Source organism: Pyrus communis, chromosome 11 (genome assembly GCF_963583255.1).
Source record: "Pyrus communis chromosome 11, drPyrComm1.1, whole genome shotgun sequence".
Classification (NCBI taxonomy): domain Eukaryota; kingdom Viridiplantae; phylum Streptophyta; class Magnoliopsida; order Rosales; family Rosaceae; genus Pyrus; species Pyrus communis.
The window spans coordinates 15,170,493-15,242,581 of record NC_084813.1 but is presented as its reverse complement, the minus strand read 5'-3'; the positions used below and the strand labels follow the sequence as shown (position 1 = coordinate 15,242,581).

The window sequence follows — 72,089 nt, the reverse complement described above, 5'->3', positions numbered from 1 at the left end:
CTCCGCCAACGCATCCTCCTCTCTCACCCTCCCATTCTCCTATATACTCTAACTCCTCACCTGAAGAGATTCATGGGCGAGTACGAACAGACTGCATGATCGTGATCGTCGGATCGCCCGCACAAAACACCCCACCTCTGGTATTGCAGAGAGAGAGAGAGAGAGAGAGAGAGAGAGAGTATTTCTTCAACACTATTTGCAACTAAATCTTGAAATCTTGATCAGAATTTTTCATATATTTTCAAGTGTACCAAAAAAAGAATGTAACTACATGACTTTCCAGGGGAGAATGGCAAAGAATGATAAGAAAGCAAGGGGGCATACAAAAAGTGTAACAGATGTGTGGCTATCAACTGTAATGATAGAAAAAGGAACAGTAAATTATACCAAACATATTCTTCAAGAGATTAATTTCTCAACGCTTGAATTTTTAACAACTCTCGATTTTTTGGATCACAAGGAAGACTGAAATGTTACATCAGTCGACGGTAACCACTCATCGCCTTGGATCAATGACGTTACTGTGAACTTGACCACCTCGTTATCGGTAAGAGTAGGCTTGTAACCCGCCCACTTAACCCTTTGATCTACACCTGATCCAGGGCCACTGTTTTGGTACTCTGCATAGAATATGGTGTTGGGTGGGTCAACATTTGTAACCCATTCTTTCCAGCCCGAAGGGTTCAAGAATGATCCAATCTCAGACTGCAAGATGACTGTGGTGGAGTAATCCTTCCAAGGCCTGCCCAGATATGTTTGAGCAGTGAGATTACTGTCTAGCGCAGAGAATCTGCAATTTTGGATTGAAATGCCGGTGTTCTGATTCGGGTCCTTTTTGCCTTGAGCTGTGATGGTGTTGAATTGGTTTTCCATAGGTTGCCTGGGCTGGATGTTGCAGTCCTGGAAATCTACAGCTGCATTGCCGAAAATGAAGTCTATGGTGCCGGTGATGTCACATTCCCGATAGAATTGTCGGTTGGAATGCGCATAGAGGGTGTCCTGGAAGGCATCAAACGAGCATCTGTAGTACACAGAGAGGTCCGAACCAGAGCGGAATGCCACTGCCTAGTGCTTTATTGCTCCTGCAGTGTTGATGAATCCCATATCTTTCACAATGAAGCCTTTTCCCGCGACAGCTAGCAATCCAAAATGTAATCACAGTAAGAATCCAAACAAAGTGAGTTTACATGCACGCCAGAAAGCTAAAACACAAAACAGTTTGAATCAAAACATGAATTCTCTATCACGTCTCTCAGTCTGAAAACATGAAATCCCAACACATTTTCTGAGAGAATGTGAATGCAAGAACACAAACAATCATCCTAATTGCTTGACAAAATTTAGGGGTACTTTCTATAATCTTAAAATGCATACTTGCACAAAAACCAATGGGGAGTTGTGTTTTCTTATCTCTGGTGCAGGCCAACGCAAACAATTGTTTAACGTTTTAGAGTTTAGGGTCCTGCTGCTAGACAGCAATATATAGTATGCATTGCCCTTAAGTGGCTGGGATCCATCCGCTAAACACCCTTGAACTCTTCAACGCATTCTGCATGTTCAACGGTTAAATTAACCAAAATTCCTAATTTTCTAGAACAGAAGGAGCTAACAAATTGCATGACATGCACAAATGTTCATCAACACAACATAATTCCAGGCAATCAACGAGAAAAAGTCAGCTGATCCACCACGTGATGTCATGCAGGACAGAGAGGCAACACTTGCATTTCGGCCTGCGCAAAGTTGCTAACTTGCAAAGCAAATTAAATATGCAACAAATGGGCTCACCACATGAACAAGTAGCAATATCTTTAATCATAAACCAGACAAGCACATGGTGGTGGGCATCGACCGTCCTCCCGCATCACCAAGATAGATATCCAGTCCAATTTAATGGTATTTAATCCAAGCTTTGAACTTTTCATGAAAAAAAATTGGCTTATTTTTAGCTATACACTAGATGGAATCGATTTCAATCTTATTTTGCTCCTAGAAACTCAAAAGTCGCCACCTTAATCCATGAAACTCGATTTTTATCCCACTTTACCCCCTGAAACTCAAAAGTTCCCACTTTACTCACCGGAACTTGATTTTGATCCCACTTTGCTTCCTGAAACTCAAAACTTGCCACTTTTGAGTTATTTAGCAAAATACGTAGGAATAAATGTAAGTTGAGTCAATATTGAGTTTCAGAGAATAAAGTAGCCACTTTTGAGTTTTAGCGGGCAAAGTGAGACCGAAATCAAGTTTCAAGGAGCACATAATGGCTACTTTTGAGTTTCAGAGGGGCAAAGTGAGATCAAAATCGAGTTTTAGGAAGCAAAGTGGCAACTTTTGAGTTGTAGGGGGCAAAGTGAGATCGAAATTGAGTTCTACGGAGTGTAGCTAAAAATAAGCCTAAAAATATGTTAAAAAGAACAAAACAATATCAACTGTTGAAGGAGTAGCACTAGACATCATAGTTAACATGAAGATGTATAAACCAAGTGACCGGATCCTAATTTAGCCCTATCATTATCAATGTCATCAAATAGAAAGGCAACATGGTCTCAATGTGTATGGTCTCCTTCCTAGCTCCAACCTCAACGTTTCACGTTTCCCATTCCTCACATGGGGGAGAAGGACTTCTTAGAACGGATTCACCGCCACTGTGGTCTTCTGGAACAAGACCATGTGTAGAGATCCAAGAAATCACGATGACAGCGAATCCTTTCCATTAGAATACTGGAATTTCCTTCACTTAAGCTAGCCATGTTAGAATACCTTGATGCTTGGAGGACAGCCTATTAACCTAGCGTTTCTATATGCGGCCGGAGGCCCTTGATCAATTGAGCTAACCCACATTTGCGCCTAGTGTTTCGGATATAGTATCACACAACAAATACATCATCTATCTCACTAGGTGTTTCTCCTAAATCCTAACACTGATTGTTCAATCTCAAGACAAGAATGAAATTAATCAAACCAAAACAATGACAGAAGACAAAATAGGAAACTAATTAACACATGATTAAGTAAACTGAAGTGGTGGTGGTTTAAGAATTACTACCAAATGTGGCGGTGTTGAAGGTGGGGGTGCCGTCCGCAAAGCTCAAGTTGCCGGAAACAACCGTCTTCGTCTTCCCATCTCCGAACATCATCACATTCCACTTGCTCTTATCCATCAACACATTCTCATAATAAACCCCTTGCTTTACATGAATCACAATCCTGTTCTCGCTCTTCTTCAGCACCGAATCCACCGCCTCCTGAATCGTCTTAAAATCTCCGGTCCCGTCCTTCGCCACCACTATCTGCGCCACCGTCGCATTGCGGTCCTGCAGCAGCCTCCTATCCCCCGGACTAACCCAACTGGGAAAACCCATCTCGGATCCTCCGACCCCGAGCAGCCTCCGGTGAACCGGAACGTTCAAATTCGTAAGCAGACTCAAAATTTTCGCCACAATCGCCAAACTATTGCTCGAAAATTCGGTTGAATTCTGCATCGCCGCCTTGAATTCCTGAACGAGGGTCGAATTGAGATCCATCAGAGAGTCCAAACAAGTCTCCTGATCTGTCAATGTGGTGCTCAGCCACGTCTTGATGTCGTTGATTTTGGCGGCGGACAGAAGCTTCTCGCCCTGATTCACATCCATGGAGGTCAGCGAGTCATTGAGCCGGTCGACCACGTCCTCAAACAGGCCCTCGCAGACGGCCAGAACTTTCTCCAGGCGGGTGTCGTTGACGATGTTCCGGCCGATTTTCGCCGGCAGCCCGGGGAGCTTCGCGGCGGCGTGAATGGCGACCTGCAGAGAGAGCTTGAAAATCACTTCTGGGTCGGTGGTGTTCGAGGTCTCGAGTGCCGATATACTAGAGAAACACGAAGTCGGGTACTGGGTCACGTCACAAACAGCCTTCAGCGACGCCGCCGGAGTCAATTCGGTGCCGGGGGTCGAGTTGGGTGTAGAAGACGAGTTGTTGTTCCGCTTGTGTATCAATACTCCCGCGACAGCGCTGATGATCACCGCCAGCAGAACAACCGTGGAGAATGAGAGGATGATGAGACGCTTCCGGTTCTTGCGCTTGAACGCCTGCTCTTCGAGCACGTCGACTTTGCCGTAGCCCTTGAAGGACTTAATGGAGTGCATTCTGAATCTCTGATACTCTTCTCCGCTTTTCTGCTTTTGGCTTGCTGGGTTTGTATAATTTGCTTTGCTGGGTTTAGTTTTGAGGTTTCGGGTGTCAAATGTGAAAGGAGGGATTTGGCTGGGTGTGTGATAGAAATATGAAGTGTGAGACTTGGAGCTACTTTTTTTCTTTTTGATCAAATATGGAGCTACGTTTGGACAAATGTGAGATGCATGCCTACTATCCTTTTATGTAAGAAAGAGGCAAAGATATAGTGAGAGAATTTCCTTTTTATGCTTCTTGTTTAAGGAGTTTATTAATGTTTGAGATACTTATGATTCGTTTATTCTGTCGGTTAGGGTCTTTTATTTTTTAAAAGAAAAACTAATAAAAAAGGTTTCATAACTTTGAGTTTAAATAATAAGGACAAAATAAATGATAAAGTGAATAGTACCATGTTTGACTTTTTAGTGTAAAAATGTGATTTTTCGTTAAAGTAAACAGTACTGCGAGCTTTATGTTAAAACTCCATTTTTTTAAATTTATTTGGTCTTGATACAAATCCTTCCCTCTCCTCCTCTTAGGTTTAGTCTTTCAATCAGTTCTCTCTCAATTTGGTTTGAGGACCCTCATGATATCATTTATGGCTTCCTTTTCCGACTAAATTTGTAAAACATGTGATGAGTTACTAATAGGAAATAAACACGTTAATCAACAGTTAAGTAATAATCTAATCATGTACAACCATGTCTATGATTTAAATAAAAGGAAAACTAACGAAAAAAAAAACTTTAGTTTTTATGAAAAATGACAAATAAATGTGTAGTGAATAGTACCAAGAAAAAGGTAAAAATGTGTTTTTCGTTAAAAATAAACAGAGTTGAAAGTGTTTCGTTAAAATTTCCTTAAATAAATGGTTTTCCTGGCATTACTCGTAAAAGTTGTATAGTATACCATGCTGAACAGGCATAGTTAATTTTAGCAGAGGAGTTGAAAATGTATCATTGTAATAATTCAATACTTGTTTGTTTATTTGTAGTTAAACTCGATTGGTATTTGTTCTGTTGGACGGTAATGCATTATTTGATTTCCATATAAATAATAATAATAATAACTTGGGGCCTAGCCCAAGGGTGACAATTGCTATTGGAGAATTTAATTCTTTTACCAGTTACCTAATCCATTATCCATCAATTCTATATCCGGTTTTAAAATAACTAATTCTTGTTTCAGAGTGATTTCTCTCCAAATCACAACTGATTACCGATTGAGTTTAATTACATTTATTGGTCACATAGTGTTATTTTAGAATTCATATATCCAACCTCATTTAGTGAAATAAGATTTGGTGTTATTGTCAATGAGGTTACGAAAGGTGGTTTTATCTGCATTAGTGCTTAACATAGTTGCGCCATCATATACGTAATTTACTCAGTGTTGGCAATAAGTTGAGTTTAACGGGTTTGGGTTTGATTACTCACAATTCGTTTATGTAAACATCTGTTAAAGGTGGGTTTTATTTATTTATTTATTTTATTTGCAGTACGCTTCGATTAACCTTTTGGGGGACTGAATGCTTGTGAAATAAACCAAGAGAAAATTGGTCATGGAATTTTACTTCCAAGAAATTTCAGAGTTTTGTTATTTTCCTAGAGTAAATGTGAAGCTTAATTTTTTTATGGAAGTGTTGGAATCTAAAAGTCTTCGCTTAAGTAGGTCAAAGACAAAATACATGGAGTGCAAGTTCAATGAGAATGGGGTTCCAAATGAGATCGGAGTAGGGATTGGAGATCAAGAAGTATCCAAGAGTGAACGCTTTTGTTATCTTGGATCAACACTTCCGTTATCTTGAATCTATCTTGCAAAAGAACGAAGAATTAGATGGAGATCTCAACCATAAAATACAAAATGTATGGATGAAGTGGAAAAGTGTATCGGGCGTGTTGTGCGATCGCCGTATGCCACTAAAGCTCAACTAACAATTTAATAGAACGGCAATAAGGCCAACAATGCTTTATGACACAAAATGTTAGGCAATCAAAAATCAACATGTGAAAAAATGAGTGTAGCAGAGATAAGAATGCTTTGTTGGCTGTTGTGTGCACATAAGAAGGATAAGATTAAGAACGAGAATATCCGCGTAAAAGATAAGATGTGAGAAAATCGCTTAAGGTGGTTTGGACATGTGAACTAAAGACCTACAAATGCTTCGATTAGAAGATGCAAATATGAGGTGAAGGCTTAGAACAAAAGGGTTAAAGGAAGACCTAAACAAAGGTTGAAAAATACTTTAAAAAAAGGTACAACTTCATAAGTATTGAATGGTACATCACATTGAATTTCTCCCTCAATTTTGAGAGGGTTGATTTGCTCATTTGCTTAATTATTTGATTACTTTGGAGTGATGAGTTTAATAAGGATAATATTTCCCGTACGCGGTTTAGAAGAGCGACTGTATCCAGCTATTTTTCAAAGATCAAATATACCATAGAATTGCATATAAAATCACCTCCAATTGTAGTTTTGGACATAACTTAATTAGTTTATTTGTTGACGTCACACATAATTTAGTTATTTATTCCAACTTGTTTGAGGTACTCCATTCTCCATACGTCGACTTCCCCATATGAAACACTAACCAATGTGCTTTTAACTTTGCTTGATTGTTTCCCACTCTCCAAAGCTACAAGCAAAACGAATGAAACCCTAATTTGAAATCATTCTTCGTTCATTTATGGGATTCGAATCCTCACTGGATCCCTTGTTTGGGGATTCCAGGGATTAACAAATACGGATCGTTGATAAAAAATCGTGTTGTCCTAATTAAATGTTTTTTATATTTTTAAAAGTAAAGCACCATCGTTTTGCATGAAAAATATAAAAAAGGAAAAAATTGTGGCCATACGATTTTTGATCAACGGTCTGTATTCGTTGATCTCTAGGATCCCCAGGGAGGGGATCCGGTGAGGATCCAAATCCATTCCTATGTACCACAACATGCATATACAATAATATTTTAAGAAACCTTTTTATACAACGATATTGTAAGAGACAATGAGCCAATAATATAACTCGGTATCGAACTCATTATCTATGGTAAGAGTTAAGTCACTTAAAAAATGAAAAGAATATCATTGAATTGTATACTAGTTGTAAATTTTCATATGAAACTTAAACAAACGGTTTTCATAATGGTGTACATTGTATAGTATTTAGACCTTTTCAGCCACAGTACCAACAAAACTGTTATTTTCTAAGGACTCGTTAGATTCTGCATTCTACAATTTCATAATTGGTATTGGGAAGCCGGTGCACTACCCATGGTTTATTGTATTCATCAATGATCATTTCTATCCATCTTTCTTTGTACCTTTCGTTCATCAACCGAGCACAATAAATTCGAACTTGAATTCCCTTACAATACTTGTAGTTGTTGTAAAATCGACGGTGTGTGTGCAGTGAAATAAATAAAATAAGACACAAAATTTACTAGGTTCCTCTATAGTCAGTGTGACTGGAGTACGTCCTCGGGCAGCAACGGTGCTTTCATTATAATTTGGAATAATAGGAGTACAAAGATAACTCTATTTATTCTCTCCTCTCCTCTTCCTCTCTTTCTTTCTCTTCCCTTATCTCTTTTTCTCTCTACCTTGAAAGCATACGGAGTGCTCTATTTATAGAGCAACTCCAAGCACACATCTTTGACAATATGTTCTTCCTTCATCTCCCAAGTCAAGATTAATTTTTATGGGCATTGAAAATCTACCCAATGTCTTCAGTTTCTATGTGGGCATTCATTACCTACTATTATTTCAACACTCCCCCTTGGATGCCCACATATCAACATTAGTTGTCTCATTAAAATCTTGATCTATTTTTTAATGCTCCCCCTTGATGAGTATCTCCCCCTGATTTCAAATTCTTTAGGCTGATCATTGATCCTACTGCCTTAGTCTCTTAGCAGTGATAGTTGCCGAATAAGGTGTTTTACTTGTTGTTAACTTTCCACAGGCTTGTTCTTGAACAGGGTTGGAGGGTCTTCTGCTAGACTTCCTCCAAAGGTCTGAATTTACCTATTTTATCTAGAGCTGAATTTGATTCAAGGATGGTGGACACTTGATCTTGAATCGGACTTGTGATTTCTTCAATGGTCGTCTAGGCTTATCTTGAATGAAATTGGATCATGAGGAGCTTCATGTGACAAGTGATCTTAGACTTTGGCGGGGATGAACTGACATGTGTTTGTTGTGCTTGTCTCCACATGCTTCAATGTATCATTTTCACTTACCTTATTTGTTCCCTTTGCAGAAGTGATATGTTCCCTAGTTTTTCCCTATGCATGTGTCGCATCTTCTCTTGTAGTAGTTGCTTACTGATGCAGGAGTTAAATGCAAACCTTGCATTTGCATGGGCCATCACTTCTTGGTGGCAGCTAAAGTTTGAGTGGAGGTTCCGACATATTGCTTTTTCTGTCCGTGTCTTGGCAGGTAAGAACAAGGGCAAAGGAAAGGATAGGGAGATTGCATTATATGAGATACTCTTGCTCTGATGTGACTTGTTTGTAGAGGTATTCTCGGAGAGGAAGAAAACTGAGTATTTCGAGATACTTTGTGAAAGATGCATTCTCGGAGATGAGGAAAAGTTAGATATTTTTCAGTACTGCCTTGCCATGGAGGACAGAGGTTGACATATATAGGGATTTCCCAATAGCAGGTAGTAGTGTTGTGCCTTTACTCTTGTCAGCAACTGTGTTGTAAGTAGAACAGTAAGATTCACGCGTTTTTAACTTTATTAGAAATCTTTGATAAAGTTGCACGTGATATCCAAGAGCTGAGATTGTGTCTGAGAAATGTTGACAGACGTCATGCAGGGAAATCCAGCTTTTGAAATTCGAAAATCGGTGTCTCTTTGATTTTTGAATAAATGGCCGTGTTGCCTCTCTTTTTATAGAGATATCAATTTTGTTCAGAAACACTCAGAAAATTGTTGCCTGCACAAATTTCCCTTTCTTGCACTTCTGAGATTTTATCTGACTTCCTTCATCATTTCTGAAAATGGCTTGCCCATCTAACATTTGCTTAGATTTGAGTCTCATGAGTGATACAGACGAGCAGCGTCAGGATAACATATGGCGCCCGTCCTTCTCATCTTCTTATGGTCCTCTTATGGTTGAGGACTCTGTGATGAAGAATAACATAACCGATATAGTGGTAGCCAGGAATCTTCTCACTCCAAAGGATAACAGAATCCTTTCAAACCGGTTTGATGAGGTGGTCGTTCAAGACTCATTGGCTCTCAGTGTTCAATGTGCGGGCTCTGTATCTAATATGGGTCAGCGCCTACTTGCTCGAACTCACCAAGTTGAATTATTAATGGCTGAGGTGGCAAGTCTTAAACAAGAGATTAGAGGGCTCAAGCATGATAATAGAATGTTACACATGGTTGCAAATAATTACTCTACGAGCATGAAAAGAAAGCTCGACTAGCTAATGGAATCTGAAGGTCGGACTCAAAATGACAATTAGGGGTTCGAGTCTTTATTCGAAAGACATCCATTGTCTTAGCTGCCTAGAGTTCCACCAAGTATTGAGACTCCAAATAATCAACCTATGGTGTCTCCCTCTTCTGGGGTACTTCCGAGTATTGAGGCTTCACATGAGCAACCTTTGTGAAGGTTCCCTCCTGTTTGTTTGTTTTAACTCATGTGTATGTAATTTCTCGGAGATATTAATATATAAGCTTTATTTCATTCAGTGTATTGTGCTAAATACAATAAAGCATATATTTCACTAAGATGTGGTATTTCTGGACCAAATATCAATTTATCTTTACCCTCGCGAAGATAAATGATCATTCCTAGTATCTAAATCATTTGAGTATTCAACTCATACTCTTCAATCCATATGATTCTTTAATGTCATAAACATCATGGATAAGATTCGTGTTGGCATATTGTTCGATTTTGCAGTTCAAGACAATATTTCTCTCAACACTTTATAATCTTTCTTGACTCTTTAGGAGTCCCAATTTAATATCATCAACTCTTGCAAGAGATTTTAGTATGTTGCAACAATACCATAATGAAAGTACTCACGAAGGCAATTTATATCATCCATTGGTATTAAGTACATATTTTATGCTTTACCTTTTGGCTTTTTTCAAGCAATTTGAATCCTTCAGGGATTTCCTACACTTTATGACACATTTTCCTTTAGAATTTATACAGAGCAATTTGCTCCCATATATACTTGAGGGATTTACTTATGGAGATATGATGTGAGCGACTCATAACCCTTTGTATATAATTCTCCATTCATATGAACTCCTTTACAACCTTGTGTCATATCATATGAGTGTATTTCACGGTATTACAAATGCCTATATGTAACCTTCTAGGTTCAACATCCTTTGGCTATTTGTATTGTATTCAAGTATATAGGTCCATTTTTACACGTTCTTCCACAATTGTAATGAGATTGCCTTTCTCCCTTCTTGGTCAATAATTTTTGTTGATGGAAAAAGAACGGAACTCAATATCAACACAGCTCATTGATGAATTTAGTAGCTACTTGTAAAAACCAAAATTACAATTGGTTATCATCAATTCGAGATCCCTTATTCTCATGTGCATGCGCATGCATAAAAACTTTTCATTTCCTTTTGGATATCCATTGCCTATTTAAGGGCATTACACTATCTCTTCCAGAATAGTCGTAATTTAGAGAATGCGGATCATAACCTCCTCTTGAGCATTATAGACATTGGATTTTAATCTCCACTTCTGGGAGTTGAGTCATTGGAACTTATACGTCTATCATGCTTCATGCATGAGACATCAACATTCTCATGTTCGCGGACTGTCCTTTCTGGGACGTGTATCCATGCAGAGATTGTCATGCTTTCGGCATGTAACAGTTATACTTCGGGAATGCAATAGTTCAGTAGTGTCATATTCTTTTTCTTTCAAAGAACTGAACCTTTTGAGTCTGAGGGTCTGCTACGCTTCAGGCATGCAACAGATAAATCATTTACTGCCTCACTATATTTTGTCCAACAAGGACATTAATTCTTGTAAGCACATTTGCAACAAGTATATGTGATTTTATCACTTTTGTTGCATTATTAAATGCATCTGGCATTTGATTGGCACATCATTGCATCATTCAATTATTCTGACTTCATTTTCACATTGATTGCTTTGTGAATCAACATAAGACAAATTCCTTTCGTTCTTTTGGAACGGTCTTTTCTCATCATTCTTCTGGAATGATATTTTCTCATCGTTCTTTTGGAACGATGTTATTTTCTCCCCCTAATGGTTGGAAAATTGTCTTATCAAGATGACAATCTGCAAACCATGCGGTAAACATATCCCCAGTCAAGGATTCTAAATATTGAATGATAGATGATGTTCAACATCAATGCCTAATCCGCAATGATGCTTCATTTCAGTATGTTGTGGCAGTGCAATAGGCACATAGATAACACAACCAAAAACTCGTAAATGTGGAATGTTTGGCTTGTGCCCAAACACAAGTTATACTGAGAAATATTGATGGTTGTCAACATGTCTACCCCGAATTAATAATGCATCATGCAAAATAGCATATACCCATGTAAAAACTGGTAATTTTGTTTTCATGAGCAGAACGCGGGTAATCTATTTCATCCACTTAATAAATGCTTCTGCTAAACCATTTTTTAGTATAGACATAAGGAACTTCTAGTCCTTATTTAATATTCTGTAAACTGAGACTCTTATGGCTTTTATTGCAATTAAGTTGAGGCACTTTGGCTCTTCAAACTTAAGGTACTCATCAAGGAACTTCATGTCCTGATCTTGAAGATCTAAGGACTTCATGCCTGATCTTTTTGCATGATGGAACTTCAGGTCCAATCATTTTTATATGATGAGGATCAAGAAACTGGAGGTTCTGATCTGATCAAGGAACTTTAGGTCCAGTATGTACTCATCGTAACAAAAAGAAGTACAATAAATAAATTAAAGCAATAGGTGGTAATTCCAGCCATAATGAATAAATTGCATTTAAGTAAATACAGCTTGTGATAAGGGCTTTAATTCAGCACCATTCACATAAATCAAAACTTAAAGCAGTAGGCGGTAAAACCGTCCATGATAAATAAATTGCTTTAAAGTAAATAGAACTTGTGAAAGGATTTTAAACCGACACCAATTCACATAAATAACAAGAAGTATCATACCTCATTTTATTTATTATTTTTCTTTCTTTTGTCAGCATTTATTCAAACCTTATTATTTTTCTGCAGCATGGTGCCATGCACCAACAGAAACCTTTATATTATTTTAACCAAATGGTGTCGTGCACCATTCAAATCCCTTTATATATTTTTTTTTCTTAGGGTGCAGTCAACACCTTCTTTTTTTTTTGTTTCTTCTTCACATGTGCCTTACCATTCCATCAATCCCCCTTTTCTATTATTTTTCTTCCTTTTCTGTCTCTGCCATTCTCGAAACACAAGGCCAGCTGGGTAGTTGTGGAGGTTGCCCAAATTCAATTCAATCCAAAAGGCTACTAGAGACTGGCGTTGTTCTTGCATGACCCAGGGAACATGGCATCATTAAGCAAGAACCTCCCTACAGAGACATAGATGACAGTGGGGTTGACGGAGGCACAAGAGAGGGAGGCCTGTGTGGATTCATTATTGCCATCACCATCTCAGACAACCGAGTATTCATAGGAGTTCTCGAGATCCGTCGAAAACAACGTGATCTGATAGGAGCTTATTTAGGCGACTTAACTACCTTATTCTTGTGCATTTGTGCTATTATTTCTTAGTTAATGTCGTATTACAACTCAATTTCGTGTGTTTGTAGGTCCTATGGGTCAAAGTATCAAGAAAGTGCATTTTGGTGCATTTTGGAGCTATTTTGGACACTAGGTGGTGAGCTTGCATGTGGGCTAACATGGATGGACGAATTTGGACTCCAAGAAGGTGGAAATGTGATAAGAAGAGGAAGGAACTAAGCTAAGGACAAAGTGGATAAGGAAAGTGCAAGAAAAGAGGAAACATTATCCAAAACATTATCCAACCTTATCCAACATTATCCAATTATCCAAAACATTATCCAAACCTTATCTCATCTTATCCTATCCAAACCTTATCATGTCTTACTCCTAATTACATGGGGACTTAAATGGATCATTCTAGAACCTATTTCTAGAAGCATTCTATTCTAGAAGGCCCAAATCTGCCACAAAACCTACTCTTTCTAGAAACCCTAGAAAAGTGGCGCCCCAAACCTTTCTAGAAGGCTTTACCTTGCCTTGCAAGCCAAGCTACCCTCTCCCCTAAATCAGCCGCACCTTCCTAGGCCCAATCCCTTTGGGATTCTGAATTCCAAGGCCTAATCCTTGTGGATTTGGGTATACAAATCAGTTTATAAAAATATGTGGGCCAAAACCTTCTCCTAAGTGGATTTGAATCACCATGGCCGAATTCTAGGGCCCTAATTCACCAAACCTGTTAAGTCTAACCCTAATCTACTTAACCCTAGGACTATATAAACATAATTTCAGCCAAAAATTCGTAGACCCCTTATGCTAGACAGAAAACCCTTGTGCCGCACCTCCATTCTCCATTCTAAGCCTCCATAGACCTCTCTACACATCCATACACCTCTGCCGCACCATTCCCCACCATAATCAACGATCCTCCATCCCTCCAAACTAGAAAACACCATCCAAAACCCCCAATTCCATCACCCACACTTTGTGCCGCAGCAAGGAGGAGGAAGAGGAGCCAATCTGTGCATCGAATCCATCTTGGAATTGCTGAGCATTTAGGTGTATTCTTTCTTATGATTTCAATGTTTAAATTCAATACTTTTTGTTGTGCAAGCATGAGGAACTAATCCCCCCTTTGGCTAGGGGGGAATTTCGAAACCATGGTTATATTTGCATGATGATTTGATTACTTTCAGTTGTGATTTCATGAATGATGAATTCAATTTACTTATCTATTTTAATTAAAACTTGCTTATGTATATGAATTGAGAGTGCACGCTTGATTTGCATGCATAAACATGATGCTAGGATATGAGGGAACTTCACCTAATCGTTGGGAACTCACATCCATGAGTAGTTAAGATTGTTGGTCGCAATTATGTTAAGTAAATTCTTGGCATAAGTATCATGCGCTTTCATAGTTACGAATGCCTCGTCAACACCTATGATTTCCATAGAACCTAATGATCTTTGATTGTCTTTCTATTATGCGCTTTCATATAGAAAACTTTTAAGGAATAATTTGATTGCAATGCGCTAATTCCATTCAATTCAATGACCTAAGGGAAATCTGATAGTTAATTTAAGCGTACCTAATTAATTTGGGGTGTTGAGGTTCATGAATTCATTAATTAAGCAACTGGAAATTGTATTATGTGCAAGTATGCCATGTGTGGAGAAAAACCTCCTAGCCATCTCACCATCCACTTAATTTTATCAAATTCGCCTAAATCTGCCTATTTTACATATTCGTTTTGTTTGTTTGATTTTCGTCCAAAACCAAATCCCCAATTGTCTTAGAGTGTCTAATTGGTCCAAATATGTTTTAGATTGTGTTTTTAAGAGTTTTGAGTCAAGTTAGAATCAATTTTCGTCCAAATTTGTGGTTAGGCTCAAAACTGCCCAGATTGTGTTTTTAAGGCTGTTTTGAGTGTTTTTAGCCTATTTTGAGTTTTGTGAACGTGTTTGAGTCTTTTTAAGTGAGTTTAAGTGTTTTAAAGGTTAGTTTTATTTATTTGAGTCAGTTAGAGTGTTTAGCAATCCCTCCTAATCCCCGGTGTAAGAACGATCCCTTCTTATTTATATGCTACAATTGTCAAAAGAGGGTTAATTTGTGTGTTAAGTTAATTTTCACATCATGATCTGGGTTTCCAAGTCTGATGAGATTCTTCTGGATCTCTGGAAACCAGTTGTCAGGTACGAGTTTTCTCATCTCGTGACGACTTTAGGTCGTAAATTTCAATTATCACCGGAATTCGATAGGGCGCTTCTGGCACAGTGGGAGAGATGAAAAATGGACATACCTTTTATTCTGTGAGTTTTTAGATGACGGAGGTGAGAGGTAGATAGTGCTTCACCGGATTTATGGCGTTGTGCTTTCCACTGATATCTCGTGCTGATAACGTGTTGTAAAATCGACGGTGTGTGTGCAGTGGAATAAATAAAATAAGACACAAAATTTACGAGGTTCCTCTACAGTCAGTGTGACTGGAGTACGTCCTCGGGCAGGAGTGGTGCTTTCATTATAATTTGGAATAATAGGAGTACAAAGATAACTCTATTTATTCTCTCTTCTTTCTCTTCCCTCATCTCTTTTTCTCTCTACCTTGAAAGCATACGGAGTGCTCTATTTATAGAGCAACTCCAAGCACACATCTTTGACAATATGTTCTTCCTTCATCTCCCAAGTTAAGATTAATTTTTATGGGCATTGAAAATCTACCCAATGTCTTCAGTTTCTATGTGGGCATTCATTACCTACTATTATTTTCAACAGTAGTGAACATTTCTATCAAGTTAAAAATTATTTTCATCCATATCGTCCACGTGTTGGTGTCTGGCATTCCATGCAACGGACGCAGAGAGTTTTTTAAAGTTTAAACATGCCAAAATTTTGAGGAGAACAATTGGAAGCAACAATGTGAGCATATGTTCCCTTGTTTTGCCAAGTGGAACCACAAAGAGTGATAGCTTATCATATGAGATTAACACTCACCAAATTTAAACCACGTCGCAGTAGTAAGATGGCGGATTCCGGCTCCCAAAATACAAAAAACAGAGTGGTTTCGGATTTGAGGCTTCAAGCTGGTAAGTCTGCTTGACTGTGGCTAAGGAAAGGCTGAAATGTCTCTGTGAGTATTTCCGGTCCTCGGAAGGAGTGGATAACCGTGACTTGTCACCAGTTGTCCCTTCTTTTTTTAAGGAAAAAAAAAACAGTCATCAAATTTGGTGGTCGTTTTCAATTGGACTGATATGTGATTCATAACCAGGTTATCAGAAAGCTAAGTTTCCTTCCCTTTATATTTTGCGTGGGGATAGTGATGAGTTGATTTTATATTTATATTATACCCTAATCTTAGTTATAGTTTATTGGTTATTTTGGTAGAATTTTAATACTTTGTTATGTATTTTCAATATAGGACAATCGACTTCCTCTTGATCATAAAGTAATCAAACGGATGAATTTTGAAGCGATTCTAATTGAAAGATGTTTGTGAGTCTTTCAAGATAATTTTATCAAAGTTTCAGATTTTTTCTACGGAACCGTTTGGCCGTGGCAATGAAATAAAGACCCAGCGCACACTTTTCCCAGATTGACATTTCTGGGCATTTTGGGTATTTTAGAGGTCAAGATGACATATTTTAAGGAACATTCCTTCTCATGATTTGTAGGGGACGTCTCCAGCTTTCAAAAGAGACATTTTGGGACCAAATCAGAGTTTATTTGATCGGTCAAAAGTCTGATTTTCTAAGAAATTTGAATGTTAGTTCAAATAAGAAACCTTTTATTTTCTGTTTTATTATTTTATTATGTTTCCTAGTTTTATTCTAAGGCCTTTTTAGGGTTTTATTTTGTAGTAGTATAAATAAAGATATTTAGCCATTACGGTTAAGGAAGGAGAGGAGAAAAACACGCGCACTATTTTAGAAAGCTTTTAAAGATTATTTTCAAGGTGTTCTATTTTCATGTTCTTAATAATATTTTGTTTTATGATTGTTCGTAGCTAGTTTTGTTTGCTAGGGCGAGGCCATGAGCCTTAGCAAGAATATGTAGTTTCTTTTCAATTTACTTATAATATTATGCATGCATGTTTTGAATTATTAATCACCGTTTTAAATTATCTAACAGTTTTAGTGATTCGCGACCATTAGGATATTTAGAAAAGTAATTTGATGCAATTTTGGTTGGAAGGTTCCCGAAATTGGCGATGGCTTCTTGTGGTTAATAATTGTAATTTCACTTAGGATGAACACCACGTCTTAAGGGTTGCGTGGTTTTTCAAAGGGTTTTCATAAGACTTAATGAGTCTTTCATGTTTATATTTGATCCGAACGTTCGGATGGGTTGCATGTTAGATATACGTTTTATGTTGAAGGTTCCAAGTATGATATATATTAGGAAAACCTAACCTTCAAAATATGCATGGGTAATTCATAAGTAATTGGAAGAATTACGTAGGATTGTTAAGGTGATAGCTGAACCCTAGGCCTTTTACAAATTGATTTTCTTTAAATTGGTTTCTAGTTGATTTATTTAATTGTTTTTAATTTAATTCGTTTTTATTATTTTAAATCTCAAAATCAATATTTTCCAAACTTTGTTTTAAGTAATTAATTAAGAGTTAGTTTTAAATACAAATTATTCATTCAATCCCTGTGGAAAATGACTTTGCTTGAGCTGCTATACTACGACAACCTTGTACTCTTGCAAGTATTTTTAAGTGTTTTTATCCCTACTTTTGTAGGTGGTAAAAATCCTATCAGATAGGATAGTGGATCTTACTAAATACGTGATGGAAGCCACCAATTGCACCCATAATGCCCATATTCATGTCTAATTTTTCATTATGTAACGATATTCAAAATTGACAGACTTGTTGACACATTCCAAAATATGACGGTAAAGCTCATGTCATTTAGAGAGTCCATTAGCAACTATATAGCATTTAGCTAGTGTGTCTAACTGACAACTTGTATGGCACTAGTTGGGTTCACTATCATGGTGGTATCTTGTACTAATAACACAAAGATATTTGAAAAAATGCTAACATATATCCTGTATTATTGGCACAGAACGCCACGTAATAATGACACGTGTCATGCAAATCATTCTCATGTCTAACTAGCTAAGAGTAGTGGCTTTTACTTATGTTTTCACAGTCACAATCATATTTGTATTTTCAATCGTCCATACATGCAAGAAAAGAGACACAAAATGAAGCCTAAAGGCCCAAAACAAAACAAGGCCAGAAGGACTACACGAAGAAGGCTAAATTGATAGAAAGGGACTCGGTTTGCTGATGGAGGCAGCTATATATATATATATATATGTAGGAAGGCCTTCCAATATGCATGCACTAGCATACATCGAATATAACCTGGACTCAATCCTAAACTAATGACAAATGAGCGCCACTGTACCAGTATAACATATGTTATATTTGCCTCATTTTCTTCAATTTATTTTATCATATAAGTACTCATGTGAAAGAGAAATAGAGAGTACATTATACAACATGTGATAGGTAACTTATTCCGTCAGAATTAAGAGCTAATAAATATAGGAAGCAACCCTATTAGTCAATCTGAGGTAAAAGTATGTATGAATCGTGTGATATTTAGAGCAATGGACAGCAGTACAAGTAGATCTTCCAATAGTTGATTGTTTCCTAAACTTGAAGAGGAGCCATGAAGTAAAAGTTGCATGCACTACCACAAGCTAGAATGTCAACTTTTACTATTTGCGGGTTTAAATAGGGTTACAGAGTTACAATTGCATGTACAACAAGAAAGAAAATAGTAAAACCTAACTACTATACAAAGTGACAAGTGGCCTTGGTGAAAATGAGTGTTGCTCTTGCACCATAAAGTGGATTCGCCCCTATCGGCTACTTCATCTAATATCTAATTTAATAAATCTATCGTTTGACAAAAAAAAAACCATACAAAGTGAACTATACAGGAAAGTTAATCCCGTAGTCAGCTCATTAATCTCTTACCATATATAATCTTAGTTGCTGCACTCTTTCCCCATTTGTTAAACAATATGAGCCATCTTATTTATTTCAACTTGACATGCTGATTAGTATCTCTACCTAGCTACTAATAAGAGTGAGGACGTGGAATGTCGCCTCATCAGAAAATTAAGGGATTTTACATGTACAATGTTTTCATAAAGAATTAGATTACTCCTCATATATTATTAGTTTAGAAGCTGTCTGCGTTTTCTATATATGTAGCTCAACAATCTCACGTATTTCACATCACACAGTATATGTTGACCTCCACATCCTCACACAAATAATCCTTTAGTTTGCTGCAGATTTCTGATATGTAGCAGTGGACAGACTTGTAGAGAAGCCATGCATGGGAGCAAAAGTATAACATAAGGTTCAAAGGAAGGGGAACAGATCAACCATATCTTCCTACTTGACAAAAATAAAAGATACTCTACAATTCCATTAGTTTCCCAATTTTAGTAACATGACAAATGAGATTCTTGGAAATTATTATCTCATCAAGTAGTGAATTGGACAATCAATTGGACAAAAAGCTGACCAGAGCCAATGTTTTGAGCTCATCAGTTCAATCCATTGTTATATATCAGTAAGGGTCTATCTGCAAATGATCTTATTTCTTACCACAACATCCAAAGATTTCACAATCCTTATATTATCTGCCAGGATAAGCCTTGGCAATGAGAGGTCTTTAAATATACCTTCCAAGAGGCCTTTGCGGTTGTTCCAGCATCAACCAAAGAACCAAAAGTCAAATAGAACCCTGTGGACTTTCTGGGCCTCTGACCCATAAAAAACAACTGAAAGTTCATCAAAGTCCAGCCTATGATAAAAACTATTGGGCCTCATAAAGCAAAATATTTGGCTACATGGTCCCCAAAAATTATATATGCATGGTGTTGGTGTTTTTTTTTTTTTTCTTTTTCTATTTTTTATTTATTTTTTGAATAAATGATATTATCTACATTAAAGGAGAGGGGGTGGACTAAACCTCACAATGAGCTAACAATAATACGGCTCAAAATTTGTCTTTGGCGAGAATCGAACCTAAGATTTCTCATTTACAAGTAAAGAGGAATACCATTAGACCGTAGTATTAAGTAGCAACAATATTTGGCTATATGGGAACCTGCCAATGCCCTGCTTGCATATATGTCTGGGAATGCATTTCAGTAATGAGATGACTAGATTGAATATTTCATGAGTCTCAAGTGCGAAATTAAATTGAAAGACTACTCAACCTCAAGAGATATTATTATTGAAAAGAAAAAAATTCCGCAAGTGATCTAAGGTAACAAAAAAAGATTTTGAATTCGAGGCTTGCAAGTGCCTGTGATATCATGTTTGATAGAATTTAGGTTAGATTTGTTACAAATTAAAGCTAGAAAAAGCATTAGATAAATCGCCCTGAAAAATGGCTAGATGAAAATTTATATTTTGTTTTTGCCATTGTTCAGGCAAGGGGGAGAATAATGTCATGAATTATTTACTCTGAAAAGTAGAAAACCTTAATTTTCAATGAGATTTATAACCACTCTCATTAGTCCACGTGTCAATATCCATTAAAAATCTCCGCTAAGATTTTCGATCATTTACATCATGTCATGTGGCGAGTTTCTTGCAAAGTTTGTCACTAAAAGCCTTTTTTGGAAGAACTGTTGCAAGAACAGATAGAACATGACATAATGCTTTGCTTATTTAAAAGAGCAATCCTAAACGCGTGCCTTAATAACCCATATTGTGGTGAGTCCATTAGGTAGACATTGGATATGTATCAGAAGTATTACAACGATTATGTGATCAAGAAGTTCAACCCAAAAGGAAATTTGAAATGTTCTTTTTCACATCTAAAGGGGAAAATTGAAGTTCAACTCAAAGGGAAAACTGAATTTTAGCAGTCACATTGTTAAAGGATTTCAAAATTTTCAAGAACGCACACTCCGGCCCACAAATGAGTGCAAAGTTTAAAAAATGAAGCCTCTTCATGTGGATTTTCTATGCAACACACACACACACATGCACCACATACACATTAACTTAACAAGATAAAACCACACCAAGCTCAAAAATTCCTTAGCCGAAATTCATGGAAGAATGAAATCAATTCTCCGTTTCTCGATCTTCGATTCATGCATGCAATCCAATTGAGTGCAAGTCCTAATGCAAGTGCCAAATTAAATTGGAAGGACCTTGAAATCACCATGCATGTATATCATAATCCGAACCAAACACACCTTCTTCCCTCTATCCGATCCCTTCTTTCATGGGTGAAGCTTGTAAAGATTGCAGAAAAGCTTTAAGCAGAAAGAATTTAGAAGTGTTTGCAGCGAAGAAGAAGAAGAAGAGAGAGAGAGAGAGAGAAAATTTAGACTTAGGGAGAAAAGAAGTTTGTTGTATTTCTTGACTGTTCAACAACTGAATTACAAAGATTGTTATATAGTTTTTACAAAGCTTTTCCCTTAAGCCAAAGACTAACTACCTTATAACAACCTATGTTATATCTTGACAAGTGTTACTCAATCTAACCATTGATTCATCTTCCACATGTATGTTGGTTTTCTTTACTTCACTATTCTTACATCCCCCCCTCAATCTCATGCTTTAGTGAGCTGAGCATGAGATTACCACAATGCAATTGAAACAGTGGTGCATACAATCATTTGGTTAATATATCAGCTGACTGATCTGAGGAACATACATGTTGGATCTAGAGATTTCCCCTTGTAACCCTTTCTCTGACAAAATGATAATCTTTTTCAATATGTTTTGACTTGGCATGAAATACTGGATTTGTACATAATGCAATTGCTGAGACATTGTCACAATGAATCATAAGTGGCAATGTTAATGGAATATGTAGATCACAGAACAACTGCCTTACCCAGGCAAGCTCAGCCGCAGTGATAGTGATAGCTCAATACTCAGCTTCTATGGAAAACCTAGAGACAGTGTGTTGTTTCTTTGAAGCCCACGAAATTGGATTTAAGCCAAGAAAAACAATAAAACCAGAAGTAGACCTTCTCCATAGTCTATACCTTTTTCCTGACTATACCCCTTGAAACCAAGCCTTGCCTTGTATCTGGATATTGATCCATCTGCATTTCTTTTTATTCTGTACACCCACTTACAACCAACAAGATTTTTATGCTTGGGTAGAGGAACAAGAGACCATGTGTTCAGATTGCCATTCTGGTGATTTTGCAGCTGCTTTGAATGTTCTTGGTTCTGTTGGTGTTGAATTTGCAGCTACTGAAGCAGAATATGCCTTTCTTTTGATAATTCCACTCTTTGACCTTGTCTGCATTGGATGCAAATTCATATGGATAGGTAGAATAACATTAAGTTGTTCTGTTGGAAATCAGGATCACCAGAGATAGGGAACTGTGTAATTGCATACTGGTAAGATTCTGTGATTGGTGGAATTGAATATGTGTCTGAAGTATGTAACATGGGTGTTTGAATAGAATCTGAGGCACTACATGATTATGTTTCCAATAACTCTGAGGCTGTAGATGCAGTCAAAGATTCTGTGGCATTAGATGTTGTTTGAGTCAAGAACTCTGAAGCTCGAGATGAAGATGAATGCATATGAGATGGGGTTAATGTGACCTGATTATGCAGAGAAACGGATGGTAGGTGTAGATAAATGCAGTGATGTCACATATGTTGGTGTTGAGATGTGATGTGTAACAGATGACAATTTTGAATATGGAAATTATGTTTCATCAAAAAGAACATGTCTAGAGATATAAATCTTATTTGTAATGCCATCTAGACATATAAAACCTTTATAGTTTTCTGCATACCCTAAAAAGACACAAGTTGTTTTTTTTTGTTGTAGCTTAGAACTGATATATGGTTTCAATAAAGGGTAGCATGCACACCCAAAGACTCTTAGATGTGTAAGAACTGGAAGTTTGCCAAACTACAACTTGTAAGGTGATTGCATCTTTAGGGTTACACAGGGCATTCTATTAATCAAATATATGGTTGTAGAACAAGCAAAGAACCAAAATTTGGATGGAAGTTTAGCTGTTTGCATTAATGTAATTGCAGTTCTAAAGTGTGCCTATGTTTCCTCTCTACTAAGCCATTTTGTTCTAGGGTATATGGGCAAGATTTTTGATGAAAAATTCCTTTGGATGCTAAAAAACTTTGAATCTGGTGACTTGTATATTCACCACCACCATCACTTTGAAATGTTTTAACATTTGCAGAAAACTAAATACTAAGAAATGTATGAAATTTCACAAATATTGCATAGTCTTCAGCTTTATTACTCATTGGAAAAATCCATGTGTATCTGGTACATTCATCAATGAAGCTAACATAGTACCTAGATTCTTCAAATGACAATATAGGAGCAGGTCCTCATACATCACTATGAATCACTTCTAATGGACTTACAGATTTATTTGTAGGAAAAGAGAAAGACAATTTTGTAAATTTACCTTCCAAACAAGGTGTACAAATAGATTGAGAAGTGTCTATGAATGCAGAAGCCTTTGCATGTTGTAGTATTGCAGAAGTCATTGCATTTGATGGATGTCCTAATCTATGATGCCATAAGCTTGTATTAATAGGTTTGGCTAGATAGCATGCATGTGAGTTTGATGCAGGTACTGTCTTTTGTGGAGAATGAAAAGGAATGGGATAATAACCAGCTTTACACAGTCCTTTGAGGAGTTTTCTCCTTGTGATTTTGTCTTGAACCCAAAAGGAATATCATCACATATGAATCTACATTTGTTATCTTTGAAGAGTTAATATATAGATAGATGATGTTGTGAGAGTTTAGGAACATGTAGCACATTTTTCAATGTAAAAGTATGACAAGCTGTTTGCAGTTTTGATGTACCAATGCTAGAAATAGTCAAACCTGCACCACTAGCAGTGGTTATAATATCAGTGCCTTGATATGGGGTAGGCAGATTCAGATTTGCAAGCTTTGAGGTCATGTGAGATATGGCACTAGTATCTGCAACCCAAAACTGTTCAGGTGATGCAGAAGGATTATAACTTGCTTGCATTGTAGTGAGGTTAATTGAGGGTGGTCTCCCTTGATATGCAAAATTATTTCGGTGATAGCACTGAGTAGCTGAATGCCCAAACTTCCAATAGATTTGACACTATATAATTGCATTTTTTCCAGTGGATAAGGTATTGTGCATTTGAAAACAATATGCAACTACATGGGCCATTATTATACTGAAACCTACCTCTTCCTTTTCCTTTGTAGTTAGACCCCTTATATCCATTAGAATGAAATGAATTGCCATTAAAATTTCCAAAGCCATACTGAGAAGATGACCCTTGACCAAAATTATACCCATTGGAACTGGACCCTTCATTGTTTGTGTATCATTGGCTTAAGGAGCCTATATCAAAGTCCTGAGATTGAGATGAAATCTATTCAAGACTAAGAGCTTTTCCTTTTGTTGACTGATTATTAGCAACCATTGCAAACCCAAAATATATAGAAGATTCACAAGACTGTCCAATTACAGCTTCCTTAGCAAGAAGCTGTGATCTAAAATCTTTCAATGAAATCCTATTTTCTCTTGCTCGAACCACACATCGAAACGTATTGTAATCAGCTGATAACCCTTTAAGAGCAAGAATGATTATGTCTTCATCTTCAAATAAGACGCCTGCTGTAACAAGATGATCTCTTGCATCCTTAATTTTCTATAGATAAACCGATATGGAATCTGACCCTTTCTGAATGTTTTGCAGCTCTGTCTTTATTTGAAAGATTGTAGCTTTTGTGATCGTAAAGAATCGCTCTTTAAGACTTGTCCACATTGCATGAGAACTAGTACTACCAAGAATGTAAGAAATCGCAGTTGATGACAAAGTAGCTATAAGAAGTTGCATGAAAGTTCGATCATGCATCTTCCAGACTTGATAGGCATCTGTTTCTACTCCTTCAAGATTTGCCTCATCAAGAAACCTTTGTGGACATTTCTTGGACCCATCAACAAAACCAAGAATGCCATGACTCTCTAGCAAAAGACTTATTTGAAAGCTCCATACAAGATAGTTGGAATCATCCAATTTCATTGTAACAGAAGACGGTACAGTAGTGATGAGATTTGTAATGGGTGATTGTACAATTTGCAATTAAGCCACAGTGACCATTGTTCTAGTAGCAAGAAAAATCTTCACTTTGGACTTTTATCAAACACGTAACGTGCACTATTCAATCGAACAAGTATCTTCAAGATTGGGAAATTGATGAACCCAAAAAATCACAAAGAATCAACAAATTAGAAGGTTGAGAAAAGAAATGTATGTTGTTGAGACTATGCGGAAGCGTTTGAATCCACCTTCGGCGAGGATACCATGTAAAGATTGTAGAAAAGCTTTGAGCATAAAGAATTTAGAAGTGCTCGCAGCGAAGCAGAAAAAGAGAGAGAGATAGATAATTTAGACTTAGAGAGAGAAGAAGTTTGTGATGTGATATAAACTAACACACAAATTAAACCCTCTTTTTGATAGTTGTAGTATGTGAAAGTAGGGATCGTTCTAGGCCGGGGATTAGGAGGGCTGCTAATCTACACAAATTAAACTCTAAATCACTAAACTAGACTCGAAAACAGAAAACTAAACTTAAACAACTCAAAACAAGCTAAACTAACTCAAATAACACAAAACTGACTCAAATAACCCAAAACAAGCACTAAGGAGTGATTTGGACGAAAATGTAACTAAAAAGACTCAATATACTAATTAGGGGTTGTTTTGACGAATTTAACTAAAACTACGTAAATTGCATAAACAAATTAAATTTGGTACGAAATTGAGGTGAATTAAGGGGTGAAAGGTTAGCTAGATGATCATTCTCCACACATGACACATATGTATACAAATCGATTTCCAGTTATTATTCCTATAAACCATGAATGACAATGCCCCAAGTTAACCATGAACTACACAAATTAACTCTCAGATTTTCCTAATTTCATTGAATTGGACTCAGCGACTCAATCAAATTATTTTTATCAAGTTCCCTATATGAACTGCATAATAGATATATATATATATATCAAAGATCATTAAGTTCTATGAAAATCATAAGCATTGACAAGACATTTGTAATTATGAACTGCATGATACTTTTGCCATGGATTTATTTAACACGATCGTGACTAACAACCTCCACTACTTATAAATATAAGTTCATAACGATTAGATGAAATTCTCTTATATTTTAGCATCAAATTCATGCATGCAAACTAAGTAGGCCTCCTTAATCAACATACAAGAATAAGTTATCGATCAAATAGATAAGTAAATCGCATTCATGTTTTACGAAACAATAACTGGAGGAAATCAATTCATATCACTTATATGTTCATGGCTTTGAATTCACCTCTAACTAAAAAAAAATTAGTTCCACATGTTCATCATAATTGAAAACCAAATTAATACAAACATTGGACTAAAACTAAGGATAGAATACACCTAGAAACACTCCAGCAATCGCAAAGGCTTTGGATTGCAGGTCACGGCACCAAGCTCTTCTTCTCCTTACTTTCTTGATGCGGCACAAAGTAAGATTTCTGATTTTCTCTCTAAGGCTCTCTGGTGTGTGGTGGTAGAATTATGCGGCACTAAGTGGTATTTATAGGGCTAGATGCGGCACAATTTCTGAAGGGAAAAGGATTGCACGACATAATTTGCAAAGAATAGGGATAGCACAATCCTAGGAGGAAAGGGAATAGGATACACAGTAGATTTCTAGGCTTCTAGAAAGGGTGGTGCGGCAGAGATTTAGGATTGAGGATAGGGCTTCTAGAACTTGATATTTAGGTGATTTAATGTGAAATTGAGTCCTCTTTGCAGCTGGAATTAAGGTAGGATAAGATTAGGTTAGGTTAAGATAAGATAAGGTTGGATAAAGTTTGGATAAGATGAGGTAGTTTGGATAATGTTTCCTTCTTCTTACGCTGATTCCTTATCTTCCAAGTCTTGATTTAATTCTTCTAGATGTTAAGCATATTCCTAGCCTCTTTTGATCTTAAAAAACGTCCATCCACCTTGTTCCATGCATGTGCTATCCATTCCAAGCCCAAAATTGCTCCAAATTGCCTTTTCTTGCCAACTTTGCCATTTAGACCTACAAACACACGAAAATAGCTTAAAACACTCTAATAAATAGAAACTAACTGAGTAAATGCAAGGAAATAGGCTAACAAAGTCGCATAAATATGTTCCTATCAGTTTGTTGTATTTCTTGACTGTTCAGCAACTGAATTACAAAGATTGTTATATAGTTTTTACAATGCTTTTCCCTTAAGCCAAAGACTAACTACCTTATAACAACCTATGTTATCTCTTGACAAGTGTCACTCAATCTAACCATTGATTCATCTTCCACATGTATATTGGTTTTCTTCACTTCACTATTCTTACAAAGCTTACTGCTAGCTTGTAGCTTCATCCACTTCAATTGATCATCTTAGCTTCTGGAGGTATCGGAAGTTAGAGGGCTCTTCATTGAACTCTAAGAGGAGAATCAATACTAAGTGCGGATACAATTTCTTGTTGGAGATTGGTGAAGGTGTGGAACAACGTTGAAGTCAGATTTCAACTGCATTCTAAAGGTACCAATTTGATCGTACACTTTTGTTGATATTGATTCTATACTTGCATGCATATGATCATCAGTCTAAAGTTATTCTAAGAGAAGGTTTTAAAATGTTCAATTGGGTCTCATGTTTTCGATTGTATATAACGTTATTACATCAGTTTCCATCTTCGGAACGACATGCATGTGTTATCAAGATTTCAATAACGTTTGAAAATTTTAAAAGCCTTCTTTTACACAAAATGGGTTTCACCATTTACTATGTAATCTCTCTTATGCATACAAGAGAAGGTACCTTGTACAGGGGAATAGACCGCACCACCCTCTAATCTTGCAATGAGTAGCCTAAAACAAACGTACGTCAAACTCACTTCACAGGCCAAACGCACATAGCACAAGAGCCGCAAAACTACAATCTCAATTCTGAACAACAATTCCGCTTTAAGATATGAGGTTAAGCATTAAGCTAATCGCGACAAAAGGCTCTACTCGGCATAACAATAAAGCACCACAACCATGAAAGTTCTTCACGACAGAGTGAAAGATTGACTACAAAGAAGAGATTAAAATGGTTAGAAGATAAAAGAACGATGAACAAATAGAGAGAAAAAATCAAGAGGGATTGTTAACGATTCTACGAACAAAGGCAGAAGTCGATGACTATTTTCTTATTTGTTATAGCAGCTAGGTTTTATTTATCAACTTGTAGTCTTTATTATTGAAGGTTGTAAGAGATGTTTGAATTTGTGAAAACTTGTCATGTACTTATGATCATTGTTAGTTTGTTCATACGTTTCTTAAGTTAATGGCTTGACAGGTGAAACATGACATGAAATACAAAATTAATCAGTTGAATTTGGATTTATATATTAGGATATGGTAATCTATCGACCAGTTTTGATTTTAGGATAGTTTTGGCACGTTGCCACAACTATGTGATTCAATAAATCCACACTAAGAACTTTCACCTTTGTACTACATTACTTTAATTTATGAGCAGAAAACAATAGATGCTCTTATTTATTACCAACAGGAGGTAGTTTTTAAGTGATACTACTACAATCCAGGCCGGACATCACATTCACCCAACACGAGCTAACTTATAGACTCACAAGAATATAGTACAACAAAGCATGCTTAAAATTTACATTTTACAGCCCAAGAGCAAATGGAAAACCAGTAGAACTCAACCAACTACCACCAGCAATGAATCTGCCAGGCGTATACGCCTGAGCCTCAGTGGCACTTGTAATTACCTTAAACCCCTTCCACGTCACCCTTTTTGAAGTCCCAGCGCCTGCCCCAGTGTTAGCATACTCTCCATAAAACAAAGTGTTGAGGGCAAAAGTGCCAGACCACTCATGCCACCCAATAGGGTCAATGATATCCGTTATACTTGACTGCATGATCACGGTCCTTGAATACTCCTTCCATGGCCTCCCCAAGAACGTTTTAAAGCTGCCTTTTGAGGCTTGCAAGTCGGATGTAGCGCCGATTCTTGATTTTTGGATCACAATGCCGGTATTTTGATTCGGGTCACTTCTGCCTTGTGCAGTGATCATGTTCTTCTGGCCGGAATTAGGTTTTCTTGCATGGATGTCACAGTTTTGTAACACGACAGCAGCATTGCCGAAGATGAAGTCAACTGTTCCGGCTACCAAGCAGCCTTCGAAAAATTGGCGGTTCGAGTGCACATAGAGCGAGTCTTGGTAAGCAAGAATGTCGCACCGGTAGAATGCTGAGAGATCAGACCCTACTCTTAGAGCAACAGCTTGATGCTTTGATGGACCTGCTGTGTTTTGGAACGTTATGTCTCGCGCTAGAAACTTCTCACCAACAGCAGCTGCAACCATAAATATTTACGTTTTTCAACAGATATTTGACATGTTACGTTAGTTCGCATATGCATACATGAGAACACAGGTGCAAGATCGACAATGCTTAAGTAGATTATTCTCAATCTCAACCGGTGTACGTAATTAATGGTTTGTTTCATTTGTGAACATAATATATCAACATGGGCAAGTGCAATCCAAGGCAATAACAAAAAAAAAATATGCTCTGATTACGATTTAAATGGCTAATGATTGTTCTGAAAAAGGGGGACAACAATCATCAATAGAACAATAATGATTCTGCTGCTACGAACAAGCCAACGGGCAACGGCCAAACAAAGAACATGCATGGGGAGTACTGTCCAGGACTCGGCTCCGGGTCTGCTGTCCCAAAAGTGGTGTCTCATTCATGTCTCCTTCTTTATTTATTTAACACGTGTACTACCACTTAACTCTAACGTAACTCTATTAACATTTAATAAGTTAAAAAAATAAATAATAAAAAAGTAACTTAAACCTAGCGTAGAGTCCCCTCGGTCCTTGAAAAACACAAAACAATTGACCCCAAATCATCATCTGACAAAAAATTCTAGGGCGTTTGCGGGAGGATTGATTATTACCCCTAATCGAGCAATGGTAAAAATGGCGTGAGTCGTGTTCTTGTAAGTCAGAAGATTCAAGACTTGACCGTCGTGGACTTGAAACCTGGTACCGATGACGACAACGCGGCGCATCGCGGCGATGGCGGTGGCGATTTCCCACTGCCACTACAATGCCGACGGCATTGGATTTCATGACAGATCTAGAAGATTTCAGAGAGATTGGTGTTTGAAAATTCAAGAGAGATTTGTCCCAAGCCTCTCGACTCTTCAACCAATATGATTAAAACAGCGATCTGAATTAAGCCAAGTGACAGAGAGGTTTTGGCTGTGGGCTGGCGACGAGTAAGGGAGGGGGAGGGGGAGGGGAAGGGGGTGGGCGTGGGCGTGGGCTGGAAACTGGGGAGTTGTTTCTGCTATTTTTTTTTTTATTAATTTTTTTTCTTTCAATTTAGTAAAAGTTAATAGAGTTAAATTAGAGTTAAATTAGAATTAAATGGTATGACCCGTGTCAAACAAATAAAAATGAGACATGAAGGAGACACCATTTTCGGAACAGCAGACCAGGAGCCCCAGGACCCAGGACCCAAACATCATCCAAAGTACAGGAGTGCGCATATGTGTTTGCAACTTTGCATTGAAGGTATCAAAGAAGAGTAATGTTATTCATACTATATTTTTATATCATCTTAGGTGTCATTTGATGTAGACAGATATATCATTTGAAAAATTTGTAAAATCCAAGAAAATGAAGGAGAATCGTATACTACAATCATCATTTAGTTTTTCTTAATTATTAGTTTATTAAATAATGAACTAAATTTAAAGATCTAATTAATTCAAATGATGTGACTGTCAACATCAAATGCCACCTAAGATGGTTTGAAAAATGTGATACAAAAACATGGTATGAATAGCATTGCTTTTTTACGTTAGTACAAAAATTAACATTAAACTATGAGATGTCAGAGAGACTCATTTAGTATTTCTCAAGATGATATAATATGGAGGAAAAATGGTACAATTTAATATTTAGTAACAAAGTGGCATGTTTATTTATAAATTATAAGGAATAGATTTGCAACGAGTGAAAAAAAAAAAAAAAAAGTGCGTATTTCATATCCAAACACTAAACCCTAAAATGATGTGTATTATCAAGGAAGAGGGGTTGTTTATTCCATACTCAATATTTCATATCCTCATCCTTCATATCCTTGTTCATTTTAAGTAAACATGTCCTAATAGTTGAAACTTTTTTCATAATATTATTTAGACAAAGTTAATAACATATTATACATGCGTTACTTTATTTAGTGACATCTAATTTTCACTATTCAGATAAGATTGCTAACTGTACATCTGTACATGAAGACATATTTACCAATCATCAAGACAGTACAACTAACTTTACGCAAGTGCAAATATCAAATTTAAATCTCCATGACATTAGTTCATTACTATAAGAAACATATTACCTATTTAAATTATAACTTAGCATACGTAACAAAAGTCGAGCAATTACTAAACTTATATGCATTTGTAAAATTATATATAATTAAATTAATTAGAATAGTATGCTCTCTTTAAAGTGGCGTATCGTTTAATCACTAGACTTATAAGATGTAGAAAGTGCAAATTTTAAAAGAGGCCCATATGGCATAATTTATGAAGGTGTATCCGACTCTGTCACCCACTCGGCTCACTCACTGGTCACTAGACTCACTACACTAACCGGCAATTGTGGGGATTCAAATTGTGGGGATCTTATAAATCTTCACATCTAAGCCATTCATTGTATATCAAGCCGTCAAAACTTATTTGAATTTTATTATTTAAAATCAAATATAAAAAGTACCTAATAAAAATTAACCCTATGATTTACAATGAAAGATTAAGATGCTAAAATCCCTAGGATCCCTATAAAGAAGATCAGGACAAAATTCTCATCCTATGGGTACATACATACATCGCTGCATGGAGCCCACATTGTTACAGACAACACAACCGCCAGAAGGATACCGTAAATAACAATTATCCAAATATACATTGAACAAATCAAAACCATAAAATAAAAATAAAAATAGCAGAGAATGATGAACAAGGAAAGGGATTCTCTTCAAATCCCTTCCATCTAATCCACCAAATCAGTGAATTCATGTCATTGAATTTAATTCCATGGCTAAAATTATTATAACTTTTAAAGTGGATCCCTATTTATAACCGTTGGATCAAATTTTAATGACACGAATTTACTGATTTGATGGATTAAAAGGAAGACATCCGGAGAGGATCTCTATCCGATGAACAAGATTGAATTATTATTTTGTTTTATAAAAGCTAGAGACTTGGAAATTTAAAAAGAATAAAGAATTGGAGAGATTTTTCAGTGTGACTATTACAGAGGGTGGTACATTACATGTCGCTATATAAATGGTGAGATATGTGTGTTAAAAAATTAATAACTTAAAAAATAAAAAATTTCACCACTTTCATAAAAACAAGTGATGTACCACCGGTGTTCCGTCACAACTAAAAATTTCTCAAAGAATTGGACTTACCAACTGTGGCCGAGTTGAAAGTTGTGCTGCCATCGACCACATTTTTACTAGCAGTGATGATAGTGTTTTTTCTCCCATCTCCCATAAACATAATGTTGGTCTTTTTCTTCGGCACGTCCACATTTTCTCTATAAACCCCGGCCTTTATTCTAATCACGTATCTTTTACTACTCTTCTCAGGCGCGGCAGCCACCGCAGCCGACACCGTCTTGTAGTTCCCACTTCCGTCTGCCGCCACCACCACATTTGGTGTGACAGATGACGACTGCAGCAGTTGCCTGTCTGCCACCGACAGCCACTCCGGCCACCCATGCTCGTCCACCACATCCTCCTTCAGCTTTCGGTTCACATTCGTTTTCATCTCGTATGCAATGTCGGTATCGGTCATGTTCTTGATCATGGTCAGCGCATTACTGCACAATTTTTCTACGTGCACCTGAGTGACACACCAAATGTATTAAGTAGCGGTGTTAGCAGAAATATCAGCCGTCTAAAAACACAGAAACATTGGCACAAAAATAGTAACCAAATATTGATGTCAGGTGAAATTAATTATGTGAAAAATAAAAGTGAAATGCATATAGTCCAAAAATACATACAGTATACAAAAATTAACAAAATATCGAGAAGTCGAAAAGTACATAAACATAAAGATAGCGAAATGATTTTTGGACGACCATTTTTCGTCAACAAAGTATCGAGATTATGAGAAATTTACCTGACCGGCCAACAAAAATTTCCTAACTTTTTTATCAGCATCATCGTGCGAGAACCCATCAAGGCAAGTTTCTTGGTTGGTAATGGCGGAGCTGATCAAAGTTTTTAGGTCATCGGCATGCTGAATCAAAGTCTTCTCATTAGGGTACTCATGGAGGTCCTCCACAGCATCGTGAAGCTCGTCGAGAGTTTCATCAATGGTCTCCAAACAGTCGTGAAGAGCGCCCTTCTCACGCTTAGTGAGCTTATTCTTCCCGGACTTCAGCAGCTTCTCGACGGTGTAGAAGTTGTGCTGAACCGCCGTGGTCGTGATGTTCAATGACAATTCTATCACGTCCTTCTGGCTCGAAACCTTTTTGAAGGCTTCAGGATGAAGTGCAAGTGTGGAAAAGCACAGTTCAGGGTAGAGGGTGGAGCTGCATGAGGATTTGACTATGGCGTGGGAGGCCTCATTGGTTTCATCGTCGGAGTTGTTTTTGGAGGACTTGACTCCGTTGACAATGCCGACGACGGCGCCGACAAGTAGGATGGTTGCGAAAAGGGATATGAAAAGCTTCTTGTTTTTCTTGGTTGTGGATATTTGTTTGCCCGATTCGGACATTTTGGTCAAAAACTCTTTGATTTTGGCCATTCTAAAAATAGTCAATTGGAATAGGGAAAGAGAAAAAAATGGGTACAAAATTTAGAACATGGAGGAGGATAAGAGGGGAGTGATCGAGTTGGGTACGGAGGATGGGGTTATTTATACAATTAGTGAAGTGAAGTGTGGTAGCTTTGGTCTAGTATGTTCTTCTCTCTAATAAATTCACGATGTATTCGGAATAAATATTTGAATTATATCACATAAACTTATTTTTTATTAGCATATTGTATAGATAGCAACAAATAACAAGTGAAACACACATGTTATGTAACTTATGTTCTTAGATCCATATATAAAATCCAATCCATTTGCACAAAACACAGAACCTAATTACTTCTCTAATAATATTTTTATTTGCCAATTTTAAAAGAGGTTTTGACCAGTACAACACGTTATGAAACAACATGTTATGTAACTTATGTTCTTAGATAGCAACAAATAACAAGTGAAACAACATGTTATGTAACTTATGTTCTTAGATCCATATATAAAATCCAATCCATTTGCACAAAACACAGAACCTAATTACTTCTACCAGTATAATCTAGTGATATTTTCTTTTCACTTGTAATTGAGATGTTTTAAGTTAGATTCTCGCCAAATACAAAGTTGAACCACATATTATGGCAAGCCCATTGTAAGGCTTAACTCACTTCTCATTTCTTAACGTAGATAATATCGTTTGTTGAAAAAGAAAAAAAAATTCAAAGTTGAACATGCCCTCGTCGATAAAGTATATTCAAAGAAATCACTATGCTGAATAAATTATATTTTCTCACATTAGGTATACATAATGTTACGTTATTAAATTTGTTATGTCGGTGAAGACCATGGTCCTAATATATCTTGATCTTACCTTACCATCCTTAACTCGAAGCCAGGAATAATTCAAATAGCTTAACAATCAAGTTATGTGATTAGCTGGATGGCTATCAAGTCATTTTTATTTTTATTTTTGGTAAAGTTAAACATTTTTAATTAGCATAATATTCTTGCATAATATTATTTTATTTAAACATTTTTATTTTATTTAATTAGCATAATATTCTTGCATGAATTATTGCCCCACGTGAATAAATGGCCATACCGGCGTCTTCGCAGAGGAATAATACTCAACTGACAGACAAGCGTGGGTCCTCTGTTTCCTAAAAAGAAAAAGCAGGGTCCCCATCACTCGCAGGATTATATTGGACGATTTTTTCACATCTAACTTTTTGGATTAGAATTCGCTTTCATCCTTTTTCTATAACTGTTCATTCATTCTTTTTACATTCTTTATTTTATTTTTCTTTTTTCGTAAAAAATTAATATAAAATATTAACGTGATTTAATCATTACTGTTCAAATAAAAAGGAAGATAAGGAAAGAAAAAAAAGAAAAGAACAGAGAATCCTTCTCCCAACTTTTTTCCTCTTTTATTGAAACATTTCGTCTTTTATCCAGTCTCTTTTAATGAAACATTTCGTCTTCTATCCAGTACTAAGCCTTATTCTGACTGAGTTCTTCCCACTTCGTAGTTTTGTAACTTTTGTTTTCTTTGCCATTTTTTTGGCTTTTGAACGGTTAGCCTTAGGGCTGGTTCGGGTCGGGATCCCGAACCGAAACCCAAAATCCGAATCCCAAACTGACTCCTTTTGGGATGCAATTCTAAAACCTGAAATCGTACTAAAATTTTGATGTTCCCGAATTTCGGGATTCCAGAAATTGTTTTGATTTTTCGGTTTCGAATCGGGAATGACTGCAGTCCTAATTTAGAAGATCGAATTAACGTAGATCCCAAATCCCAAATTTGCAAACAAACCCTAAAAATTCAGAGGGTCAACAATACAACGATCGAAGAAGCCCTCGATCAATATTCAAAAGCAGAAAGCCAAATACAAAGATATCAAGCAGTAATTAAAATAAGGGGATTTTCATTAATTCTAAATCTCCAAATTGAAAGTTCAAAACCTTCTCAAATTTAGAATCCAAATCAAAATCAAGGTACAATAATTTCATGAATCTGGACACCTTCATTATCATATCAGAGAAGCTTCGGTTTGGAGGTCGTTCGAGGTGGAACCATGGAAGCTTGGATCTAGAATATGGAGGAGTCATAGAGGTGTGGTGGTCGGTCGGACTTGTTGAGTCTGCTCACAGAGGGAGGAGGAGGGGAGTAGAGTGTAGAGACGATTCGAGAGATTAAAGAGAGTGTTGAGTTTGTTGACATAGCGCTGAGGAGGAGAGGAGAGAGTGCAGAGATATTTGAGAGGTTAGAGAAAAAGTGCAGGTCGTCTGAGTGAGAGAGGGAGTGTTGACACATTTGAGAGATTAGAGAGAGTAAGGTCTTTTATCCAACGATTACAATTTATTTTAATATATATATAATATATGATAAATAAATGTATAATATGTATACAAATCGGTTAGGGATTACCGAACATTTACCAACCAGGTCCCAATTCCCGTACCGAATCCATAGGATTTTTTTGGTATGGGTTACCGAACTTTTCAGGATTTTTTATTTCGGGATTTTTTTGGTTTTGAATTCGGGAATTTTCGGTTTGGTTTGGGTAATTCGGGATTTTTTTCTAGCCCTAGTTAGCCTCTCTATGGGAGATAGTCTTACAAATTAGAGAGTTTTTCATGAAAAGAGTTTGGGTTAAGTTTAATTTAATAAAAAATCATGTTATAACTTTATTTAATAAAAAACTTAAATTTTAATGAAAAACCCTTGACTTTTTAATAAAGAGGACAGAAGAACTTAAATTTTAAAGAAAATGACAAAATTTTAATATTAAAAAAAAAAAAAACTGACGCAGCGCGCATCCATCACAGACACTATTTATGAAACAGTACTACACTATTTATGAAATTGAACACTATACTATTTATGAAACTAAACGTAACTACGCTATTTATTGTTCAGATTCATAAGTAGTGCCTAGTTCTTGGTTCACTTTTGTAAATAATGTTTAATTATTGGGTCTTGTTTCATAAATAGTGTCTCATTCTTGATCCAGTTTCATAAATAGTGTCTCATTCTTGATCCAGTTTCATAAATAGTGTCTAGTTCTTGGTCCACTTTCATATATAATTTCTAGTTCTTGGTCATGTTTCATAAATAGTGTCTAGTTTTTTATCCAGTTTCATAAATTGTGTATAGTAATTGATACAGTTTCATAAATAATGTATCTTTCTTGGTCCAGTTTCATAAATAGTATCTTTTTCTTGATCCAATGTTTTACATTAAACTCTTTCATTTTTTTATATTTTCTAATCAAACAAAGAGCCAATTAGAACTGGAGGTAATTGAAAATTCATATGGTTCACAACTCAAAGTTTTTTTTGGAGTTCCTTATGTTATGTTAATGAACTCCCCAAGTTCTCCCTAAGAATGCTTTTTTATTTTCTTCCAAAAAAAAAAAAAACCCTTCTGCAAGGTTTTTTTTTATGAATCCCCCTTCTCCTGCCATCAATCACTCACTCCACATAAATATTTTTTTTTTAAAAAAAAAAAAAGTTGCGGCATACATTTTAAATGGATAAAAAAACTCTATAGAAGCAAATACATAAGCTGGGAAAAAGCACCAGCACACCAAACCAAACAAAATCTGGGAAAAAACGCTATCCAATTGCACGCACGTAATTAGGTTTTTTGTTTTTTTTGTTTTTTTATTCTTATCATTAAATAAAGTTATAAGATAATTTTTTGTTAAAATTTAAAATTTTGAAGACATTTTCATTAGTTTTCCTTACAAATTAAGTGAATGTGGCCACACTACGAAAGGGTATGAAAACTAGACATTTTTACACTACACGAAAATAACATATTTCAGGTCAAGACGATAATTAAACGGGTCGTTATTGAGCGACGCATTAATAATGTCCTTAACGGGTTTGTGCATAGGTAACATGTGGGTAACCTATTTTAACCCGTTAAGCAAAAAACTATTTTGTGATTTTAAAGTTAAACTACTAAAAAACTTACTATAAAATACAACAGTCATAGTGTATATATTGTATATTAAATACGTATTATTGTACTAATATTCTATATAAGTTAAAATTTTGTTTTTATTATGAAAGTTTCTTACTATTATTATTGACAATAAATTTTACTTGACTTGTTGTTCAAAATTCAAATCAACTAGTATTGTATTAGTATAACAAAAAAAAAAAAAAACTGACTTTCAATTTTATAGTTAAGATCTAACAAACTGTTTTACTCTCATGCTCAAATGATTTATCCTCTTAAAAGTGAGATTAAAATATTATAAAACACAATAAAAATATAAATATAAAAGTAATTTACAAATACCAAACACATTAAAAAAAATTACAATAATCAATTGTGAAAAATGTGAAAAAAAATATGCCAACGCTTGTGATCACGTCCTCTACGTTTTGAGATAATACATCATTGTTTAACCTTTTATAACCCTACAAACCCTCGTGAGTAGTATTTTAGGAAGTTCAAAATAAATAAAAATTCATAATAATTAATGTACCAGTGTATAAAAATGTGAAAGAATATATAAATGCTTGTGATTGCATCCTTCACGCATACACGATAGTTACATCATTTAGATTTTTAAAACCCTCCAAACCCTCATTAATTGTGTTTTTTTTTTATTTGTGTGTAAAATTAATAATAATTATAGTAGAAATGTGAAAAATGTAAGAAAAATATGCAATCACTCATAACGACAAGTTTTACAGCTTTCGTGAAGGGGTCAACTCCGAAATCCGACACCATAATCCATAAACCTTAGATTTGTATGTGACATCCCACATCGCCCAGGGGAGTGATCCTTAAATGTGTATTCCCATCCCTACCTAGCACGAGGCCTTTTGGGAGCTCACTGGCTTCGGGTTCCGTAGAAACTCCGAAGTTAAGCGAGAAGGGGGCTAGAGCAATCCCATGATGGGTGACCCACTGGGAAGTTGCTCGTGAGTTCCCAAAAACAAAACCGTGAGGGAATGGTAAGCCCAAAGCGGACAATATCGTGCTACAGTGGTGGAGCGGGCCCGGGAAGTGGTCCCGCCCCGACCTTACATATGATTTAGAGTTCGCTATGCCTAGAGGGGAGAGATGTATTGTAGATCGTGAAATACCATGGTGTCCCTGTGAGTATTGTCTCGGATCGTGATCCACAATTTACATCTAAGTTTTGGGTGGCGTTTCAGGAAGCTTTGGGTACGAGACTACTTTATAGTAGGGCGTTATTGATTGTACACTTCTCACTGTATTGTTTATAATTGAAAATGCTACGGTGGAGCGGGCTCGGGAAGTGGTCCCGCCCCGGGCCGGGATGTGACAAATTGGTATCAGAGCCTAACCTTGGCCGTGGTGTGCCGACGAGGACGTCAGGCCCCTAAGGGGGGTGGATTGTGACATCCCACATCGCCCATGGGAGTGATCCTTAAATGTGTATTCCCATCCCTGCCTAGCACGAGGCCTTTTGGGAGCTCACTGGCTTCGGATTCCGTAGGAACTCCGAAGTTAAGCGAGAAGGGGGCTAGAGCAATCCCATGATGGGTGACCCACTGGGAAGTTGCTCGTGAGTTCCCAAAAACAAAACCTTGAGGGAATGGTAAGCCCAAAGCGGACAATATCGTGCTACGGTGGTGGAGCGGGCCCGGGAAGTGGTCCCGCCCCGACCCTACATATGATTTAGAGTTCGCTATGCCTAGAGGGGAGAGATGTATTGTAGATCGTGAAATACCATGGTGTCCCTGTGAGTATTGTCTCGGATCGTGATCCACGATTTACATCTAAGTTTTGGGTGGCGTTTCAGGAAGCTTTGGGTACGAGACTACTTTATAGTAGGGCGTTATTGATTGTACACTTCTCACTGTATTGTTTATAATTGAAAATGCTACGGTGGAGCGGGCCCGGGAAGTGGTCCCGCCCCGGGCCGGGATGTGACAAATTGGTATCAGAGCCTAACCTTGGCCGTGGTGTGCCGATGAGGACGTCGGGCCCCTAAGGGGGGTGGATTGTGACATCCCACATCGCCCATGGGAGTGATCCTTAAATGTGTATTCCCATCCCTACCTAGCACGAGGCCTTTTGGGAGCTCACTGGCTTCGGGTTCCGTAGGAACTCCGAAGTTAAGCGAGATGGGGGCTAGAGCAATCCCATGATGGGTGACCCACTGGGAAGTTGCTCGTGAGTTCCCAAAAACAAAACCGTGAGGGAATGGTAAGCCCAAAGCGGACAATATCGTGCTACGGTGGTGGAGCGGGCCCGGGAAGTGGTCCCGCCCCGACCCTACATATGATTTAGAGTTCGCTATGCCTAGAGGGGAGAGATGTATTGTAGATCGTGAAATACCATGGTGTCCCTGTGAGTATTGTCTCGGATCGTGATCCACGATTTACATCTAAGTTTTGGGTGGCGTTTCAGGAAGCTTTGGGTACGAGACTACTTTATAGTAGGGCGTTATTGATTGTACACTTCTCACTGTATTGTTTATAATTGAAAATGCTACGGTGGAGCGGGCTCGGGAAGTGGTCCCGCCCCGGGCCGGGATGTGACAAATTGGTATCAGAGCCTAACCTTGGCCGTGGTGTGCCGACGAGGACGTCGGGCCCCTAAGGGGGGTGGATTGTGACATCCCACATCGCCCATGGGAGTGATCCTTAAATGTGTATTCCCATCCCTACCTAGCACGAGGCCTTTTGGGAGCTCACTGGCTTCGGGTTCCGTAAGAACTCCGAAGTTAAGCGAGAAGGGGGCTAGAGCAATCCCATGATGGGTGACCCACTGGGAAGTTGCTCGTGAGTTCCCAAAAACAAAACCGTGAGGGAATGGTAAGCCCAAAGCGGACAATATCGTGCTACGGTGGTGGAGCGGGCCCAGGAAGTGGTCCCGCCCCGGGCTGGGATGTGACATGTATTTAACCGTCGATTATCGTTTACGCTTTATTCTTCTACCGAATTTCAGTTTTTAGATTTTTCTTTGTAAAACATGATCTTTTAGTGTATGTAGAAAAAACAAGAGGTTTTGACCATTGATATCATGTTCAGATATTTACAATTAACTAAAATATGAGTCGATGTTATATAATTTCTAGAGATTTTATAAACTTCGAGCAATATTTTCATTAACGATAAACCTTTGAACGCAATATCAATGGTCCGAATCGTTCTTCTTCTTGGATCCCCTAAAAGATCTTTTTTTTTTTTGGTCAAAAGATAGACTTTATTTATAATCTAATCGAAATGTTTATATCCATGGCAATAATGTTAAATAAAAACTCAGGGCATCTAGAAAAAAAGATTAGTGAAAAGAATGGAGCATAAATGTAAACAACAATCAACAGTTAAATTTTGATCTGTAGTTTATGTCATTATAGTGGCGAATTTCAAAGTTGAGCTCTTCACAAAAGTTGTATAGCTTGTCATTACTTCTACATTAATTAATATTTATGTGATATTTGTGAGACAAATGTGTTTTTATGTTTTGAAGTAATATTTATATGACAATGTGGTATGTATATACTAATTTGCTATTATGTTTTTCATTTAATTATTTATTGGTTTAAAATATATTTTTCTTAGCTTAATCGGACAAACGTTATTCGTGGTGATAAGGTAATCTGATAATAGCCCTCTTGGTAAAAAAAAAAAAAAATTAGGATTTAAACCCTTGTGGTGTAGTCTGTTAGCAAATTTAATTCAAAAATGTTTTTTTTCGTTAAATGTTTGTTAATGCAATTTTTACGTTAAATATTCATTAATGCAAAGGTAAAAATGTACTTTGATGTATGCATCTTCTTCTTCCTGTTTGTCTTTTATGACAAGGTAATCCTATATGGTTTACCAGATGTTCATCACGCTCCTATGGAACCACTGGAGAGTTGGGGATCTCGCCGCCTCCAATGGCCGCACTGCCACCACCACTAGGAAACTGTATTTTGTCCGTTAAAACCACATTCATCGCCGACATTGTGATCAGAATCTATTTTACCAAACTCAATACTAAAACTTCCAATGCATGCCTCAGTACCTTCCAGATCCAATAAATCAAACCTACGGCTATATCCCAAATCCCACAAAATTCAAGTAGACCCCACCAATTAAACCCCTAATCTAGCAGGAATCAGCTTAAAGACCACAACTTTTTTAGACTTTACCACATTTAAAATACTAAACCCTGAAATTAATTTCTTAAGAACAATGCAAAACCTGAGACGAGTTCCCCTTAAATAATTTAAATAACGCACCGATCCAACGAAACAGCTGGGTTCAAGCGAATTGAGGTGAAAAAACCTAGTTGGGTGATGAACTAGTCAGATTTGGGAAATGGGGTTTGTGAGAATTGAAAGCAGAATCAAAAGGGTGTCGTCGTCTCTGTGTGTATATTCATTTGGGGCTGACAAGTGAGCCCTAAGCGACGGAGTCTTTAAGTACAGTTTTACCTTTGCATTACCAGATATTTAATGGAAAATTATTTTGGACTAAATTTGCTAATTGACTACACCACGAGGGGTATTAGGCTTATTTTCTTTAATAGGTAACGGTCAAGTCATATTACCCCTTAATATTAACGGGTCAAATTTGAGTCAGGTCATATTACTCGTTCATTTTAACTAGTGTTATATGATACGATCCTTTAAGATATCGAGTATAACACGATAACGATATGAATACGGGAAACACAACACAAATGCCAAGTGTAATGAAAAACTCAAGCCGTTTTGTTTGAGATCATTTGATAACTATTTCATTTTTTATTTTCTTTAAAAACTAAAAACTGAAAAACTTATTTGACAACTACTTTCAGTTTTCATTTTTATATTGAAAACTACTTTCTTGAGTTTCAAAATTTGACCTTCAGTTTCATTCTTTGGTTTTCAACAAAATTTCAGTTTTTTGTTTTAAAAAACATGTAAAAAACAAAAAACTAGGGCCTGTGTCATACCCTGAAAAATTTAAATATATGAATTGAAATATTCAAAATTATGAATATGCAAAAAGAATCGAGAATTGATATTAATTCACCTAAGTTTAGTTTTAAATTAAACTAGTTATCAAGTTTGAAATTTAGGAATTAATTATTTAAAATCCGTAGACCTTTTGAGGTCACAATTTATAATTTTGAGTAGAGCTCGATCTTATGAACACGTAGGCGAAAACCGTTCGTGAAACGAAGTTTTAACGAAAGAGTTATTAACGTATAAAATCAAGGCTATTTTGGTAATTTTATTTCCATTTAGAAGGCTTTAGAAATCTAGAGCCATGCACTGTGCCACGGGAGCATGTAATGCCGAAGTTTTGATGCGGCAAAAAAACAAAGCTAAGCAAAGTTTCTAGACGGGTGAATAATTGATCTCTAGCGAATTTAGATTTCGGCTGAGATAAAAGATAGCTTGTTCACGCCCAGCATCGTTATCTTGTACGAGGAGGCAACCGATGGACTCGTCGGCTGCCGAAATGTATAATTTGAGAGGTCTACTGCAGCGAGGTGGTACTAGCGCTGGTGGCGTGGTAAGGGAGACCTTGATTTTTGTGAAAACCGCTTGATGTTCTTCGCTCCATTCAAACTTATCATCAAAACGTGTAACTATGGTCATTTTCATCAACTTCATCAGAATTTTATCAAAATGAGTTATGTTGGAAGGACCATTGCTATAATTGAATTAAAATTGAAGGACCCGATTCCACTGCAGCACGATATTGTTCATTTTGGGCCTCGACCATGCCCTCACGGTTTTGTTTCTGGGAACTCACACGAGAACTTCCTTGTGGGTCACCCATCATGGGATTGCTCTCGCGCGTTACTCGCTTAACATGCCAATGACATACCAAGCCTCTCAAAATGTCTACCGTGACATGCCAATGTCATGACAAGCCTCGCAAAATGTCGACCGTGGCATGCCAATGACATGTCAAGCCTCGCAAAATGTCGACGTGTGTGGCTATGATTGAAGAGAAAAATAAATGATGGATGGTTGTGATTAAAAGAAAAGAATAGAAAGGAGGGTGATGAATGGGGAGAGAGAACCGGGAGGAGAAATGAGAGAAAGAGACAAGGGGGATCAGGAGTCTAACCCGTGTGACCGGACTGTACAAGCTGGCGATTCCTTGCCGTTTTTCGTCAAATTTTTAGACGAATTGGACCTAGAAACCGCTCCCAATCATCACCTTGGCCCTATCTCTTCCAGTTCCACAAAAAATTTGATGGTATTTTGGTACAAAAATCCTAATGGGTGCCATGAGAGACTTTGCCCAAATCCATAAATTGTGAAATGATTTCACATATTTTCCTCCACTAAAACCCTCCCCTAGATGTCAGAAACAAAACCCAAACAACTAGAGGGGTGGCGGAACACTTGAGATGAAAGATTGAAGTCACCCATTTATAGGGTTTTCGGCGGGTTCGAGGCAAATTGGAGCCTTTTCAGGTCAAAGTGGACTTTGCCACAGGTATAAAGTTTGCTCTACTCTTTGAGATCTTCATTTTTGTAATTTTTGAGAATTTTTAAAAATAGTTGAATTTTCCGGCGAGTTGGACGGCCGACCGACATTTATGGCGGTGCGTGGCTAAGATGATGATATTGCTCTTTTTAAGCTAATTACAATGTTCTGAGTCTAGATTTATAATATGTTTGATGTGGATCAATTGTTTGGACTTAATTTATGAAGTGTTAGTTACTTTAAAATGTGAAGAATATGAAATAGGTTTTGGAATGTGAACTACAAATGGCTTGATCCCTGTTTAGGGTACGTCGGCAGTCTAACGAGACGTTAGATGCAACCATAAAATAAGTGAGATTAAATATTTTGAGAATAAATTGAATAGAATGGGATTTGATCTATAAAGGAAGGTGGTGACAAAGTGTGAAAGAAATAGTGCATTTGATATATAAATTGTAATTATGGACCGTGGATGGAAACAAGGCCTATAAATAAAGAAACACATTAAGGGGTAGCTAATTAATCAAGGTAAATCTTTTGTCCCTTGAGTTTTATCCTTGTGCTTTGATAACTAAATGTTGGTTATAAATTTATTGCGAGGGTTCATGAAATTAAAGTGTTTTATTGGGATTAGTGGTAAGTTAACTAAACAAGAGTTTAGTTCGGGCCTATCACCAATATACTTATTTTCCGAAATAAAACAAATATTTCAGGGCCGGGTCGTTATAGCCTATTTAATAACCATTTCATTTTCAATTTTTAGATTTTGGTTCTCCAATTTTCACTTTTTTGAAAATTGAAAATTGAAATGTTGTTTTGTAACTTATTTCGGTTTTCAAAACTAAAAACTTTCTTAAGTTTTCAAAATAGGACTTTGAGTTTTCACTTCTTAGTCTTCATATTTATTTTTATAAAAACTGAAAGTAGTTACCAAATAAGATTTTAGTTTTAAAAAAAATTGAAAAACAAAAAACTGGAAACAAAATGGTTATTAAATCACCTCTTAAATTTTCAAAATTTAGCCTTGAGAAAATTTTTCTAAAAATTGAAAGTAGTTAGCAAACAAGATTTTAATTTAAAAAAAGTGAAACTGAAAACCAAAAACGAAAAACTAAAAACAAAATCTCAAATGACATCTTAGTTTTACAGAAATAAGAAAAAAAATGATTTTTGTAACGTGACCCAAAGACCTACAAATGCTCAAGTTAGAAGATGTGACTATGAGATGGAGGCTCATTGTCACACCCAACCCGGGATGTCCACTAGGACTCCGAATCGAGCTATGCTGACCGACACTTGGAGGGTGATGAAGCCACAAAGTGTAGTGATGTGGAAGATGTGAATAAATTTAAACCTAAAAGTGCCTAAATACAAGAGTGCGCGGTGAATGGATATGAACCTATTTCACACGTGATGACAGAGCATAAGTACAGTATAGTAAAATAGGGTGAGAATTATACCATCGATGGTAATCATCTACACCAAAATTTACCAATAATCCACGTCGGTACGAAAACTCTACTACTAGAACCTGGAGGGGTGAAAAACAAGGGTAAGTGGGCCTAAAAATAAAGTTTTAATAAAAACCTTTTGAAAGCCTTATAACCCTTCGCTGTAAAATCCGTATAGTTTCCATAAAATAATACTACATAGGTATGAAAAATGAATGCACAGGTGCAGTAAAAATAGAAGCATGCCATAATATCTCAGCAATAATAAATATAAGCCAGGTGTGAGATCAGTCTAAACTAACATGCCAGTCGGAGTTAGTGTGACCAGTAGGACAGGCTGGGTGTCAATATGTACGTTCTAGGGCTACGATCACGTAAAAGCTAGCGCTATGCGCAGGTCACCTATGAGTTGGAGTCACCTAATGCAACCTGTACAACAAGCTAGCACCTAACTTGGATTCAAGGCGAGCGTGCGATGCGGGAGGTGAACAACCACGTAAAGGTTGTGCCCTGGCCCGGGGCGGGGGCACTAACACCTGGGTGCAGCAATGATGAGCTCTAAATGAATGTATGCATGCTCATATAATTCAACCATTTCAATCACATAATAACTCACCTGAACTTACCTGCGCCTCCGTAGGATCATTTGGCATAACCACAAATCTCATCACAATGCAATATTTAAATATAACACATTTAAATCATGGCATGCTATGTATAATCAATTTAAAACATTTCTGGAAAACCATAAGGTGTACACACACACACACACACACACACACACACTTTAAAAAGGAAAAAGACCCACTCACTTGAGATCCAAGCTACAACTCCTTAGCACGAATATCAAGGCGTCACGAACGATCGTCACCTAGAACAAATATCAATTTACAACTCATAATTCTTATTGATAGAACACATAACTTACGTAAAACACATCCCCAAGAACATTCTAGAATGATTTGAAACCCATTGACCAAAAGTCAACCGTCCATCAAAGGTCAACGGTAGGGTCCACAACCCTATGTAACTCGATCTGGAAGATCCGCACCTCAAACTTCCAATCCGTAACTTCCAAAGATCTATATTATGCTTCTAAAACACCATACTAAAGTTTCATTACGATCCAACGGTTGGATCTCCACCAATTGCAAATTCCAGTGGCGGTCAACGTTTTATTTTATGAACTAACAAATCCAATTCAGGAAGATCCGTACGTTGGATTCCCAATCCATAAGTTCCTATGATCCTCATAAATTATGTATTATAACATATTAAAGTGTGGTGATGATCCAACGGTCGGATCGTCGATTACTATAATAATCAAGTAGCAAACCTTAATGGAACTAGGCTCAAACAACTGAAATTCATCAATCGGACTTCACATACAGAATTAGAGACTCAAATTTAGCCTAGAAAAGTCAGGGGATGCCTCACCCACGCGCCGCCGTATACGGTGGTCGGTCGCCCTGACTCGCCAGAAAAATCAACTATTTCTAAAAATTCTCAAACTTCATAGAAATGAAGACCTCAATAAGTAGAGCAAGTTTTATACTTGTGGATAAGTTCAATTTGGCCTGGAAATGCCCTAAATCGTCCTCAAACCATTGGAAACCCCATAAAGGGTGTGCTTCGATTTGACTTCTCTGGTGTTCCAACGCCCCTATCACTGGTTGGGTCTTGTTCTGGGGTCTAAGAAAAGTTGATCAAAGGTGATGGTGGGTGGTGAAACTTGCCGGAACGGCGGAATCGCCGTCGAGAACCTTCGGGTTCTCCGATGAAGTTCTACTCGGTTTAGGCCTTAAAAACCCTTGATTTTTGGTGGAAATGTTAGATGAGAGGTTGTGGAAGAGGTTGCAAGTGATGGATGGGTGTAGTTGGCCTGAAAAAATGGTGGAGATTGATCGAAAACAACCCAAGTCACTGGCGGGTTGTGGTGTGCACGGGTTGAAAAATAGGGAAGGATGTTTTATTTTCTCTCTCTCTCCTCTGATTGGTTGCTTCTATTCTCCCTTTTTTCTGATTGGTCCTTACCCTTTAATCTGATTGGTCAGTCTTCCCACAGGGTGGGAGTTTAACATTTTATAATCTAAAATATAAATAACCAATTTCTAACGTTTGTAACTATACCGTTATAGTCCAAAATCGCAAACGGCTTTCGCCTATACGTTCGTACCAACGAGTACTACACAAATGCGCTAAAGGAATAAGTCATAAGTTTCTCTAGACGATGCTTCACGGAAGTCAAAGTCCTTGCCTCTAGGGGCATTTTCATCAATCCCCTCGATTAAAATAAATAAAAACGTAAATTTAAGAACAGGTTGTCACACTCATAGAAAAAGGGGCAGAGCAAGATCTAGGTAGACTTGGAAATAAACTTTAAGAAAATATATGGAGTACTAAGGGTGGGTTAAAAAAAAAAAAAAAAACCGAACCGAAACTGAAAAAACAGAACCAAAAAAATGGGAACCAAAATGAGTCAAACCGAACCGAACCGAAGTTGAATGGTTCGATTTCGGTTTCTGGGATTCAAAAATCGAACCAATCTAAATTGAACCGAATTTCATGCCCATGTAAAATGACGTCATTTTGTTCCTTTAAGTGTCAACTGTCATATTCTGTGTATTGAGATTGTTAGTGCTCTCTACTATTTTTGTGGAGCCAAAAATAATCAAGAGGTGACATGTGGATTTTTGGGCAAAAAGGACAAAATTAGCCTTGAGGAGCACTGGAATTCCTACGCGCGAGTAGTGGACAAACATCCCACAATCAAGTCAAAAGTGCCCAAAATAGGTAACAAATTCAAAGTTATTTCATCCATCCTCATCCTATATTTTCCACAAGGTAATTATTTCATAACCTTCAAAACATTCAATAGAAATTGAGTTAATTGGTTAATTAATGGATTTATTCATAATTAATCCATTAATTACCAATTAAATCACCCATTTCACACAAAAATACCCCAAAGGGCCGGCCACATTTTCTCAAGAGGGGGATCGGCCATGCACTATATATTCAACCTCATTTCCTCTAAAAACCTAAGTCCACACTTTTGCAAAACTCCAAAAACTCTCTAAACACTTTTCTCTCCAAATTCTAACTTTTGCATCGGAGGTTCTTTGGCCAAAGCACCCTCCCCCCCCCCCCAAAAAAAATCATCATGGGTGCGTGAAGCTTTTGGCCTTGACCTAAGGTGTTATTTGTTTTGTAGCAATTTTATCTAAGAAGAAGAAGGCGGAAATTTGCATCCACAAATTGGTGCTTTCATTGAGAGTTGAAGTACACACATTCGTACAAGACTCTCGCATAAAAGGTTTTTCTCTATTTTTTTTCTTGTCCATTTGTACATTTTTCATACGTTCTTATTATTAGAATTTTTTATTTGCAAAGATTCTTTGATAAAACGTAAAAGAGAAATACAATGGCTAGAAATTTAGAAAATTCCAATATTCAAGAAATGGGACTGCGGTGATCCACGAGGCTAAATGTGATCATAGGTGGAGTCGCACCATCGCTGTGGAGCTCTACCATGGCAACCACCGTGGTGGCCACCATAGCCACCACTCGTGGCGAGGTCCATGGCACCACCCCTACGGCCCGAACCGTGCCATCTAAGCAAGCCCAAGCTGTGCCATCTACGGCCCATGACACCAAAGCAACAGCCTAAACCATGTCACTCTAAGCCCAACACGTTGCCAAGCTGAGCCCTAGCCTTGCACCCACGTGCGCCACACGTCGAGCAGCCCATTCCCGTGGTCTAGCCTACTATCGTGATCCAGCCTAATCCAGTCGAGCAGCTTGCTCTCGTGGCCCAGCCTGCTCCCGCCGAGCAGCTTTCTTTCGTGGCCCAGCCTACTCCCACCAAGCAGCCCATTCCCGTGGCCCAACCTGCTTATGTGGTTCAGCCTGCTCTCGTGGCCCAACCTACTTTCGCAGCCTTATCTATTCCCATGGCCTTCCAAGGAGCCCAAATCAATCCAAGATTAGTTCAACTGTCATGGCTCCAAATTTTTGGATCAACGATAGAACTGGGAACATTTCCACCACATTTTTCTACGGATTTGATATTTCCTAACTCAAATCTCGCGCTCGGAGTCTACCACACTTCCATTGCTCAAGGAGACGCATTCCTTCCAACCTATTCCAACCTAAATGGAGAACAACACTTGTCTCGACAAGTCATAGAGTTGACGAGCGCCTTCGCACAGCAGATGACCTTGGTGAACCAGCTCGTACAGTGCACCGAGATGCAATGTGCCTCAGACGAGGTGTCCCAAAGTAGGACAAGGGCAGACAAAGAACCTCTTCAGTAGCGTCCCGGTAAACAGCCACTCGACCAGCCACAAACCGAGCGTTCGGGCAGTGTACACTACCGATTGGGCCCCCAGGATAGGGTATACTCCCATTTTAGCTCGCAGATGAGCGTGCATTCTTGACTAGGCCCACATATGAGTGTTCATTTGATTGAGGTCACACTCCAATAGTCAACATGAGCAACCTTATAGACGAAGTGTTTATTAGCGGCTAAGCCCGCAAGAAGCATCATTCACCTTACATTGGAGTAGGCAGCAAGACAGACGGAGAGAAGCAGTCACTTAATCCGGCTCAAGCTCAACCGACAGCCTGTGAAAAACTTGTTCACCTGCTAGAAACGCACTAGATGCACCGCATCCGCAGCATAAACGAGCCAAACACATGGAAGAATAGCCTAGACCAGCAAGTCACGGCTAGGGGCAGCTGAGAGCTCCGCTACCTCAACAGAGGAAAATTCAGGAAGAAGTAGAGAGATTCTTGACTAAGTGATTGCGTAATTTTCAATGCAACGAGGTCACCGATGAGGCACTACGATCGAACATAACCAACATAAGTAGGTCACCTTTCACGGACGAGATTGAACAAGCAAAGCCACGCGAGTTCAGCATGCCACATTTCACATCTTTCAAAGGGGATGAAGACTCGGAGAAACATTTAAAACACTACCAAAGCGTAATGATCCTCTATCGAAACAACGACGATCTCATGTGCAAGATATTCGCCACCACTCTGCAAGGTGAGGCGCAAGATTGGTTCTACACCCTGCCGCCACAATCTATCAGGAGTTTCACCAAAGAATATTCATCCTATCGCTCGATCAAAAAGAAGTCCGACCATTTATTCAATGTCAATAAGAACCCAAAATAGTCACTTCGTAACTATGTGAAAAGGTTCAAAGTAGAGAAGGCAATGATAGTCGGATGCAACGACTTGATAGCTAGAGCAGCCTTCCAAAAAGGACTTCCAGCAGACCACCCGATATTTAGAAAATTGATCATAAAAGAAGATCTAACTATGGCAGACTCTTTCGTTCTGGCAGAGAAACATGCATTTTGGGACGAGGCTGGCCAATGCACATTCATGGACTTTAAGAAGTACCTGACATCACCTCCATACTATCCAAATCGGAAGCAGTGGAGGACTTATTCAAATGTTTGACGGTATCTGAAGCAGCAATAAGCTCTACCATCTTAGGAAAAGAGCTGAGGGCCCAATTGCCTGTATTCCACAGTTCAAAAGCTCTCCTCGATGCTACCAGAAATTCAAAAGCTAACTTTGGCGATAGTTGTTGCAACTTGGAAGCTCAAGTTGTACTTTCAAACACACGCAATCATCCTCATGACGCATTATTTCGCCCAATCTAGACGCGCGACGATAAAGGCATAGACCCTGGCTGATGCAAAGTTTTTTGATGAACGCAACAACTCAGCCCAAAAGACACACCAAGGGCAGATGAATACTGGAAGGACACACTCGGAAGCAAGTTTTGTCCTCGTCGTCCCAAAAGATTCTATATAGGAACAACATGTACCAGCAGTAATATGGCCCCAGCTCCACGACTCTCTACCATGCATTCACAACGCAACAGAGAAGTCCAAAGACGCCCTGAAGGTAGCCGAGCATGCCCTAGCCGTGCCTGCTTTACCCGATGGAGACTTCTAGCATTTGCATGTTGACGGCTCATCCAACTACAACAGTTCGAGAGCAGACGTAGTCCTTATCACCCTAGACGATTCGATACTCGAACAGGCGATCACTCTAAGCTTCAAAGTACCCAACAACGAAACAGAGTACAAGACCCTACTAGCATGCCTCCGAATGGCAAAAGACTTGACGGCAGACAACGCTCACGTGGATGCACTAATTGGCCTAGGCTCTACCCTTAACCACTAACTCAAACGCTCTATCCCTGAGGAATATCTAGACCAACCAAGCATAGAGGTGAAGCTAGCAGCCGAGGTGTCATAGGTTAGTACAACTCCAAACTAGCAAGATTCCATTGTAGACTACCTGGTCAATAGCACATTCCCCATGGAAAGATTAAAGTCTAGGAAGCTCTAAATCAAGGCAACACACTATTACATGTGGAACGGCATTCTCATCTGAAGATCCTACAATGGGCCACATCTCCTCTATTTAGCGCCTCCTGATGACTTGAAGGTTCTAAGCTCAATCCATGAAGGCGTTTGTGGAAATTACTTCGGTGGTCAATCCTTAGCATAGAAGGCTCTTAACGCAAACTACTATTGGCCTACCATGCACCAAAATGCTAACGAGTTAGTACAAAAGTGCGACCACTGCCAATGCTACAAGCCGATACCAGCACTGCTTGTCAGTGAGCTACACCAAACCAATCTAAACTGAACCGAATTTCATACCCACTTAAAACGATGTCGTTTTATTCCTTTAAGTGTCAACCATTATATCATGTGAATTGAGTTTGTTAGTGCTCTCTACTATTTTTGTGGAGCCAAAAATAATCAAGAGGCGACACGTGAATTTTTGGGCAAAAAGGACAAAATTACCCTTGAGCAGCACCGAAATTCCTACGCGCAAGCAGTGGACAAACATCCCACAATCAAGTCAAAAGTGCCCAAAATAGGTAACAAATTAAAAGTTATTTCATCCATCCTCATCCTATATTTTCCACAAGGTAATTATTTCATAACCTTCAAAACATTCCATATAAATTAAGTTAATTGGCTAATTAATGGATTTATTCCTAATTAATCCATTAATTACCAATTAAATCACCCATTTCACACAAAAATACCCCAAAGGGCCGGCCACCTTTTCTTAAGAGTGAGACCGGCCATGCACTATATATTCAACCTCATTTCTATAATTTCATAACGCCACAACTATGTTAGATATAATACTTTTTTTAGATAAAAAAACCCGTAGTAAAATATGTTGAGACTATGAATCACATATCGAGAAAGCTCTCTCGAACTTCACTGAATTTAAATTGTCCACACGTGTGCCCCCATTCGGTTTATGGTGAAATCTCAATTTTATTTACGGTATCAGAGCCAGTTATCCTAGGTGTGAAGTCTAAACATGTGTTCTACATCACATATTTGAATTAAAACATCACCACATGTGAGGACGTATTCATAATGAATTTCACATTAACAAAATATACATGATAAAATATGGATTTTCTTATTAAATTTTCCCTTTTCTCTTTTAAGCTGTTGATAGGCATAAATTCCGCAGTAGTTGAGGACAACTAAGCTCTTTTTTCTTTCATTATTTTGCCATGACTTTTCTTTCTTTGTTGAGCTTTTGATGGAAAAAAAATATATAAAGCTCGAGATGCTAAAAGGCCAATGACTCGGAGAGGGCCATATATAGCCATTCCTTTGTAGCTCCTTAAACTTTAATTAGGTATATATATATATATATGTATAGGTAGCTCTTTAAACTTTAATATTATATATATATATATGTAAAACATGATCAACAAAGAAAGAAGAAAAATGATTGTTCGTCATTAACTTAGAATACGTTTTCAACTTTTCTGAATGGTTTCAAGATATATAGATAGCACGAAGGTTCCCTGCTGTTCAGCGAGCCTTGTATATGTCACCATAAGCATCTTTCTTTTGCACAAAGTAAGAATCATGGTTGCGTAATGATTATTTTGTTGAACAAATATCGTTGCATTCTAAAACGATGTCTAAAGTACACATCAAGGAATGCACTGTTACAGTCAAAATAATTGTCCAAGGGATCATTACTTCATCATTGCGTGCTTCTATCAATGTTTGCGGAACCCCTGTGCCTGGAGATGGAAGAGGAAGAGGATGAGGAGCTTAGAAGGAGAGATGACGGGAACGTAAGGCTCTTTGGCTTCTTGCTTCGTCATCTCTCCTTCTACGCTCCTCATCCTCTTCCTCTTCCATCTCATTTTCTTCTTCCTGGAGATTGAACATTTCTTCCCCTTACTTAAACAATTCTTTCTCTTGCTCATCGATTTTCCACAACATCCTTGAAGAATACATTGTAAGAAGGAAGGAGAAACTATGAATAAGGATAGAGATTTTGAGAGATTTTAATTTTGGTGTGTGATTTCTTAGGATAGATGGTGGGTTATATGGAGAAAAAAAAAACGATTAGGTTGTAGATAATGCCACGTGACACGCTGTGATTCATTAAAAATCTTATCAAAATCTACCCTCAAAGATTCTAAACAGATTGTAACACGTGGTGCGATGAGATTGGTTAAAAATCTTATCGGAAATCTATCCTCAACGATTCTAAAAAGTTAATGACACGTGGCATGACAGAATTGGATAAAAATCTTATTGAAATCTATCACCAAAAATTGTACTTTCGGATAATGACACGTAGCGTAACGAGACCGGTTAAAAACTATACATGAAATTACAAATAAAATTATTTTTTATTATTTTATAAAATAAAAAAATACTAATACTTTATTACTTATTGCCATAGCTATTTTTCACGAGGCATTTGGTAAACATTTTTCTTATTACACCAGAAGAAATTGAATTAGAGAAATATTAAGGAAACTCTCTTGAAAGTGGAACGCTTTATGATTATCTGTTACCTCATTTTTTTTGTACAATATTATATATATATAAAATTGTCTCAAAAATTGACGTTAAACTGTGAGGTGACATAGAATCCATAAAAGTCCTACTTTAAGAATCTCTTTAGCATTTTTGACATCGTAGTCGTCTCATTATACGTTGAATTATTATACCTTGTCGACTAATGTTAATCATGTTAGCTAATCACATGATTACTTATAATTAAGCTCCAAACAGCCGCGTTTTCTCACTATTAATAATTCGTATAGCTCGAATCAACGCAAATTATGATCATGATGTGTTTCTTTTTTTAATATGTGAAAGCACACAGATGTTGAAGCTTCATTTGAGTTGTTAACGATGCCAAGGACTGTCGGTGGAGAACCAAACATTTCAACCATAATTTGGCTAAATTGAGTAAAAATCAGTACACACAAGAGATGACACACAAGGATCCAACAAGCTGCTTCAACCAGGCACATAAGGGCCGGTCTTGGGAATTTAGTGCACTAAGCGAGCATTCTAAGTGGGGCTTTAAAGTTCTCAGTATTCTGACTCTGTGTACATATGAAAAAAAGTTTCGCTAAATACATATAAAAGTCTATTTCTACATCAATTATTATTAAAAATTAATATTAAAAGAAGAAGGATATACAAACTTGACTTAAATATTATATGTCTTGCAGTTTTAGACGCAAATGTACTAAATAAGTTTACATAATTTAATTTTTCAAACAATTCTTTTCCATTGACAAAATAGCTAACCCATCCAATCTGGAAATGGATGATGACAATGATACTCATGGGTTTTGTTTTATTTTTTATGGTTCCAATTTAACAATATTTCAAAAGCAAATCAAACAACAAAACTAGATATATTTAACAGAATTTGATATGCAAAACGGTAAAACCCTAAATTGAATTCAGAAACCCGTAAAAGATTGAATATCTAAATCCTAAAATATTTCATTGTAAATCCTTAGAGTAATCCATAAACCCATAAAAGATTGAATCTCTAAATCCCTAAAATCTTTTAAAGATAAATTCCTAGAGGGAGCATGGATTTGAAAATTCTAATTCCATTTACAAACAAGCTTACAAATTAAATTACAAGAAAAAGAAAAGGATGAAGAAGAGAAGCAATAACCTGACCTGGGGAAGGATATTGCCTCGCTGGGCTCGCCTACTAGTCTTTACCAAGTTGGACCAATTTGACCAAAAGAGGGGTCGCTAGACTCACTACCAAGTACGCCAAATTTCAATCTTTTTCTATTGTTTTTGTACAAAGTTACTTATTACGTTTAGTAAATGAATGAACGGTTGAATTACAAAGATTGATTTTGTTTTAAGTGTAAAACTATAGTTATATGTGGATGAAAAAAAAAATAAGTAAAAAATAATTTGTGAAAATTAGGGAGCCTTAGAAGTGGGGACCTAAGACCATCTCCAACTAAAGGGTCCAAAGGTCCAGAGGGCCAGAGAGCTGAAAATAGTTCGAAAACCGTCTCCAATCGAGGGCTAGGCCAAAGGGCTCGTGGGCCCCATGGGATAAAAAAGGCCAAAAGGCCAACTGGCTGGCCCAACCTAGCCAGCCCCAGGCCTAGCCGGATTTTGAATGCAACGGTAACATGCTGACATCAGTTAGCCGTTATATTTGAATTTCTTTTTTTTTTGAGGAGCCGAAATTTTTTAAAAAATATTTAATTATAGGGCGAGAAAGGTGATTTGTTCAATGTTGGGGTGTTCCTTTTATAGGCATGTTTGCTTGCTCATTAATCTCCCACGGCCGATGTGGGACAAATATAATGGGTGCCCCAATATAAGCTTTTGGTTGCTCAATTCTCTCCCACGACCGAGGTGGGACAAAAATAATGGGTACCCCAAATATAAGCTTCCTATCAGAGATGGTAAATGTGCATTTACACATGTAACTATCTCAAACTAAGTTGTACTAGTAATTGACACTTAAATTAAAAATTAATTTAACATACAACTGTTAACCGCCGCAAGTAGACATGAAAGTGGTGACAATTACTACGATGAAGTAAGTGTTTTCACAATTTATTTTAAATATTTAATTATATTACATTTAATTTGTTGTAGTTGTAGTTTTTAAATTTAAATAATAAATCATGTTTGGCCCTATGGCTCTTTGGCCCTCAGTTGGAGATGGTTTTTTTTTCACAAGGCTATGTTTGGCCTATGGCTCTCTGGCCCTACAGTTGGAGATGGTAAGAAATATGGCCCTACACTATTCATTAAAATATTAGGCCATCTCTAACCGAGGGCTGGCCAGAGGACTCGTTTTAGCCCTTTGGCCTTCCAAGATATTAATATTTTAATGAACAGTACAGGGCCATATTTGCCTCAATCTCCAACCAAGGGTCAAAGGGCCATATGACTCATTTTAGCCCTGTCACAAAAAACGATCTCCAATCGAGGGCCATAGGGCCAAAAATAATTTATTATTTAAAAACTACAACTTAAATTCAAATCCAACGGCTAAGTGATATCAGCATGACTTCAGTTAGCGGTTGGTAGCTGATGTACCGTTGGATTTGAATTTTTTTTCTTCTATAAATAGGGTGGATATTGGGTTATCATTCACACAACTTTGAATTCAATCTATTTCAATTCAAGTTTGCAAAGAATTCCAACTTTGGATCCTCTTTGGATTCCAACTGGGGGTCCTCATCCAATTCCAAATTGGAAGAAAAATGGGCACAAATGAGACGAAAAGATAAGGAGTCTGATGAAAAGTCCAAGTAAGGCGCAACAAACAAAACAGAGCAGTAGACATGGTTGCGGCCATGGTGTGTCAGCCAACTGAGGAACAACCTCAATGGGGTGGCTCTATTGTTGGTCACTCTTACAAACCATGAAACAGAGCGATGACGCATGCCAATCTGATGAACAACTACTTTAACCCCAACTCGGTGTACACAGAAGAGGATTTTAGACGCCGTTTCCAGATAAGACATCATGTTTTCAAGCGTTTACTTCATGATGTCCAGCAGGTCAATTCATACATTCGACAAAAGCGGGACAGAGCAGGCCGCCCTGGTTTCTCACCTCATCAGAAGGTTACTCTTGCACTCCGAATGATGGCCTATGGCTCCCCAACTAATTCAATAGATAAAACCCATGGTATGTCTGAGTCTACATGCTCTGATACTCTTGAACAATTCTGTGACACAATTGTTCAGGTTTACAAAGACGAATACCTCCGCAAGCCAAATCAAGAAGATCTGAATCGGCTTCTTCGCAAAGCTGAAGACCGTGGATTTCCGGGCATAATAGTGTCATTAGACTGCATACTTTGGGATTGGAAGAATTGTCCCACCAGATAGCAAAGAGGCTTGAGCAGAAGGTCGAGAAAGCCAACTGTTGTGTTAAAGGCGGTTGCCTCATATGACACATGGATCTGGCATGTTTTCTTTGGAGTACTTGGATCCCAAAATGACATTACAGTTCTTGGGCGTTCACCCTTCTTCAATCGCCTGACGGAAGGTAAAACACCTCAACTTGATTACTACATTAACGGCCGTCAATACAATATGAGGAATTACTTGGCAAATGACATCCACCCAAAGTGGGCGACACTTGTCCAAGCAATTCAAAACCCTAGAAATGATGTGGAAAAGTTGTTTACCTTACACCAAGAGGCATACCATAAAGATGTTGAGAGAGCTTTCGGTATTCTACAAGAACGGTGGAAGATCATCAGCAAACCGTCAAGAGGGTGGAGTTGATGTTGTCAAAAGAAGCATGGAGTAGGTGTTTAAGTTTTACATTGTTAAATGCTTTAAAAAATGTTGTTTAAGTTTGATGTTGTTAAATGTTTTTTTTATGTTGTATAATTTTTATGTTGGTTAATGTTATTTAATGTTGTTTCATATTGTTTAATGTTGTTTCATGTTACTTAATTTAATTTAATGTTGTGTAATGGCTTAGAAAGTTATAGGAAAAAAATAGAATTTAAAAAAAAATGAAACAAATTTTGTAAAATAGAAGTTATAGGAAAAAAAAAAAATAGAATTTAAAAAAAAATATGAAACAAATTTTGTAAAATATAAGTTATAGGAAAAAAAAAATATATGAAAAAAAATTTGTGAAATAGAAGTTGTAGGAAAAAAAATAGAATTTGAAAAAAAATATGAAACAAATTTTGTAAAATATAAGTTATAGGAAAAAAAATATGAAACAAATTTTGTGAAATAGAAATTGTAGGAAAAAAATAGAATTTAAAAAAAAATATGAAACAAATTTTGTGAAATAGAAGTTATAGGAAAAAAAATAGAATAAAAAAAATATGAAACAAATTTTGTAAAATAGAAGTTATAGGAAATTTTTTGTAAATAAATAAAACTGTAAAAAAAAATTCAAAAATAATGGCTACCTGATGTCAGCTAGCCGTTATATTAAAAAAATTTCATACTATTTGTGTCGGTTATAACCGACAGTTTTAAAAAAAAATTCCAGCCAGCCTGAGGCTGCTGGCTACATGTGGCCAGCCCTTTGACCCTTTCAGATTCTGTATAGCCAGCCCTTTGACCCTTTCAGATTCTGTATAGCCAACCCATTGAACCTTTCAGATTCTGTGGGGCCCACGAGCCCTCGGTTAGAGATGGTTTTTGGGTTATTTTCGGCCCTCTTGACCTCATCTTCAACCAAAGGCTGGCCAGATGACTCGTTTTAGCCCTTTGGCCCTCCGAGAAATTAATATTTTAATGAACAGTGTACAGTCATATTTCTTACCATTTCCAACTGAGGGCCAAAGGGGCATAAGACTTGTTTTAGCCCTGTCACATAAAACTATCTCCAACCGAGGACCAAAGGGTTATAAGGCCAAGCATAATTTATTATTTAAATTTAAAAACTACAACAACTTAAATTTAAAAGAAATGTGTTATTCCCACCCCAATGTCTTATCTTCCAACCACCTTTTTATGACTTTTTTAATTACAAATTTGTCCATTTGTAAAATGACTAATAAAGACCTTAGTTACCCCTTTTTGCATTACCTTTTTTTTTATATAAAAAAGAAAAAAAAACAGTTTAGGCGTGATAACGCTCACGCAATGTTTAGAAAATTTGTTTCCCTTAAACCCTAACTCATCCTTCTCATCTCATTTCATTTAAAGAAAGAAAAAAGAATGAACTTAGAAGATGACGTTTCTATGGAAGAAGTAGATGATTATATTTCCGTCGAAGATAATTTTATTTGGGTCATTTTGATTTGTCGACATCATACAATTGAAGCATAGCTCTGTGACCTTTTATTTGAATTTGCATTAGATTAGTGTGCAATTTGTTTCACGTTTTCTAATGTGAAATATTCTAACACTCAAATTAAAACCCTATGATTGTAGTATATCAAAGTAGGGATGGTTTTAAGCTGAGGATTAGAAGGGATGCTAATCTACTCTAAACTGACTTAAAAACACAAAACTAAACTTAAAAACTCTTAACTAGACTTATATGACTCAAAACAAACTAAAAAGACTCAAAATAGCACAAACAATCAAATAGACTCAAACTAGACTCTAAAGGGTGATTTGGATAAATTCTAACTTAAGTTTGACTCAAAACACTTAAAAACATAAATTTGGACAGATTCTAACTAAAAGACACAACCAAGTAAAGGGGGATTGGATTTTGGACGAAATTAAGGTAAAAACAAACAGATTTAAAGACTTAAATAACTTTGGAGAAAATTAGGGAAAAATATGGGTGATAAGCTAGCTAGAGGGTCTTTCTCCACACTTGACACACTTGCATACAAATTGATTTCCAGTTGCTTTTCCAATAAACCATGAACCTCAACACCCCAGATTAACCGTGAACAACACTAATTAACCCTCAGATTTTTCTTAAGTCATTGAATTGGATGGAATACGCATCGGCAACTAAATTATTCTTCAATAGTTCCCTACATGAACAACATAATAGAGATACAATCAAAGATCATTAAGCTTTGTGAAAATCATAAGCATTGACAAGGCATTCGTAACTATGAAAAACATGATACTATTGCCAGGAATTTACTTAACACAATTGTGACTAGCAACCTCCACTACTTATGAATATAAGTTCATAACGATTAGGTGAAACTCCCTTATATTCTAGCATCAAATTCATGCAAGCAAACTAAGCGGGCCCTCTTAATCAACACACAAGAATTAGTTCTTAATCAAACAGTTCAGTAAATTGTATTCACAGTTTATGAAATCACAACTAAAAGTAATCAATTCATATTGCAAATATAATCGTGGTTTCAAAGTCTCCTTTAGCTAAAACAAGTTTAGCTCCTCATGTTCGCAAAACAAAGATAATTAAACTTAAACATTAAAAACAAAGATAGAATACACCTAGAAACACTCCAAGTGGCTCCTCCTTCCTTCCTTGCTGCGCACAATGGGGATTTGTGTGAATTTAGGCTCTTGAGGTGTGGTGGATGATGTGGTTTGAAATTGTGGTAGAGGGTGGTGGTTTATGAGTGTTGCGGCATCATGTATTTATAGGGTGAAGGGAAGGCATGAAATTGGGCTGAAAAGGAGAAGAATTAGGACTCCAAATCACCAAAGAACAAGGACACTTTCAATCAGATTCCAAGGAGGACAAGGAATGGTCCTTGTGGCAGGTTCTAGAACTTCTAGAAGAGTTACATGTAGCATAAACTTAGGGCATGAAAATAGGGCTTCTAGAACATGATATTTAGGTGATTTAATGTGAAAAGGAGTCCTCTTTGCAACTAGAATTAAGGTAGGAAAAGATTAGGTTAGGATAAGATAAGATAAAGTTATACAAGGTTTGGATAAAATAAGGTAATTTGGATAATGTTTCCTTCTTCATGGCTGATTCCTTATCCTCCAAGTCTTTAATTTAATTCTTCCAGATGTTAAGCACATTCCTAGCCTTTTTTGATCTTCAATTTCGTCCATCCACCTTGCTCTATGCATATGCAATCCATTCCAAGCCCAAAACTGCTCCAAATAGCTCCAAATTGCACTTTCTTGCCAACTTTGTCATTTAAACCTACAAACACACGAAAATAGCTTCAAACACTATAATAAATAGAAACTAACTTACTAAATGCAAAGAAACAAGCTAACAAAGTCGCATAAATATACTCCTATAATTTTCCTATAAGAATTCTTGGAATTCGTTTTCATTAGGTTAGGGTAAATTTGTTTACAGAAGCCAATTCCCACATAGAGCGGAGAGTCCAACGAGGCAATAGCCAGGGCGGGGGACACCAGCGGCATCACAATCTTACTAGCGCTGTTACATTGCGGCGACGACTGCTCGTCTTCTCTTTGCTACTGTTGTTCTTTTTTGCTGACAGCTTGCCGTTTCTCGGCGGGATGGTTTTGCTGCTGTATCTGAGAGGCGGCATGTAGGGTGCAGGCGCGGGAATGGCGGTTGCTCCTAGACAAGGGAGGCATGGGGGCTGGGGTCAATGCCTTGTTGTCGTTCTGAAAGGGTTATTCTTGCTGTTGGGGCTCCGACGAGGATCGAATGGTTGGGATTGGAGGAAGTGAAGAGTCCAGAGATATGGTTTTGGGGACATCAAGAGCGAACCCAGAAAGTAAAAATGTGGGACAAAGTAAGAGAATCTCCAACATATGTGGCAAAAATGGAAAATGCATATGAAAAAGAAAACAAAAGGGGAAAATCAAAGAATGAAAACCCAGAATTTTTCATTCCCACCCTAATTGGAATTTGGAAAGGAAACGGTATATTTTTTCTAGCTTTTAGAAGAGAGTAATATTATTTGTTTATATTCTTTTTTTAAGAGAAATTTATCTCTAATTATATATAGGGTTATTTTAGGAATAATAGTGGGTGGGAAAATAATATTTTAATTTTTAACTTTTTATAGTGGATGTAAATATAATGTGGGTGGGGAAATAAGACAACGGGGTGGGTCTAGCAGCTCTCATTTAAAAACTACAACTTATATTTAAAAACTACAACTTTAATTTAAAAAATACAAATTAAATTTAAAAACTACATATTAAATTTAAAAACTAAAGCAACTTAAATTTAAAAACTACAACACCTTAAATATAATATCTATAAACATCTTCTTCATCATCCGTCATTGTAGGAGTATTGTCAGAGGTAAACAACTGCCGCCGGGTCATAATATCTTTTTTTTTTTCCTATCAAAATAGGCCTTACTCATTGGAGTTTAATTCGAAGTGTTCTTTTCCATATTCTTATCATCCATCTCTTCTTGTATTTGTTTGTCCCGTTCATCATGCCTGCTATTGTTTTCTTCCGCGACAATGACATTTTGCTTCGCCATTAATCGCAATGAGGCCACCACTTCCTATTGATTGGCGTAATCATCATTTGCCTTACCCTTTTCCTTCAACCTTCAGACCTTGTCTCGTCCCATAGCCCTAGGTATGGAACCTTCACCTAAAGACGGATTCTACCCTTGTTTGTTGAATGGTAGGAGATCCATCTTCATCCATATCTACAGTTGTGGATGCAGTTCCGAACACCAGCGTAAGACCTTGAGGTGGATCTTCAAATAACACCCACCCCTTACAAATTTCCCAACAACCGTGAAACTAAAAAGGTTTCGAGCTGCCCTCCATATACAATTCCTTCACTTAGGGTACCTAGAAAATATAATTACAAAAATTAAAGGAAATTAATTTACAAAATTAAATGTAATATAATTAAATATAATTACAAAAATTAAAGAATATTAATTTATGAAATTTAATGTAATATAATTTAATATTTAAAATAAATTGTGAAAACACTTACTTCGTCGTAGTAATTAGCACCGCTTTCATGTCTGCTTGTGGACGCTAACAGTGCTTGATCCTATTTTTTCAAACTTGGCTGAAGATGTTTCTTCCATCTTGAAGAACAACTCTCGTGGTTTCGGGCACCAGGTGGAGGGGTGCCTTCATAAAACTTTAAGTATTTTTTGGATACACGAGTCCAAACACCTTCACTTGTTTGAGAACTCCCCCTCACACTATCTTCCAAAGTAGGCTGTGCAAAAAAAAATCCTAAACCCTAAAGTAGGCTGGGCAAATGGAAAAGACCGAAAAAAAGAAGAAGAAAAAAAGTAGGATGGCTCATCGAGTTGGCTAACAGATGGATGACCCGCTGACCTGATTGGCTGGTCTTGGCCTCGTGAGGTCCACAAGCCCCTTGGCCTAGCCCTTGATTGGAGACGGTTTTTGTGTCATTTCGGGCTATTTTCGGCCATATGGCCCTCTGGCCGGATCAATTGGAGATGGCCTAAGCAGGCACCTATTGGCCTTTTGCCCACTGTAAACATGAAAATTCTGTAACGAATGAAACGAGAACACGTGTACAAAGTAGATTTGTAGTGATTTGAATTTCTAGGGTTACAATCTCTGTTTACAATTTTCCTCTGATTCAATCCTCAAATTTGATGTAAATGGTTGATTGGCGATCCAAGGGTCACGATGACTTGATCTCAAATGAACGGTTGAACGATTGCTTCAAGTTTTGGTGTAGGATTAAAGGTGATGTTGGTGTAGGATTTCGTTGATTCAATGGTCGACTTGATCTTAAAACGAACGTCGTTACAAGTTTTGAGGTTGCAACAAAGTCTTGAAGGAATCGGCACAAGTGCTTGTTGATTCTTCAAGGGAGTGCTTTGGCTTTGGTTGAACGTTCTTCGAATAAAGCTTTGGCAGCATATTACTCTTCAAAGATTTGTGCAGAGGTTCTTCTCAATGTGCAATTTTTTTTACCCTTATGCTTGTGGGAGGACTTGTATTTATAGGCTTTTCAAGGATTGCCTTTAGGTGGATTTGGCTATGATTTATGTCCTAATTCGTCCATGGGAGAATTTAGGGATGCTTTGTGTCTTAATTTCAGCCATCTTTACTCCCTTGGCCGAATTGTAGGTTTTTGTTGCCTATTTTGTGAGCAATCTTCAATTCTTGCTTGTTTTATGAAGATGCCTTAACTTTCTTTCCCGTTTTGAGAACACTTTGAACCCTTGCCTTTTTTTTTAAGGGAGGTTTTCTCTCTTTGGCCGAATTCTGGGACGTTTTAAGCTTCCTTTGCTTGATTTGTGCCACATGTCATTGATGACTTGTCCATTTGTGATGAGTCATATGCCACGTGGAGCTTTGCGATGCATCATTTGTATGAAAAGAAATTTACATGTCTACAAATGCCCCCACTTCAAGGCGCGTTGTAGGCATGTGCTTGCCACACGTAGGAAACATATTTTGAAGTCCTACAATGTGAATGTTCCATAATCTTGAATTAGTTTGCTTCTTCAAGGGTCGTAGTGCTGTATTTCTTGAGTTGACATGATGAATTTTATCAAGGGCCGTTGAGGTGTATTTCTTGAATGAAACATTTCTTCTAGGGTCGTTAAGGCTTGGTCTTGAGTTGAAATGAAAGTTTTCTTTAAGGGCTGTAGAGGCTTGATCTTGAATGAAACATTTCTTCAAAGGGCGTTTAGGCCTGATCTTGAATGGAATGAAACTTTTTCTTCAAGGGCCGTAGAGGCTTGATCTTGAAATAAATTTTGCAAATGTTTTTCCCTCCTTTGGTAGGAATCCTCTTCAATTTTGGTAACGAGAATGACTTCCTTCAAAGTGTTGGAAAGCTTTTGTGACTTCCTTCAATGTTTTGGAAAGGTAGTAGGATGTGCATTTTTTCACTTTCCCTTTTGTTTTTCTTTTCCCCCAACAAGGAGGTGTCTTTTTCTTTTCCCCTGTTGATTTCCTGTAACAAGGAGGGTGTTGTGTTCTTTCCCCTTTTTTGATTCCCCACGGCACGGATGAGATTTGTTTGTTTATTGTTTTGATTTCCATGGCAAGAACGACAACTTTCTTTCCTCTTTTTGATTCCCATGGCAAGAAAGGAGTTTTCCTTCCCCTTTTGATTTCCTATAGCAAGGAGGGTTTATTTTTTTTATTTTTTTTTGTTGGGGAAACATGTCATCTGACTTGTACGCCCAGTTTGAGGTTGATTTATCTTCTGGACAATTCTGTAAAAATATGGGAAAGGTAGCCTTATCCCTTATCTTTTCAGGCATATATCGAATGCCACTAGGAAAAATCGGGAAAGCCTTCAACTTCGCATTTTCCTACAGCTGCGCAATCCTGACAGGAAAACAACTTCTGCGGGAATAACTTTGAAAACTGGAACGTTTGGCTTTAGGGAAAATTATGAAATTTGGATACAATGATCCTTAGCCACTTAGCTTCCTTCTTCAATTGACCTTGCATTAAAACTCCTTTGGAAAGTTGAATTATCACCAAAAACGTCCTGCTTGCGCAGACTGGCTGAAACTTGCCATTTTTTTGGAATTTGCTTTCTTCTTTTGATTGGAATGTGCTTCCTTGTTTTGATTTTTCTTATGTTATTTGGGTATGTATTTCCCTTATAGAATTGGGATGCAATTGATCCCTATTTATAGGACAATTGGATGTGCATTTTTTTCATAATACACAATTCTTGTTGTGGGCTTGCTTGGAGCTTTTGCCATAGGTTTTGCTTGTTGCTGCTGCTGGGAGCTTGTTGCAGTGCGTCATTGTTTACCACATGGTGCTATGCAAAATACTACAGCGTGTTTATTATATGTAGTGCCTTTTGGTCACAATATTCCCTTGGTAATGACATTGATGTGTGCATTTGTTGCTGCTGCTGCCGTGCCTTACAACTGCTGTTATCGTGCCCTTTTTGCTGTTGTTTGGTGCGAGTTGTAGCTGCTTCAAGCTTGTTGCAGTGCAACACTTTTATCGTGTGGAGCTATGCAAAAGACTGCAACGATTTTATGATGTGTAGTGCCTTTTGGTCACAGTTTTCCTCGGTGGTGACGTTGTCGTGCAGTGCAAGAAAGTGCTTGCCTAATCGATGCGGGGTTGCGTAGTGTTATTGCGTAGCATTTTGATTTTCTTTGCTACTGTAGCATGCGTTGAAGAACCGTCTTGGAGCTGCCCTTTTTGTCGTGCAGTGCAAGAAACTGCTTGCATAATCGCTACGGGGTTGCGTAGTGCGATTACGTGGCATTTTAGTTTTCTTTGCTACTGTAGCGTGCTTTGAAAGATCGTCTTGTAGCTACCCTCTTTGATGTGCTTCTCGAGCTTTGTGGCTAATTTTCTTTTCGTCATTGTGACTTTACAATCTTTATCTTTCAACACTTACGAGGTTTGTCTCACATGTCTTTTGTTTTAGCGAAGCAATTTTTTCCTTTCTTGCCACCCCACTTTTGTGCTTATGTTGCTTTGCTTGTTTTGTTGTAGCCATGGTGTTTTTCATGTGCTTTAAGAGCAATACCATCATTATTCTTGCGAAGGAAGGTAATCCGCAAGATAGGGGAACGACTTTGAAATTTTGTGTGTCGTTGACTAACCCTAAGGCGCTTGTTCTTCCTGCAAAAGACAACTTGATGCATATCAAGTTGTGGTATTCTGAAGTGTCTTGGGAGGTGATAGATTTTGGTCAACCAACTACGAAGAAGAAGGCGTGTACATTGAGGATTCTTATTTTGAATCCTTCGCACCGACCTCTTGACAATTCACCGGCTTCATTTAAGCTTTTTGGCAATTGAGTCTGTAGCGGAGCTATTACTTGGAATGGCATCCTGTCGACTACTGGAGAGGCCGTCTTTGCAGAGCTTTATTGTGAGTAGTTTGAAGATGTCTTTATGGATCCGATTTTGGTATCAAGGTTCCATTAAGTACAAGAGACCTGCGAAGAAAAGTGGCCACAACAAGATGACGAAGCTGAAGGGAAACTTGGATCTGTCAAGTGTTATCGGTTCAGCTAAGTGCCATGTTTCTGTCGATTTAAAAGTGTTTGACAAACTTGGCGTAGGGTCAGAGTACATGGAAGAATCTTACTTAGCCGCTTGTTTAGCTTGTTGGCTTTGTAAGTTTATTCTCCCCAAAAACGACGTCAACTTTATCCATCCTTCAAGGTATTTCTCGAAGCAAGAAGTTACAATTTCTTAGCATTAGGAAGAGATTTCACACCTAGAGCAAGGGAAAGGTGCAACCATGGAAGTGCCTACCTTGTTTCCCATCTTTTGGAAGGCTTACTTAACGATCGTCGCCATGGTTTTAAGGACATTGCTTTCAAGTAGTGTCTTCCATCTTTTGCACTTTAGGCCTTCTTTTCTTTTGTTCTTTTTGAAATAAGGCTTTGTAGTCAAATTCTTCCTTTAAAGAAATAAAGTATTCACATTGTGAATTTGCGCTTTATTCTTCAAAATGATGTGACTGTAGTTGAAGTTTTTTAAGTTTCAAGTTGCCTACATACCCTCGATTGAGAAGGGATCAAGTCATGACATAGTTCAAGGGAGTGATGGGTTTTTGCCGATTTTGATTGTGACTTTTTATTATTTTTGTTTTGCCGTACACAGTTTATGCTCTTGCGGACCAGGAGCTTTGTGTCGTGTGCAATTTAGGCTCGTGCAAGTGAAGAGCTTTGTGCCATGTGCAGTTTAGGCTCATGCAGGCGATGAGCATTGAGTGTTTGTTTTAAGGGTAGTAGCCGTCAAGAATCTGCCATTGATGGGGCCGATCTTCAAGCCGTGTTCTGCCATGATTAGATAGGCACCATTGATGTAGATCTTTTGTATTACGTAAGGTCCATCCCATTTTGATGTGAACTTGCTTTTTGTTTTGTGAGTTATGATGATGGGCCTTCATAATGCCAAAACAAGATCTCTAGTTTGGAAAGACCTTGGGCAGACCTTTTTGTTGAATGCCTTGGATAGTCGTGCTTAGTAGCATTCCAAGTGTTGTTGAGCTTCGAGCCTCATTTCGTCGAGTGTTTCCAACTCTTGAAGTCGTAGCTTTGCATTTTCCTTTTTAGTCAAGCCTTCTTGTATAGCCATACTCAGTGAGGGGATTTGACTTTCGAGTGGCAGAACAACTTCCACACCATATACAAGAGAATAAGGCGTAGCTTGGGTAGAGGTCTTATGTGTCGTCCTACATGCCCAAAGTGCTTTGCTTATTTTTTCGTGCTAGTCTCTCTTTGTTCGGTCGATCACTTTCTTCAAGAGGTTGCACAGAGTTTTGGTGAATGTTTCCGCAAGACCGTTGGCCGAAGCATGATACATGGAAGTTTTTCCTTGTTATGAGTCGGTTGGAGAAATGTTTTCCATTGTTAGTGATGATGTAGCGAGGCATACTATATCGATAAATGATATGCTCTTTGATGAAACGAACAAAATTTCCTTCTTGACTTCCCTTAGGGGTACGGTTTCAGCCCACTTAGAGAAGTAATTTGTTGCAGCTAAGATGTAAGTTTTTCCTACATATGACTTTGGTGTGATTAGTCCTACGACGTCTAATCCCTATGCATCAAACAGCCATGAGGTAACTGTAGAGTGTAAGGGCTTAGGTGGTTGATGTATAAAGTTGGCAAGGAATTGGCAGGCTTAGCACCTTTTGGCTTATTCCAGGCAATCATTCACCATGCTTGGCCAGTAGTAGCCCATCCTTTTGAGCTGGAAGTGCAGCTTTGGTCCAGACTAATATGCTCTACATACGCATGAGTGTGCTTTTTCCATGGCTTGATTAGCTACTTCCTCACTTATGCATCTTAGAAGTACTCCTTCAAAATAACGTCGGTGGAGTGTTATCTTGTAGTAGAGGAAGCGAGGTGCTCGTCGACGTATTTTAGAGCGGTGTCTAAGATCAACCAGAAGCTTTCCATACTCCAAATAGTCAATCAGTGGCTGTCTCCACTCTTTAGTGTTGACTAGAAGTACTGAGATGACGTTTGTATCATCTAATAGCATTTCAGCAACGAGCGGGATCACCGATCTTTGGCAAACTGGCACATCTGTAGCTTCGTCTTCTCCTAGCGCCATACTTGAGGCTAAGTTAGCAAGAGCGTCTGCCATTAGATTTTCTTTTCTTGGCACATGTTCTAGCATCACGGACTCGAATTTTTACAGCATTTGAGCTACCAGCCGGGAAGTATGGGACGAGATCTTCTTTCCTCACTTTATATTCAATCAAAAGTTAATTTGTTATGAGCTTAGAGTTGCCATACAATTGTAGCGTTGTATTTTCCATGTTGATCACCATTTAGAGTCCAATGATCAGCACTTAGTACTTAGCGACGTTGTTAGAGCACAGCTCGCTTAATCGAAAAAAATAGGGTAGTATTTGTCTTTGTGGTGACAAGAATATTACTCCTGCCTCCGTTCCGTCTGCTCATGCAGACCTGTCGAAGAACATCGTCCATAATGGGAAGATGTCGACATAGAACACCTCATCGTCAAGCAGGTCATCTGAGATTTTATAATCGGATAGGATTGGATGATCGACAAGGAAGTCTACTAGCATTTGTCCCTTGATAGCTTTAACTGGAATGTATATGATTTTGTATTTATTGAGAAGCAATGCCCATTTCGCTAGTCACCCTATCAAAACTGACTTGGACATGACGTATTTGATCGAGTCATCTTTGGCAACTAAGTGGATGATGTAAGCGTGCATGTATTGTCTAAGTTTTTGGACGGCAAAGACAAAGCTAAGGCACATCTTCTCGATGTAAGTGGTTGACCTTGGCACAAGTGAGGGTTCTACTTAGGTAGTAGTGTACTCTTTCCTTTTAGTCTTCATTTTCTTGTACCAATAATGCTCCAATGGAACCTTCTTGTGCAGTAATGTATAAGATGAACGACTTTCCAAGCACGGGTGCTCCTAAGACAGATGGGCTTGCCAGGTATATTTTTATGTTTTCGAAGGTATTACGGCAGACGTTATCCCATATTAATGGAGCGTCCTTCTTCATGAGTCGACTGAAGGGTGGGCAACGTCCAGCGAGGTTAGAGATGAAGCGTCTGATGAAGGTCATCTGTCTTTGTAGGCTTTTTAGCTCTTGTAAGTTTCTTAGCTCGGGAATGCTTTGAATGGCCTTTATCTTAATTAGTCCACTTCAATGCCACGGTGCTTGACAATGAAGCTGAGGATCTTCCCAGAAGTAACACTAAATGCATACTTTAACGAGCTTATTTTGAGGTTGTAGTGCTGTAGTTTGTCGAACACCATTCGTAAATCCTTTAAGTGATCAAATATCTTCTTGGTCTTGACAACCATGTCGTCTACTTAACATTCTACATTTTTATGTAGCATGTCATTGAACATTTTCTGCATTACGCGTTGATATGTAGCTCCAGCGTTCTTTAGACCAAAGGGCATTACCTTGTAGCAATAGATACCTTTTTTAGTGCAAAAGGCTGTTAATTCCTAGTCTTTGGGAGCCATGCGAATTTGATTGTATCCAGATGAACCTTCCACGAATGACAGTGCCTCATGGCCAGTGGTTGCTTCCACCATGATTTCGATGATTGGTAAGGGAAAGTCATCCTTCGGGCAAGCATCGTTGAGGTCCCGGAAGTCTACGCAAACACTTATTTGTCCAAATTTTTTAAGGACAACAACGATGTTGAAGATCCACTTAGGGTATTTCACCTCTCGGATGAAGCCTACTTCAATTAGCTTGTCAATCTTAGCCTCAATTTATGGGATGAGCTTGAATCGATAGTGTTTTTGAGTTTGCTTTATCGGTGGTATTCCAGGCTTGACTGCAATACGATGCATGGCGATGGTAAGGCTAAGGTTGGGCATTTCTTTATAGGTCCAAGCAAAGATGTCTTTGTACTCCAAGAGCAGTTGTTAATATTCTTCAACCTCGGCCGTACTTAGTAGTGCACTTAAGAAAATAGGCTTGGTTCTTCGCTTATGCCTAAGTTGGGCTCCTTGAGATCATCAACCGTGGCTCGCCCTCTGTCCTCGAGTTCAGGTGGCGTGGATGTGACATCTTCCTTGGGGACTTCGTCTTCTTTGTCCTCTTGGATCGTGATGTGGAAGACGTTTTGGACCTCCTCCTTAGTGTCGTCCCCTTGTGCCTGTTGGCATAAAGATTGGTCGGTGTGGATGATGGTGCGCCTCCTTACCTTCAGTGGTCCTTTTGTGTCCATCTCCAAGGTTGCTTGGCGTTTCATCCTTAAAGGAATCGAGCTTCGAACATCGTTTTTTTTTTTGATAAACCATCGAGGTTTTCTTCCTTCGACGTTGTCTTCCTCTTTCTAAAAGGCTCATTAGCTTCTTCAAGTCTTTCTAAGGTTGACCGTCATGAAGGAGAACTAGCCATATTGCTTTGTTTCTTAGGTTTTGACAACCTGTCGAAAACAAAGCTTTGGGATGTTGGCGTGTTAAGCCTTTTGAAGACAGAGGTTTGGTTTTGTCCACCAATGTGATCAAGTGCCGAAACCCTAGGTTTTGAATGGTTCAGTCGTTCAAAGACTAATTTTCGAGCGGCATGTTTAGGCTTCTCTTAATTCTGTTCAATGCTCACGCGGATATGTAGAGCTTTAGCATTCTTCACTCTTCTTGAGATTTTCGCGGGTGTATTTGGTGTGAAGCCAAGTCCAGCTTTGTTGTTATCAACTCCGTAACCATGCTTATTCAACTTCTTTTAAGTCTCGATGAGGTCACGTTCTTTGTCATTAACAATGTTTGTGTTC

At 37.7% G+C, this 72,089-nt stretch overlaps 2 protein-coding genes and 1 pseudogene across 2 annotated transcripts; 1 reads left to right on the top strand and 2 right to left on the bottom strand.

Annotated features, from left to right (window-relative positions):
* Positions 1-212: 212 nt before the first annotated feature.
* LOC137708290 (pectinesterase 3-like) lies at positions 213-4,280 on the bottom strand (annotated as a pseudogene).
* Positions 4,281-28,504: 24,224 nt separating this feature from the next.
* Positions 28,505-33,870, bottom strand: LOC137708764 (pectinesterase-like). The gene is made up of 3 exons (XM_068447916.1): positions 33,196-33,870; positions 32,478-32,913; positions 28,505-29,328 (listed from the first exon to the last, which is right to left on the bottom strand). The coding sequence occupies exons 1-3, from the start codon at positions 33,823-33,825 to the stop codon at positions 28,637-28,639; spliced, it is 1,758 nt and encodes a 585-aa protein (XP_068304017.1). The 5' UTR covers positions 33,826-33,870; the 3' UTR covers positions 28,505-28,636.
* A 23,592-nt stretch (positions 33,871-57,462) lies between these two features.
* Positions 57,463-57,921, top strand: LOC137709064 (uncharacterized). The gene has a single exon (XM_068448204.1). It carries the CDS (start codon positions 57,463-57,465, stop codon positions 57,919-57,921), a length of 459 nt encoding a protein of 152 aa, XP_068304305.1.
* Positions 57,922-72,089: the final 14,168 nt, after the last annotated feature.

What these genes read in the sequence shown, in the direction of transcription:
- LOC137708764 (XM_068447916.1), bottom strand. Translation starts at nt 33,825, where the DNA reads ATGGCCAAAATCAAAGAGTTTTTGACCAAAATGTCCGAATCGGGCAAA. An exon ending in AATTTTTGTTGGCCGGTCAG is followed by an intron (nt 32,914 to 33,195) that starts GTAAATTTCTCA and finishes TGTGTCACTCAG; the next exon opens with GTGCACGTAGAAAAATTGTG. An exon ending in TTTCAACTCGGCCACAGTTG is followed by an intron (nt 29,329 to 32,477) that starts GTAAGTCCAATT and finishes TTATGGTTGCAG; the next exon opens with CTGCTGTTGGTGAGAAGTTT.
- LOC137709064 (XM_068448204.1), top strand. Translation starts at nt 57,463, where the DNA reads ATGACGCATGCCAATCTGATGAACAACTACTTTAACCCCAACTCGGTG.